At 39.6% G+C, this 72089-nt stretch overlaps 5 protein-coding genes across 5 annotated transcripts; all 5 read left to right on the top strand.

The window, feature by feature from the left end:
* The first annotated feature begins 18551 nt into the window (after nucleotides 1-18551).
* Nucleotides 18552-32229, top strand: LOC104453454 (transcriptional elongation regulator MINIYO). Its single transcript, XM_010068013.3, is given in 12 exon segments — nucleotides 18552-18671; nucleotides 23183-23567; nucleotides 24028-25171; nucleotides 26098-26213; nucleotides 26381-26568; nucleotides 27148-27253; nucleotides 27335-27592; nucleotides 27678-27866; nucleotides 27967-28003; nucleotides 28006-30278; nucleotides 31081-31290; nucleotides 31718-32229. Coding segments are annotated over 11 exon segments (4947 nt in total). The 5' UTR covers nucleotides 18552-18671; nucleotides 23183-23333; the 3' UTR covers nucleotides 31910-32229.
* A 12437-nt stretch (nucleotides 32230-44666) lies between these two features.
* LOC104453453 (acetylserotonin O-methyltransferase) lies at nucleotides 44667-50094 on the top strand. The gene is made up of 2 exons (XM_010068012.3): nucleotides 44667-45665; nucleotides 49561-50094. Exons 1-2 carry the CDS (start codon nucleotides 44868-44870, stop codon nucleotides 49858-49860), a joined length of 1098 nt encoding a protein of 365 aa, XP_010066314.2. The 5' UTR covers nucleotides 44667-44867; the 3' UTR covers nucleotides 49861-50094.
* Nucleotides 50095-59297: 9203 nt separating this feature from the next.
* Nucleotides 59298-65375, top strand: LOC104453452 (acetylserotonin O-methyltransferase). The gene is made up of 2 exons (XM_010068011.3): nucleotides 59298-60129; nucleotides 65026-65375. The coding sequence occupies exons 1-2, from the start codon at nucleotides 59332-59334 to the stop codon at nucleotides 65323-65325; spliced, it is 1098 nt and encodes a 365-aa protein (XP_010066313.2). The 5' UTR covers nucleotides 59298-59331; the 3' UTR covers nucleotides 65326-65375.
* Nucleotides 65376-65783: 408 nt separating this feature from the next.
* Nucleotides 65784-67346, top strand: LOC104455525 (the record flags this gene model as incomplete). The annotated part of the gene is made up of 2 exons (XM_018859590.2): nucleotides 65784-66340; nucleotides 66459-67346. Coding segments are annotated over 2 exons (1209 nt in total), but the record flags the coding sequence as incomplete, so codon positions are not given.
* A 1628-nt stretch (nucleotides 67347-68974) lies between these two features.
* On the top strand, nucleotides 68975-71537 carry LOC104453451 (heterodimeric geranylgeranyl pyrophosphate synthase small subunit, chloroplastic). The gene is made up of 2 exons (XM_010068010.3): nucleotides 68975-69545; nucleotides 70347-71537. The coding sequence occupies exons 1-2, from the start codon at nucleotides 69189-69191 to the stop codon at nucleotides 71013-71015; spliced, it is 1026 nt and encodes a 341-aa protein (XP_010066312.1). The 5' UTR covers nucleotides 68975-69188; the 3' UTR covers nucleotides 71016-71537.
* Nucleotides 71538-72089: the final 552 nt, after the last annotated feature.

Raw genomic sequence — 72089 nt, 5'->3', positions numbered from 1 at the left:
GAAGTGATAAATTTTAAGTGATGATTCTTTAAGTTGAAAACTTGAGGCTCATTGGATTTAATAGAAGTTAGCTAAGTTTTTATTTCGGCGATTTGAGGAGTTATAGGCATTCAATTGTAAGTGACAATCTCTTAAGTGATGATATTCTATGATAAGATTTAATATAGACAAATTTTTGCTTGGAAATCTCAGATTCTATAAAGAACTAGAATAAATTGTTGGGATAAGTATTCTAGAAGTCATACAATTTGTCACGAAAATGTATTTCAGTCATAAAACTTGCAAAAAGTGCATTTAAGTCCTAAAACTTGTCAAATTGTTTCAAATGAATCCTAAGATCGACGCCGTTAGCCTTTTCCATTAAAAACCGACGTGGCATTTTAAATAATTTTTTTTTTTCTAGGTTTATTTTTTAATTAATTTTTATCCATTTTTTAAAATAAGATTTAAAAACTAAAAAATTAAATTTATTCTTATCTTATTTTCAACAAAAACTAAAAAGAAAAGTTAAAAATTTTATTTTTAAATTTTTTTTTAAAATAAATTAAAAATTAATGTTAACTTTTTAAATATGTTTTTTTATAAATATTTTAACTAAAAAATTATTTTTAATTAAAATGTTTTTAATAAATATTTTAACTTTTTTTTTTTTTTTTTAATTTTTTGGTGAAAATAAGATAAAATGAATAAATTTGATTTTTTTAGTTTTTAAATCTATTTTTTAATAATTTAAAAATAATTAAAAAAAATTCATGTGGAAAATAAAAATTATTTAAAATGCCATGTCAGAATTTTTAATGGAAAAGGCTAATGGCGTCGATCTTAGGATTCGTTTGAAACAATTTGACAAGTTTTAGGACTTAAATGTACTTTTGCAAGTTTTAGGACTAAAACGTATTTTTCGTGATAGTTGCCACGAAAAAAGCCCTCGACCCGAGAAGCGAGCTTCCGACGAAACCTCGGCCCCTGCGCGGCGGGCGAGCCCCGCGACCAGGTTTGTCGTCCCGCCGTGTCACCTCCGGCGCGAAATCTCTTCCGCTTCCACCGATTCCATATATAATCATCATTTGCCGCCGCCGGGTTTGAATGCGCCCTCAAGGAGCTCTCGAGACCGAGCAGCAGTGACGGACGGCCCTCCTCCCCAGCGGAGCCGGCGAGCCTCGCGTCGCCACCGCAGCGAACGCTCCGGCTCCGTTTCTGACCGCCGTCGCCGTCGCTGTGGTTGATCGCGCTCTCAGCTGTCGTCCCAGGCGTGTGGGTTCCCTCTGCTGGCGCCCGAGTTTTTGTGCTGGTGCCTCCTTCTTCGGCTGATTCAGGTGTTTGGACGGGGCTTTTTGGCAACGAGAGGCGCCTTGGCCCACTCTCCAAGCCCTCCAAAGAGTTCCCCAGGTTCGCTTCTCTTTTAGGCCGGCTATGGAGGAGATCGATTAGGGTTTTTTCCTGTTTCTGTTGCTGCTCGCCTATTTTGTTGCTGCGATGGCCTCACCTTCGGCCAAGGCCCATGGTTTAGATGAAGGCCCTAGTACTCCCGCTCCACGTCCCCAACATTAGGGCCGTTCTTCGTTAGTGGGCTTCTTTTGAACGAGAAGGGGCACACGCCCTCGAACACAAGCTCCCCGACTGCAACTGACAGGTCGTATTCTGCTCTTCCTCCCTTTTGGGTTGCGAACCGGAAGTGTCAATCAATCTCGGTCAATTGATATTGTGAATGAGAACATTGGTGGTGAAAACCAAGCTCCTGTTTTGCTGGAGAAACATTCTGGTCACGCTCGCTCTTTCCGCTTTGATGGAAGTAGAGGCAGGAGCAGAGGAAGATCATCCTCCAAATGCCCCCAGCGAGCCTTCTCAAGGAGCTCCAATCTTCGCTCTTGGGCGAATGTGGCTGTAGCTAAAATAGCCTCAAAGGGATATGACCTTGATTATTTCCTCCAACCCGCGGTGGTAACCGCCTGGTTGTTGAAATGACAGAGGACGACATCCTAGCTGCAGATCCAAAATTGCAGGAGTGTTTAGTGGGATACTACATAGGCAAGAGGATACCATTTGTAGTTACTGAAGCAGCTTTTAAAAAGATTTGAGGTACCAACTTGGCGAGAGTTATGGCTAATGGAAATGGCTTGTTTTTCTTTCATATCCCAGACAGGGAATTTCGAATGAAGGTGCTGGAAGGAGGGCCCATTACCGTCTCCAAGATTCACTTAGTTCTTCAACAATGGAGACCGGACTTGGAATTGAGGAAAGATGCTCACCTCACTGTGCCTGTATGGGTTAGACTCATAAATCTCCCTGCTGCATTCTGGTCTGCACAATCAATAAGCAAAGTTATTAGTGGTGTCGGGAAACCATTGTATGTTGACTCAAGAACAGAACAGATGCACATACTTACCTATGCTAGAGTATGTGTAGAGATCACAGCCAACCAACCTCATTGTGAGTGTATTGAGCTGGTTTATGAGGGCCAATCTTTGTATGGCCGATGTGGAATATGAATGGAAACCAACGGCTTGTGCAGGGTGTGGAATATTTGGTCATAAATGCAATGCGGCTAAGGCTAAACCTGTTGCTGTTGATACCTCTCCAACTGCTGAAGCAATTGCTGGTGTTCAGAATGTCTCTGATCCTACTGGTTCTCGGCCTCAGGGCCAATCGAGCTCCCACCACATGAACCTTCGAACTACAGAGATGCATATCAACCCTCTGGTTACTACAAGGACTGTTCCTGGAAGCCCTCAGGGAGGGGGGAACTCGGCCAAAATACACAAGACTATACAAACAGATGCAGTTGATCCTCTGTTCGCAGTCAAGTCTACTGAAGGCGTTGCTGAGGAAGAAAGACTGGTTTTGAGGATGACAGACGATCCATCTAGCATCCCTCCCCCGAGCGATTCTGAGTGGAAACAAGTCAAAAGGAAGAAAAAGCCTTTCACAAAAAAGGCTGCCTCCTCCAGCTCAGCTCCATTTGGTGAAGGAGGCCAATCGCTGAGCTAAAAGACTTTGTTTTAAGGAGAGTGAGAGTTGCACCAGCATCTCAGAAGTCTGCTGGTGTGGGTGCAGCACCCTCTAAAGTTGGTCAGGGCCCCTCTATATCGGCTAAAGGGAAAGCAACTGCTCCTCATTTGTTAGTACCTCATTATTCATATGAGATTGTCAATCCCAACTTCCAGGAAGAGATAGAAAATGAAGACCTGCTTTCGGTAGACTCCTTCCCATCAAAAGGCCCTCGCTCTACTACCCCAGCTGTGACAATGCAGGACAAGCTGCTGCTGCTATGCCCGGACCCTCCTCCTATTACGGATCCTCCTCCGACGGTGGGTAGGAATAAGGGTTCCAGAAAGAGGTAACCCTCCTCCCCTTCTTCTGTAAATATGTATATAGCTGCCTGGAACGTTAGAGGCCTTATGAATTCCGTTACTCGGGCTGAAGTGCGAAAGCTTGTCACTTCTCATAATCTGTGCTTGATTGGGCTCATTGAGACCAAAGTCCTTGAGGATGCTTTGATTCCCTATCCTCCTTTTTGCTGAATGGTTGGAAATTGATCACGAATTATGAACACTCCCCTCGTGGAAGAATATGGGTTGGTTGGAACCCACACTATATAAATTATGATCCCATCGCGGTTAGTGCTCAAGCTGTGCATGGCCGTGTGAGGATTATCTCGTCTACAAAGACGTGCTGTGTTTCTATTATATATGGTGAACACTCGTTTATTCACCGTCGCCCACTCTGGGAAGATCTTATTCGGATAAATGCCCTCATGCAAGACACGCCCTGGTTGGTTGTAGGAGATTTCAACGCTATCAAGGATCCATCTGACCGTTTTGGTAGTTCTGATACTTGGATTCCATACTTTGATGAGTTTGCGAACTGCCTAGCTCAAACTGAGTTGGATGACCTCAAGTACATTGGCCTTAGGTTTACCTGATCCACCTCTGCGGGTGCAAGTAGGAAAATGCGGAAAATAGATTGTGTTTTGGTTAATACCACTTGGAATATGGAATTCTCTTTTTCCAAGGCCTCTTTCCTAAACTCGGGCATCTCTGACCACTCCCCAATGGTAGTCAGAGTCATTGACCCGATTAGTAGGAGGAGGCCTTTCAAGTATTTTGATTTAGGCACAAAGCACCCGACTTCTTTCTCATTGTGCAGCAGGTATGGGATATTCCAGTTCAAGGATTTGCTATGTTTAGGCTTGTTTCTAAACTCAAAACTCTGAAGAGCCGGCTTAAACTCTTAAATAGATATACATATTCAAACATTTCAGTAAGAACAAAGGAAGCAAGGGAAGCTCTTCGCTTTGCTCAACTTGATCTTCATCTCAACCCTAATGATTTTGACCTCGCCAATACAGAGCAGATTTGCCGCAAGCTCTTTGTTAACTTGCGGAGAGATGAAGAATCCTTCTATAGGCAAAAATCGAGAATCCGATGGCTCAAGGAAGGGAACCAAAATACAAAGTTTTTTCATCATTCTGTTAAGAGAAGACAACTTACAAACAGAATCCTTACAGTGAAGGACTCCTCAGGTGCTTTTATCGATGACCCTGAGGCGGTTCCTCAAGTATTTGTTACATTTTTTGCTGATCTGCTTTCTCCTCACTCTGGATTATCCAAACCTTCCCTGCAGGAGTTAAGAAAGTTCATTCGCAATCCCCTGTTGGTGGACCAGGCCGGTGACCTAACCAGACCAGTGCTAGTCCCTGAAGTTCGAGAAACAGTCTTCTCCTTAGCGAAGGGGAAAGCTCCGGGTCCTGATGGATTCACTGCTGAATTCTTCAAGAGATGCTGGGATACTGTTGGCTCACTCGTAACAGAGGCAGTGCAGGAATTCTTTACATCAGGCTGTCTGCTCAGAGAGGTGAATAATACCATCCTTACCTTAGTTCCAAAAGTCCCTAATGCTTGCGATGTCTCGGATTTTCGCCCTATTGCATGTTGCAACACCATTTATAAAATCATTGCAAAGATATTAGCCAATTGCCTAGCTACTGTCCTTGGGAACTTAGTTGACTACTCTCAAAACGTCTTTGTCAAAGGGAGGAGGATTAGAGATAACATTCTTTTGGCTCAAGAATTATTTGCTGGGTTTCATTTGGAACCTTACCTCCCTAAATGTGCGATAAAAGTGGATTTCCAAAAGGCTTATGATACTATCGACTGGGATTTTCTTCAATCAACACTCACGGCATTTGGCTTCCCTAATGTTTTTGTTCGATTGATTATGGCTTGTGTTCGGACTCCCAAATATTCCATTTCAATCAATGGAGAGCTTCATGGATTCTTTGCCGAAGGGAGAGGACTACGACAAGGAGATCCTATGTCCCTTATCATTCACGCTTGTGATGGAGGTATTCTCACGAATTCTAGTCTCCCAGACTTCTCTTAAGGAATTCAGTCCCTATTAGAGGTGCAAGGCAACTCAGCTGACTCATCTTTTTTTCGTGGATGACATTTTCCTTTTCTGCCGGGCTGATTGGGCGTCTATCACCTTAATGAAAAAAGGGCCTTGATATATTCTCTTCATGGAGTGGCTTAATCCCGAATAGAAACAAGAGCGAAATCTTTATGTCCGGAGGACCTCTGTCTCTTCGCAATTATATTCAAATGGCCTTTGGATTCCAAGAAGGTACCTTGCCTGTGCGATATCTCGGGGTTCCCATCATCTCTTCTAGACTTCGAAAAGTTCACTTTGTATTGCTCTAATTGATCGGATCACTTGCTAGGGCTCAATCTTGGACTCAAAGATTTCTATCATATCCGGAAGACCGCAACTCATCGGGTCAGTCCTCCATTCTATTCAATCATATTGGTCGAGTGTGTTTACCTTACCGGCGTCGGTTAAGTTAGTATTGAAACAATCTTGAGACAATTTTTATGGAAATGATCCGCACTTGGTAAAGGTGGGGCTAAGGTTGCGTGGGATGACATATGTCTCCCAAAAAATGAAGGTGGGCTCGGCATAAGGAATTTGAAAGACTGCAATAGAGCGGCCATGCTTAAGTACATATGGATCCTTTTCACCGACAAAGAATCGTTGTGGTGTCGATGGGTCCATTCTAATTTCTTAAAAAATGACAATTTCTGGATCGCCTAAACACCTTCTACGTGTTCTTGGGGCTGGAAAAAAAATATTGCAATTAAGAACAGAGTTTAGGTCTTGCTTCGCTTGGAAGATTGGTAATGGATTTTCGGTTTCTTTATGGCATGATCAATGGCTCGCTAATGGCCCCCTTGATCTTTTGTTTCCGACATCCATCATTGAATTGTCGGGTCTCCTTAAGCATGCTGTTGTTGCAGATTTATTCTCCCCCCTCGGTCATGCATTTAAGAGTTCACTTGAGAGCTGTGGTTTCTCTGTCCCGGATCAGACTAATGCACCGGATTGTTTCACCACGGAATCAGCACTCATCCCGATCCTTTTCGTTGCCTCGCATGGGATTTCATTAGAACAAAGAAGGAAAGAGTTTCTTGGGACTCCTTTATTTGGAACTCTGATATTGTCCCTAGAAATCAATTTAACTTGTAGTTGATTACCAAGAACAGATTACCCACCCATGAATTCCTAATCCATTCTGGTAGAATCGTCTCGGGTACTTGTGCATACTGTAATGCTACTTCGGACTCTATTGATCACTTGTTCTTCAACTGTCGTATCTCGGCCACGCTTGCTTATTTTTGGACGACGAGATGCAATTTACCTTGGAAATCGAGGCCGTGGATGGACAACCTTGCTTGGGCGATCAGGTTGCTCTCCGGTAAGGATTTCTACCATCGGATTGCGCGGTTCTCTTTCGGTGGCCTTTGTTATTTGATTTGGAAGAAAATGAATGATATTATTTTCCGAGGGGAAGCACTGGTTGTCCCTGCTTTGAAGAACCACCTTATGAAGATAGTCAAAGATAAAGCGACTACATTCACAAGTGTTCCGGATACTCCAGAAATAGGCGTCTCCAAAAAGAAGTGGGATCTTGATCCCTCCATCTTTATGGATCGTCTCAGGCATTAGTCTCCCCGCTTCTTCTCTTGTTCTGCTACAAGCTTCATCATCACTCCGCTTCTTCGTTTTTCGAATGTTTGGCGGAGGTCTGGTGGTTGTTCTTGTTTTGTGTTGTAACTGTGGATCTTCTCCTTTTGGTCTGCTTGCCTTTGGCTTTTGTCACGGCACCCTTCCACTCTTCGGTCTTCCTTAGAGTGTAAGCCTTTGGCGCCGTCTTTTGTATTTTGTCCAAAGCTATATTATTATTTACCTTTACAAAAAAAAAAACGTATTTTCGTGACAAGTTGTATGACTTTTGGAACACTTATCCCTAAATTGTTTTGGGAGATAGTTGAGATTGGAATTTGAAGAAGTGGATCTTGTTTTTGAGGTATTAAGAGTTAATTATTTCAGGAAGGTAGATGGGCAAACTTTGAAATAAGTGTTACCAATAATCTCTTTTCGATGTGTTAGTAAGAACACAAAAAAGTATTTGGAAGTTTTTATGCTATTAATAAGGGTTGGTTTGCACAAACCTTCAAGTGGTTGATGTGATATTCTTAAGTTGTGATTTGTCTAGGTGTAGATTTTGTGGGACGTTGTGAGGTTGTGTGTTAGTTTATAGCGTTTCAGTCTTTTATTAAGCATCGGGATGTATGTTTCATTTGGGGTGCAATTGATCGTTGATTCTTATTTGTTGAAGCTTGTTTCACCTTCTAAGGCATAACAAAGGTAAGCAAGCCGTTACCATTGATACTGGTAATTTGTCTTAAGATTTTCAATGTGTGGTTTTGACAAAGAAAAAAAAAGAATCTAAGTCTCAACTCGCAAGAAGGGAGTAAGATAAGGTGCTCAAGATGATGGAGTTCATGAAGGCTTTATTAGTGACACTGAGGATGGTCAACCAGAGCATGTTCTATGGGACATGCTTCATTTATGCGGAAGATGGGCTTTAATTGATTTTCTCATAAGAGTTAAGAGGGAACGACGACAACAAAAGGGAACTTCAAAAAAATTAAGCATCGGACAATTTCTGATTTCTCTCGTTGTAATCATAGACAGTCTACAGGTCCTTGTATGTGCATGGCGTGCTAGACCTCTCACAAGGTATAATAGATTTCATCCTACCGATGATGATAACAGCATAGACCTTAGGAAACTTTTGAGCAAAGAAGCATTTCCAATCTCCTTCGTAGTGATTTCTATGAAAGTTTAGATCAGTTGATACAGGAGTTGTTGTTGGTACTGCAAGATATTGAAATGTTGGTGACTCTTATAAAGTGCCTCAGGGACAAAAGAACTTTGATTTGATTTCTTTCAATGCAGCCATTACTTGGTTTATGTATAATGATCTTTTCAAGGAAGCCTGGTGTGATATCCCAGATTTTTAGTCCTATTTTCTACTGAATAAATCGGGCATTTCATTGACGTGTCTATAGAATTGTTCTCAGAGCTGATCACTCTTGAGATAACTAGAATATTAGGAAAAATCACTAAGAATTTTTAAGGCAAATAAACTCAAGAATTCAACTAGGAATCGGCTTCTCGACCGTATCCATCTTTAGAGGTCATTACGGCATAGATATAAATCAATTCGAGATCAGAGATATATTGGTTCGACTGAGATGTGTGGCTAATCGTGGGTGACACCACTAAATTGAAAAATTCTCATCAACTAACACTAGATTGATTTTCTTATTGTTTTGGTACCCTATGTCCGTATTTGGATCATCGGGATTTTCATGACAATCGAGAATCGCCAATGAGTCGAGTGGGTTCATAGTGGCTCGAAGAAAATCGACCACGGGTCATTTGCACTTAAAAATTTCTAAAAGTTACCCGATAACCTAGATTACGCTAAAAATGCGTCGAATGAAAATTAACCGTGAATTCGAGTCTGATTCTACAAATTGAAGATTATGTCATGTCACAATAAATTCTAGGAATGTCAACTTAGTCTCAAAAGATTTTTAGAGATTCCAGGATTTTTACAGAAAATCGTATGGATGTCGCGAAAAATTAATGGAAATTCATATGGGCCGAATTTGAGCGAGTTTGGATTTTCAAGCCGAGCCTTTGAGTGTCAAGGAATTACAGAAAATTGTTCGGAATTTTTCTTCATCGAAATTGGACCTCAATTTGGGAAATTGAGTGAGGAATTGATCCTAAAATTGGGAAATTTGGAGCTATGGTTGAGCGCTACGAATTTTGGCTTCAAAGTTGATTAATGGTGGAATTATTCTTCTAGAAAGACTTAGGGGACAAGAGGGATTAGATTGAAAGCTTGTGGGACCAAGTCATTCAATGTATTGGCTAAGGATTGAGACTTTTGTTCCCTTCATAGCTGGCTTCTCCCTCACGCACAGCTCCCCCTCCATCTTCCTCCTCATGCGAGCAATTTCCCCTTTATTTTGCTTTCATCTCTCCCACCGAACTTGCTGCCTTTTCTTTTTGATTTTCCTTTTTGTTTTGGCCATCATTTTTCTTTCTTTGCGAACAGCCCACACCCCATTGAGAATTCTCCTTTACTTGGCCACGCGTCCACGAGCTGCCCATCCTTGGTCAACTAAAGAAGTTTCTCACCACCAACGTTGACCTCTCCATTCATCGAAAGCTCGCCCATCCACCGAAGTTGCTCATGACATCATCATCCCATCTCCATTCTCCTCTTCACCGTTTGCCACCCCCATCCCAACACACCACCAACGAACTCATCCCATCCATATGCTCTCCACCGAACGCCAGTAGGCCGGCCCATCTCCACGCATCTTCGTAGTCAACCAAACTAGCGAGCTCCTCCGTGGTTGACCGAAGCCGCCTCATCCACAGCCACGCATCTTCAACAGCGCAGCAACAACGTCCACGTCACCTTCGTTTCCTCAGCTCAATGTTGGTTGAAGCCGAAGCAGCTTCAAATTCGCGTGTCTTCGCCATCAACTCCACAAAGCTACGAGCGTGAAATTGAGCGGCCTTCATCTGGCTGTGCGAAGCCCACCGAAGTCCAGCGTTGTGGGCCCATCTCAAACAAAATTCCAGCTCGCAGCCCATTCTTCAATTGAACTGAAGCCCGTAAGAAAAGCCTAGTTCAGTTTTTGTTTCACCCACTTGAAGCCCAAAAGCTTGCAGCAGTTTGGCCCATCTTCAGTAGTCTTCGAGCCCATCAATCCAGCAGCAAGTCTTTAAGCCCAGTCTAATTTCATCAGCTGCAGCCCAGCCCAGTCTAGTCCAAGTGAGTTATTTGGTCAAGCCTAGTCCAGCAGCCCATCAACTGAAATTTTGAGGCCCAATTTGTAGCAAACCAATTGAAGTTCAGTCCACAACTTGAAGCCCGTCTTCAGCAGGCCCAGCCTAATTTGGGTCCAGCCCAAAAGCAAGAATAAATCTCAGTTGAGCTAAGATTTGTTGGGCCCAAGTTTAAGGCCCAGTCCAGGCCCGCCGGTGTTGTCGAAAGTTCGATTTCGGCCGCCGTCGTGTCACCGTCACGGTGTCCCGATTCCCTCTTTTAATCAAGTGAGTTTTACTCACTAATGCTTTCTTAGTTTGCTAATTATGCTTAAGGGTTAATTAGATTTAATTAAGTGCAATTAGGTAGTTAAATTAGTTTAGAACAATTAAATTAGTGACTTGATGATGCATGTTAGGTGGTTAGACTTACTCATTAGCAAGTAGAGACGTACTTCTATTTATTGAATGTATCTCGAGATTTTTCCTGACCCGTTTCGGGCTCCAATCATGCATTACGAGCCTAAATTTGGATAAGAATCCCTTGCCTTGGGGGAAAGGTGAGGGAGTCAAACCTTAGGGGAATCATCGGCGTCTTAAGCGTGATGCCGGAGTGGTGGGTCCTCCGCTAGCGTCACTCTAAGGTTTACCTACCGGCGTAACGACGGGGTACCCTGGGTATAAAAAAAATAAAAAAATAATAATAATAACTAATTTTCGAAATTCATTATTTAATTATTTATTTTTCCAGAAATTCAACCAGGATGATCGGTGACCGGAATTTCGTGCTGATTGTCGTGGTGCAGTCCGTTTATTTATTTGAGCTCTACGTTGTGTGGAATTGAATTAATGGTGGAATTTTAGGAATTATTTTTAAATTGATTGAAATTGAATAATTGTTTGGTAGATGGCCAAATATGGGTATGGCGTCAGTAATACTTTGATGGGCTATATAGTAGAGAGTATTGTGAGAGGTTGTGAGTTGAACCTCGAAAGTTGCCAAAGTATGGTCGTGCGAGTGGGGCTGAGATTTGCCACCGAATTTGGAGTCGGTCGCGCCCATTGGGCCGTAAACTGCCACCTGATAGAGGTTGCGCCCGTTGGGTCGTAAATTGCCACCCGATAGGGGTCATGCCTGATAAGGGCATAATTTTCCACAAAGTTGCGCCCATTGGGCCGTAATTTACCACCTAAAGATAGGTCGTGTCCTTTGGACCGTAATTTGTTGCCAAGAAATGTGGTAGACTGTGCTAGTGAAGCCGTGAGTAAGATTTGAGACTGAATAAGGGAGACAACTGAGGAATGGTCGGATTGACATGAAATCGATTAGGTCAATTGATCGAGATATCAATCTGTGATGTGATTGCTTGGGTGCCTATTAAACTGTGCTAATATGCAGGTGGAATCTGAGGCCAAGGTAAGTCCTCTGACTAGTGCATGCATAGGCAGCCCGGATAGCGTATTGATTTATTAATCGAGTATTAGGGGGTAGAACTTGCTGAGACGTAGTCTCATCCCGGTTGTGTGACAACATTTCAGGAGCCTGATGAGGAGCCTGAGGAGAAAGAACCCGAAGAGGAGTGCCTGGAGGAGAACCCCGATGATAATCCGAGTACGACCGGGATGAGGACTATGATCCCATCCTTTTTGTGAACCCTGTTTGTAGGTGGTTGAGTGTGAGACTAGACCTTTGTGATTAGTATGGTAAAATACTTTGAGGTGTGGTTGTATAAAAATTTGGTTGTGAATTTCAATATGAAAAATATGGCTCTACTTTTCTATTCCATTGTTTTATTGTTTGGGGATTATAATTGCTTCTGCATGTGCATATTAAAATGAAAAGGGTCGACGATACGTCTTGGGATATCACTTTTAAAATTGACCAAAGGTAAGGGATGTATGCATGTCTAAAGATCGAGGCGTGACACCTGGTACTATTTAACCAACTTAGGATGGTCGGCATTGTACTTGGTATAGTGACAATGGTATCTGTAGTGCAAGCACGTGTTGTTTTAAGATCACTGGAACTGGAATCTGTTCACAGTTTGACATTGAAGGTTGGTCTTCATCACATGCATTTGTAAAATAGTTCATTCTGAACATGTATTCTAATTTAATGGATTTATCATGTGCCACAAATTTTTCTTTCATTTGATGGAAAACAAGGATATCATTAATTGGACCATGATGCTGAGTTAATTTATCAGCCTTGAACGTTCTTTTGATGTGCTGTGACAAAGTTTTTCGAATGGATAAGAGATGTTAATGCCAATCGTGATGAGTAGTTGCTATCGGTTGTTTATCAACTTGATCTCTACTTGCGTAATATTAGGAGATTCAACTAAAAGTAGACAAGTACAAGCTTAGGTTATTGTTTCCGAGTTTGCTAACGAGGTTTCTATTTTGAACTCTCTTGTTGCCATGTTTTGAAGTGTGGTCAATTAGATCTTTCAAGAATAATTTTCGATCTTGTACAGTGATGAATTCAAGATGTGCACATTTTGGATGTCCAAAAAGGCTTTTCGCCTTTGGGTAAGAGCATGAGAGGAAGAAAGCTTTTGTCTTGATTCCATTGTACAAATTAGTGTTTTAGTCACTTTCGTGGAACTCGCCACACTGGATCTTTGCAAGTAGCTTCACTGTCATGCACTTGGATCTAGCCTGTTACCGTATAAAGTAATACAAAATAGTCTCCTATTAGCATGCTCAAAATGTGGGCTCATAGAACCAACCATCCATGTGTTCAGGGAGGTGGGTAATCTTCGAGATATAGTCTCCTAGAATCTAGCGTTAAAAGGTTATGGGATTAATGGTGCCGGAGAAATTGCAATAAGTTTCTATGATGAGATGAGGATGCAGGGGTTGAATTCTGATAGTGTGATTTACTTGATTGTCTTGAATGCTTATAGTCCTGCGAGCTAATGGAAGATGGACTAAGGATTTTCAATCAAATGGCTAAATAAAGCAAAATTAGCCATCACAAGCAACATTTGGATGCTTAGTTGATTGCTTGCTCGTGTAGGATGCTTGTTTGTTGCACAGGGCCTTGCCAATAATGTTTTGGAGTAGGCGGGCTTAGACATTTATGGGAATGTGGAGCTTGCAACAATAAGGTTGCCAAAGTAGGAAATGAGGAGATCGGATCAAGTTATGCCTCGTCAAATGTTTATGCATCGGCTGGGAGATCTGAGGATGCTAAAGTTTTAAGATCTAGTATGGAAACTAAATGTTTAACAAAGAGCAAAGCTGTCATTGCAATCCATGTAATAACGATTGATTTTGGATGAGATTGCCTATACAAATAATTTTATCTTTTCAACCTGGATGGGCGAGTTTTCATGCACAAATTCATTAAGAATCTCATCTCTCTTGTTTCTCATCAATTGGTAGTTTGGTCAAGGGAGCGTTCAATGCTCATCCTATAATATTTTGCTATGAGTGGAGGGTCTTGGCAAAAACCTTGAAAGTAATCATAGAGAATTACTTGAGCAAGTAGATAACCACCTGTCTTTGGTCAAAGCTATGAAGGCATTGAGGGAAGAAGAAAGGAGAGAAGAAAATACAAAGAATGGATGACGGTTATGATATCTATTTGTTAGCTACAACAAGATCAATTAGAAAGGAGGAAAGGTCAATCCATATCTTGCTAGTCCAGAGTAGCTCACAAGGGAGTTGGGTCATTGCTTGCAAGAAATTATAAGGGAAACATAATTGTAACTTATGAACATTAAGGAATGCTTTCTCAAATGCACAATCAAAGTAATTATTTGTACGCTGGCCATATGGGGTATGGTTTAGATGAAAATTCTATCAGATGACAATCGAAGATGACGATAGTATCTGCTCATTGAATAAGAAGACAAATGACATATATGGAGTCTTTGAGAACTTATCCTTTTTTTGAGCCATGCAATCTTATGTGAAAAGGAAATCTAGTATGAAGATGTACATGTACTACACGTCAAGAGTCGTTGTGATCATTGAGAATATATGGGAGGATATAATGACAAAACCTTAGAGAGAGATGTCACTATGGGCTTGAAGGGTCGTGATGTGGTAATTGAGCAAAATTTTGTTGCAGCAAAAGGTGACTATTGTTATGATGAAATTTGGAATTATTGATCCACTGAAAGTTATTAGGACTGCTTTGGTTGATGTTGTCAATGGGTCATCCTTATTGACGACAATTAAAACAGTTGTGGCCGAACTCCCTATAGCCAAAAAGGAGGAAAAGGATATAATGTTATGGAGTGTATCAATTTCTTGTTATGAATAGAATGGGACATATGACAAGGCATTGGTTATGTTATAAAGAAACGACAAGTAGTGGTGTTAGAGTGGAGGAGGCTGTCATGATTAGCATTCTTTCAACACATGCACATATTTTCTATTGTCAAGATGGGAAAATTGATCTGTGGGTTGGCAATGGAACTTGGGAGCTCGAGGAAGAGGCAAGGCGCAAATACCCACATTTGTTTGACGATTGAGGCAACTTAAGATTTATTCAAATTTTGAGGACGAAATTTCTTTTAAGGAGGGTAGAATGTAATATTTGAGATTTTTATTAGGTCAAAGAAAAGGTTATGGGACCCACTTTAATTAAAGAAAGAAAAAAGAAAACAAAAAGGAGAAGAGATAAAAAGGAAAAGAAAGCCCACGTTCGGGCAGAAGGTCAAGCGGAAGAAAAGAGGAAAGAAGAAGAAAGAAAGAAGAAGAAGAAGAAAGAGAAGAAATAAGAGAGAGGGCTTTGTGTGTTCACGCCGCAAGCAACTCACCAAGCTTATTTTCAATGGCCGGTAAATGATCACACCCTTCGTTCTTCCGATCGGAGTAGTTTCGGACTTAGGGCTTGAAATAGCGTGACGACCTAGGCGGCGATGTGCGGGGAGGAGGGATGGCAGTGCGTCCACGCCTCGGTCCCCGGACGTGCGCAGAAAGGGGGTGCGTCTCCTGTCCCACATCACTAAGGAGGAGTCCTAACTAGTTTATAAGGTTTGGGTTTTCTCATCTATGTAACGCGTTTTAAAGCCGTAAGGGCAGAAGGTCCAAAACGAACAATATTACAGTGGGAGACCCGGGTCCTTACAAACGGTATCAAAGCGACTCCTGACTGCATGTGGGGCCACAATGAGGGTGATGTGCTCCCAAGGAGGGGAGAGTGTGACGACCTAAGCGGCGGTGTGCGAGGAGGAAGGATGGCGATGCATTCGCGCCTCGGTCCCCGGACGTGCGCAAGGAGGGGGCGCATCTCTTGTCTCACGTCACTTAGAGGGGAGTCTTGGGCTAGTTTATAAAACTTGGGTTCTTTAACTTATGTAACGCGTTTTAAAGCCATAAGGGCCGAAGGCCCAAAGTGGACAATATTACACAATGGGAGGCCCGGGTCCTTACATTGTCCGCCGCTGAACATCGCCCTGACACTTGCAACCAGCAAAATCTTAGCCAAATGCCTGCCCCTCTCGGCCACCACCACTCCTTCTCTGCCTATCCCCGACGACTATAGCCCCGACAACCGTGCCTGCAGCCAGCAACGTCGTCGCCCCGGCTCGTCTGCCACCATAGCAGCTCCGCTCGGCATCCAACGTCCTCACCCCTGTTGCCGCGCCCATTGCCGACGCTTGCCCCTGTTGTTGTGCGTTCGCCCATCGCCGATGCTTGTTGCCAACGCCTCCCTCTGCCTAACGCCGCTCACCATCGTTGTTGCCTCTTCGTCCACATACCAGCAACACCATCGCGCCGAAGCTTGTTGTGTGGAGTCTCTTAGGTAGTTTATTTTTATTTTCATTTATTTATTTAAGTTTTGTTATTATTGCTTAAGTTGGAAGATGGTATTTTGATGTTAATTATTTGAATATTTTAGGCATTATCTGTAGGGTTTTGCCCAAAAATTATTGTAATTACTAATTTGATCCATAAAACGTCGGATTTTTTAATTATATTGATTTTGAGGCATTTTGATTGTGTTTTGATTATTAAGTCATTATAATTATTAATTTGGTTCGTAAGATTTCTAATCAAATTTTTAATTATTTTGAAATTTCTCATATGTTGTGATGTTTAAGGTTAAGATAATCGTTAAATTTAATTCGTGAGACGACGGATTATTTTCTCGATTTATTTTAATCCTTTATTTGATGAATATCTTGAGTGTTAATATGTATCTGGTAATTGCTTGTTCTTGTTTTGGAAGACAAAAAAATCAAATCTTGCATCGGAGTATGTTGGTTTAGTAAATTAGGGTTGCATTTTTAGATTGCACATTTAGATAATTTTTGGAATAGATTAGGGTTGGATCTCAATAATTTTTTAAATAAGGGCTTAAAACATTTTAGAAAATTATTCATTTTAGACAAATTTAATTAGTTTTCTTTTGTTATGAATTTAAAAAAAATAAAAAAATATTAGGTGCATGTCAAATAGTTTGCATAATAAGTTCATTTAATTAGAAATTGCTTATTAGTAAAATTTGGTCATGTAGTTAAAATGCATGTTTTATGATAAAGTTCTAATTTCAAGAAAACCAAAAAACAAATAATTGCTTGCTTTGTGTGTTTAATTCTTTTGATGCAATATGTTTGATTCATTGAGCGTTTAATAATGATTGAGCACCCGTGTGATCACCCTATTGCATCATAGTAATTTAGGTTAAAATTAAACCAAACTGCCTCCAAAAACAATTTTGAAAATAAAAAGAAATAGTATTGAAAGGGTATTAGAGAAGTCTAATGTAACAAAGTCCCTGTACTCAAAGTCTCTAGTTCGTATGACTAAAATATTTTCTTCCGTTATTTTATTTAGGTGTCTAATCAACCTACCATAAACTGATTAGTGACAACTCTTAGATAAAATTCATTTGCATGCTAAAAATTTGAACTTAAGTCGCGAATTGATATGAGCTTTGGAGAGCCCGAACTAAGTCTAGGCTTGTAGTCTATTAGCCGAACCTTTAGGTGGTCCAACCTGCTTCGGCGAGGTCGCGACATATTTGTTTCTTTCAAATGATATACAATTGTTATTTTCAATTTTTCTTTTTTAGAGTTCTTAGAGAAATACCATAATTGCTATTTAGTATTTTCATTCAAGATTTTGTTGTATTCTGGAAAATTTTTGTCAGTAACTACTAACAATGTTATGAGGCAAATAACTCCTTAAGGAAAGTGTTTCATGCTTCAAAGTCTGATTCCATTTCTTCACATTCCTAACAATATTTCCCAACATCCGTTTCACTTCCTCACCCGCAAAAGTAGCTATTAAGGAATATGGTAAAACTTCACATATGATCTTTCTCTTCTCACTAACAATGGACATTACTTTTAAAAGACTAGCATTTTCAAAATTCGCATTCTCATCCACAAAAGAAATACTGATTTTTAGTTTTTGGCATTTCTACTTGCCTTTTATTGACCGTACCATCCTCAACTTCGCATGTTTGATCTTTCTATTGTCATTGACAGCATGCCTAATGATATCACTAAAGAAAATAGGTATCTCCTTGATGTGTTCATGTGATACTGCAAGATCAACATCCGTGTATTACGTCCTTTTCTCTCTTTGCCACTTTTCCATGTATTCCACTAAGTTCGTCGGTACCACTCATCCAAAAATTTGGATCGCTCGTCTTTGTGCTATAGATATTGTGTGGTGCTAGAATCTTACTAGACTATCAACAATCGAGTTCTATAACTATAGAACCATTTTCGTCAATTTTTTAAAAAGTTTGGCGACCACCCATATTCATTTTTATTATTTTAGGTCATATAGCATGATATAGATATTTTTCCCGTAAAAAATGGCCGCTTTATAAATTTTTTTGGCTTTTGGGTCCTTTTTATTGTTTTATTTAAAGGTCGAGAATGGCATTTTTGGAAAATCCGCCATTTTTCACTTCGCCTATTTTATGACCCACTTTTTCCCGTACATTGCACGAGAGGTGCCCGGAGGCAGTGGAGAATATCCCATATATTAAATGACCATGCTTTAAAAGCAAAACTACCATTCTTTCCATTTAATGGCTTTGAGCAAAGTTTTAGCGTGAATTGGAGTTTAAACCAAGCTGTTTAGTGCATAATTTGAATGAGTTCTATCATATTTCACGAACCCATATCTAATCCATCATGTGAGGTCAAGAATCATTAGCATAAGTCGAATTAATTTTAGGGTAATGTATTTTCTTGCATATTTTTTCGTGATAAGACAATCGTAGGGGTGGCAAAATGGGCCATTAACCCATTTTTGGACTCATATTTCTCATTAATGGGTTGTAGTATACGGGCCATGAAGATATAATAGCCCAGTTAAAATGGGTTCAAGATGTTTTAAGTTGAATTCACGCGGATCGAAAATGGGTCGACCCATTTTCAAAACCTGAAAAACACGAAGTCTCTTCAGCTACCCTTCGTCACCCACCTCCGCCGCTCGCCTCTAAGACGAATGAGGCAAGCATCTCGAAGTTCCGGGTTACAACAATCCCTTGCTCGGTATGCTCCCCCCTCTCTCTCTTTCCTCTTCTTTTCGTGTCTAGGTGACGGTGAAGCGATGTGGGTTCGTGGGTAGTGCTTGGAGTTCGTGGCGTGCGGGTTCGTTCGTCGAACGGTTGATTGAATGTGATTGGGTTGGCGAGAAAGAGCGCCCGTCGGCGATATTCTTAGGTGGGTTCTGTCGGGTTTCGTTGGGTGGGTAATGAGGGAAGTGTTGAGTATCTGGGTTAGGAGGTACGAGCGAGCTGCGTGCGATTGGTTGGATAGCGAAGGTCGGAGCTCGTTGATTGGGTGCCGAAACTGCGTGAATTTGGAAGAAGAGAAAGAAAAGAAGTGCGAATCTTTACATTGCTAGATTAGTTCTCCCCTTTGTTTCGATTCGCTTGCAGTTGAGGTTCTTAGTTATGTTCATCGGGTTGTTCGCGCATAGGTCAAATGTTTGATGAAATTCCCCAAAGAAATTTGACTTCAAGCTTTCACCTCCTTTGAGTGTTCCAAACTTTCACCTCCTTTGAGTGTTCCTTTGGAAAACTGATGTCATTTTGTTATCTTGTCGTTTTTTTTATCTGGATGGCTATGTTTTTGACGATTGAAAGTCGTTGCCTGAGAAGCAAAATTGGAGAATGAGGACCAACATATGAAGATTGATATCTTATTATAGCGACAAATAGCTATTAAAAATGCGAAAAGTCTTGAATGATTATCTGCAGTGTCTTAGTGGAATGATCCACTATGCACTAGCAGTAAAGCTCCAGCCATGCAAGTAATGGTGGTGTGAAAGTCAAGTATCATATGGTAGCAAAAGCGAATTGTTGTGCTCTGCAAGGGCAGATTAGGGGCCCAAGCGGTGATATCGATCTCTGATATGTCAATTCTTTTCCTAAAGCCAGGTGTTTGGCATCAATCTGGCCAGCATTTGAATAAGGCCTCTGAAGGCCAAATTCAGATTGACCTCTCTTCAAAATGTAGAATTATTTGATCGAGATGATGACAGGAACAAAGAAGAATGAAGTATCCTTTTTAACTCATCTACATGAGTAGAAAATGATTAAGTCTGCAAATCTTCCCGGTGGAATAAAGTTTGTTTGATTGGGTCATGCAAAATCCCTAGTTGTTTTATAGATTTTCAACAGATGATCTCAGAAAATTGCTTTAGATAAAAAAAAAAAAAAAAAAAAAGATGTGCATAGTCTAATTCTTCATAAATATTTCAATTTATAGATTTTTTTAACATTTTTTTAGTTTATTTACTATTTTTTTTAAAATTTGATTTGAGGTTTTTATACAATTAACATATAGCTTAAAGTGAGCGCGGGTTTTTCTAAAATATTAATGGATTTTAACAATACGGGTCGGGTTGGATATGGGTTGAGTCAGATATGAGTCACTAGATTTACATTACGGGAATATGGATTAAAACGGATTAAATAGGTCAAATATGGGTCGACCCATACCCGATCTAATTCACCCATTTGATGGGTCTAATCTAGGGGCATGTGCGTGATGTTGATCATCACCGGAGGTGGGGCCATAGAGCCTCTCTTCAAGACGGTGTGCGGGGGAGAAAGCGCCGCGTGTAGCATCAAGCTGCTGGACGGTGTGGAGTGGTTCTTGTTATTCACGTGTGTAGCCCATCTTCAAAGTGTTACGAGTAAAGGAAAGAGAAACACATCTTGTCATTTATCCCCTGCCTTGTTGGGTCTTGTATAGAAAGAATGCTCATAAATGCAGTATATTATGTGTCCAATGCCAAAAGATAATTCAATAAAGATAATTCAATAATAAATGGTGTAAGTTTAGAAATTTTGACCAATATATATATATTTTTTTATTGTCCTCACTACTAAGCTTAGAATAAATTTAGCATCTCTTTTAGTAAAGGAATAGATTCTGAACCTATTTAGCAAAAGAGCTCCAGCATATATGAAAAGTGACTCATTAGCCATTTTTTTTCATTTTCATTAAAGGCGAGGCCCGATGAGGTTTGGAACAATTGCCAGTTTCTGCATTAATACTTCAATTGATTAATCATGATAACCAACTCAAGCATTCATAAATAAAGTGCAAAAACCTGCTTCCAAAATTAGTTAGCAAAATTAACGGAATTACCACCACTCCTCTAGGTTCAACAAATTCTTTATGAGCAATAACATCGATTCCACTTTTCTCATGTTAAATGATAGTATAGTAATCATCACTCCAACTAGATGTCTCTATTATTAGCGGAACATAAATATCGCTAAAATTTCTCTTATCCAGTTCTCAACCCCTCAAATTGTGCTAGAAAATGTTTTGCTTCAAACAAAATATTACACAAAAGACTACAAGTGTGCAACAACGGATTAACATATGTCATACATCAAATGGTTGCCACGCAAGACAGCTAAAAAGAGGACCTATGTAGCAAAACCACATGCTTTATAAAGATCATTGAAGAAAGAAGTAATATGGATAAAATGAAAAATAAATATTATTAATTTCTTGGGCATGTTGGCAGCTTATGATTCACATTACGTAACTTTGCTTTTGCTACCAAAAAATTAGAAACGTGAACTTAAAACACTAAAGATTTCTGGAAGGATTTTAAAACACTAAAGATGAACTTAGGATAAAATCATTTCACTTATTGAGATAACAAAATGATGCACCTGTTTATTTTGAGCCATGCACCTTTTCCAAAAAAACAAGAACAAAAGTACTTGCAAGAAGGCAACGTTATGTTGTATAATGTGTCTTTTTGTTTGCAAGTGATCCTTGTCTATGCTAAGGGAAGTTAAAAATTGAAATGTTCTCCCAATGAAGTAGCCGGCCAGTCTGGCTAGTTTGTTGTTCCCCTAGAAGATAAGCAATTCCAAATCTATGATATTAGGAAAATTCGAATGCGACTTATCTTCCAGATCAAAAAAATCCTTGATCTTAGTGACATGGAACTCATGGATACGTGGCTGATGACGATGGCAGTGATGGTGATGGCAACGTTGAATAGAAATTTATATGGATGAAAAGCATTAGAACTAAGCCTTTTGAACCGAGACCTACAAAAGAATTGATGGTGGGTTTGCCAAAACACCTATAAAAGAATATATATAAAAAAAAAAAGGCTTGTGCAATAGGGACAATAGTGCACAGCACCAATGAGGAGTTTCCAGGGTGCAAGAGGAGTTTCCACGGTGCAAGACATCAAGCAAGTGTCACGGGCTGATCTCTGAAATTGAGACCAGTGACTTAAGTTCTCTTGGATCGTTTGGGATCGTTAGAGCGCCTAAGCTAAGTTTTTCTCGGATCGATCATTCACTCGCTCGCTCTTCTTGGATCGATCATTCACTCACTCGCGCACTCGCTCACTTAAGATCAGCTTTTCTCGGATCAATAATTCACTCGCTCGCTCAATCAGATCTTAAAAGAGAAAAAGTTTCTAGAGAGAAAAGCTTTGAACAAGAGAATGAACATTCGATTATGAAATGGTTGGATGGATATAATGAGGGAGAGCACCCCTCCTTATACTAATGGCCCTCAATTTATAACTATTGATCGTCTTTTGATCCAACGGCTAAGATCACACCATCTAACCTACCACCTATAGAAAGTTCTAGATCCTTGACACAATTACCGTCTCACTCGTTCCTAGGAACATTTCGGAAGCTCTTGAGTTAACATTGGATGATCTTGGGAGGTCTTCTTCAATCATGCATGGTCCTTTGGTCACAGGAATCTCATAACCGTGACACAAGGCTAGAGTGTTGGAATTGGACTAAGAGTCCTCAACTGCTGATTGTTTCTTTTAAGCCTGGATGCGAGCTCGAGTCCTCAGTAACTCTGTATTCTCCCCTTAATCGACACATACTGGTTGTTCGATGAAATGACCCTAAGACGAGTCCATGAGAATGGCGTCATGTTCTTCTGCCAAGTCTAAAGACCTTAACATATTTGCATATCATTGATGGATTGCTTGGTCATTAGTCGTGGTCTTATTTATTTATTTTTTAAATATAACTTTGGGTTTTCAACACCATTGTTGCCTCGTCTGTCATGTTTTCTCTTTTCCACCACCGATCATAGACTTTGAGACATCTATTGGTGGTCTTGTATATTGCATTTTGAACTTTTAATTTATTTAATATGATCTTTAAACTTCAATACAATATATAATATAGTTTCCGAACTTTCAATTTATTTAATGTGATCTCTCAACTTTCTATACATATTCAATGTAGTTTCTGAATTATATAAAAATATTTAATGTTATTCATGAATTCAATTAGAAAAAACATTAAATATTTTCGTATAATTCAAGAATTAAATTCAATCGCATTTAATAAATTAAAAATTTATAGATGAAATTATATATTGAGTTAAAATTTAGAAATTTATATTGGATAAATTAAAAATTGAAGAATTACATTGTATATTATGCCAAAATCGAAGGACCATTTATGTTATTTTCCTTAAAACTTAAGAGCCCGCGAGAGACGAAAAGATCGCTTCCTAATCAGCGTCTTGCCTCTTCACAGGTGAAAAGGGCTCCGCGCTTCCTCTTCTCTCAAGCCAGCGCCACCTCCGGCGAGAATCGGCCAGAGCTCGTTTGGAGCTCGAAGAAGAGGTCGAAGTCGCTCAAGAACAGCGCGGCGGAGGTCGAAGAAGGCGGCGGCGGCGGCGGCGGCCATGGACAAGCGAAGGAGCGGCGGGTCAGGAAGCCGGAAAGTCCCACCTCGCGGCAAGGTATCGGGGACCATCAAGCCCCAAGTCAACGAGGACGACGCCTCGATGCTCATCGGGAGCATCGTCGAGAAGGGCGTCTGCGACGTCCCCGGGACCAAGACCCTCGCCGCCCCGACCCCTCCTCCGAGGGCCACCGTCCTCCCCTTCCCGGTCGCGCGGCACCGTTCTCACGGCCCCGTAAGTTCCTGAAACTACTTGCGCTTCTTCTGGGTGGTGGGAATTTGAAAATTTTGTCTGCTTTCTTGGGTTTATTGGGTAACGGAAGCATTACACCGGAGCTTCGGGAAAGGTCACCGTTCCTGCTTCGGTATTCTTGGTTCGGTGAAGTGAGGGAAATAGGTGAGTGTCAAGGTCGGCAGTTTCGTGTTTGGTTTGTAAATCTAGCCATTGGTTTAAGGGCAGGTTTGGAACGTGTTTATGACGGGTTGGAATGTGTAGTAGTAAAGGTAGTGGTGAAGTTTTAGTTTTGAGTAGGGAGCTCGAAGAAGGTAAAATCCTGGTATGGCATTGAGTTATTGGTTGAGTTTGAGGGTCTTTTTTTATTTGTTTGGGAACTGATAGAACAAGGAACTTCCTTGGTATTTTATTATATTATACTTTATTTTATTTTTGTTGATAGTGAAATGTCAATCTGCAGCATTGGGGTCCAGTTAGCACGAGATGGGACGAAGATCACGGCAGTGATGATCATGAGGAGGATGCTCAGGAAGATAGGAAGCTTGCTGCTTCTGAGCAGATCGCAGCTCTTGCTAGACCAGTGCAAAGAAAGGAGAAGAGGGAATTGAACTTACAAGATTGGAGGGAGCTTGTCGCGGGAAATGATTCCTCTTTTGGTAGTAAAAATACAAAGCATGGATCTGCAGGGGCTGAAGTGCGAGGTAGAGAGGTGATCAAAAGCGAAGATAAGCCGAACCTTGTAGATGATACATCTTTAAGTGGTGCAGTTCCTATGGAAGTAGATGCAAAAGCACAATCAAAATTTGAGCCTGTGTATGAAACATATGGGGGTATCACAGATGGTAAGACTTCTGCATTGATTGGTTTGCAAAGCTATACAGGTAAAGGTGCTCAAGTTCAGGGATGTTCCCTTGATGGTGACAAGAGTGCTGAGGCTGCTAATTTACTTCGAGATTTGGGGTCTATGCATACTAGCAGTAGAACTGGTTCAGTGAAAGTTTCAATCAATGAATCTGTAAGAATGCTGGATGAGGCAAAAGAGTTAAGTTCCTTGTTTCTTGATCATTCTAGAGAGCAGGAAAATCAATTGTCAAGCTTGCCTACAGCCTCCTTGTTTGGATCAAGTGTCAGTGATGATGGGCATAGCCATTCTTCTCTTGAGAGTCAAATTGATGCAGAGAACCGTGCCCGATTACAGAGTATGTCTCCTGATGAAATTGCCGAAGCTCGGGCTGAGATTATGAAGAAGATGGACCCTTCATTGCTCAAGTTGCTAAAAAGAAGGGGTCAAGAGAAATTCAAGGAGCAAAACTTGTCAGGCTCTCAGATAGCTATGGATGGAACACTGGGTCCATTAAGTGGGGGTCAGTCTCTTCAGAATGCAGAATCACGGAATACGAGGGATGGAGTATCTAATTTGGTATCATCGGAGACTGTAAAAGATAACCAAATTCAGCAGGATCATGCTGGTATCCAGCATGTTGGACCAAGAGATGGCAGTTTGTGGAGTGCTTGGACTCATAGGGTTGAGACTGCACGAGAATTACGATTTTCATTGGAGGGAAATGTCATTCGAAGTGAAATTGACCCAGTTGTGGGGACTGGTAAGTCAAATGCTAATATAATCACTTCGAGTTAGTGTCTCTTGTTATGCATCTCTTTTGGCGCCTTTTGAGTCCAGATGATGGTTCCTTCTCCAAAAATAAGATACCTAGTTCTTCAATGAGTTCACATCTTGTTAGTCATTACAAATGGGGTTGACATGCACTAGTAACTTAATGATGGGAGCAACTTATCTAGCTAGATCATGCGCTAGTCACACCAATGAGTCTCTATATAGTAACTAAGGCAATATAGCTTAAGGTGTCACACTAGTGCGTTCCTATGTAGTAATTAGGTTCGTTTAACTTGACCTATTCTTTTAATGAAATATGCAAGAATGTAGCATGGGCATCTTCATCAACTGATTTGAATAGCAAAACCTAATGTTGCTGGGGACTGCAATGTCTTGAGCTGCTATGGATTTTGACCTGTATAAGAACTTTAATTTAAAATGATGACTATAGAATTTGGGATTGGCTTTCGTTCCTTGATAAACACAAGTAGAATGAGCTTTCTTTATAAGCTCCTTCTTTTTCAACATTAGGTCCTACCCTTATGTCAACCTATGGTTGAAAACCACATTTTCCTGTTCCCAGATTTCCACACCTGGGTGATGTCTGACTGGTGTGGCATTTCTGGTGTCACCGCACCAATTCTGGCTAGACAGCTTTATTAATGAGTGATAGGGTTAATATATGCAGTTTAATCTGATTAGCTCCCCAGATTTCATTTGGTGAATTTTTTGGAAGTGTATATTCAATAAATTACTTTCTTGTCTAGCTTTCTCATATAGTTGGATCAGAGTATGGCATGTTCTATGCTTGAGTTCTAAGTGTGCATCAAAGGAATTCTTTAATGTTAATTCAAGTTATGTCTCAATTTATATATCTCTTCTGTGATTATATCACTGATCGGGACTATACTTCAGGTCAGAACAGGCAGAATGCTGATAATGTTGCCGAGCGAGACTTCTTGAGGACTGAAGGTGACCCTGGTGCTGCAGGTTATACTATCAAAGAAGCAGTGGCACTTACAAGAAGTGTGGTAAGTTGCCTTTTAAATCAGTGCTTAACTTATATAGACTCAAAGCTAATCAGATAGTTTTTGCTTTCTCATTAGTGTTTGTTCTTAAGTTCATATCCTTTACTGCTAAGTTACAAGAACCTTCTTCACTACTGGCATATTTGGTAAATAATGAATTGATGCTTCAGGTTCCGGGACAACGGGCCCTTGCACTTCATCTTCTCGCTTCTGTACTTGACAAGGCAATGCACAATATTTGCCGGGATCAAGTTGATCTTGTTACTGAATATTCTAATGTTGATAAGGATTCAGTGGATTGGGAGGCTGTCTGGGCATTTGCACTCGGCCCAGAACCTGAACTTGTCTTAACATTGAGGTAATCTTTATTGCATAAGTTTTGTCATCATCCTTCCTTCATATTGTTAGTCAATAAGCAGTGGACATGGCCTTGATTTTTGCATTGTTACTGGAAGTTCCATATTTTCTTTTGTTGTGGTAAGCTTGTATATACCAATAATTCTAAGCCATACCGCTGACATGGGCTCCTTGATATCCTCAAAAAAGTTTACACTAATGAGGAAATTGTGCATACTGCTTCTTCTTTTTTGTTTGTAACTACCTTACTCACTGGAGCATTAGTTCTTCTGTTATAGGTACACTCCACAACATGTTGAATCAGTGATGGGACTGCTTTGCAATGCTTATAGGGATTGACTAGTGCTTGAATATCCCTTCCTATATGCTCAGATCCTTTCGGGAATCTAAGTAATGAGGTCACTTGGTTATGGCCTGAGCTGCTTCTAACTAATGTTACACTGCTTTTCTGAGTATCTTTGGATGATAAATTCTACATTAAGATTATTACTCCCAAAAGGCTTTATATTTCTAGGTTTTGATATCATATCCATCCATTTGAAAAAAGTTGAAGATTTAATTTAATACTGTGTATTTGCAGGATGTGTCTTGATGACAACCACAATTCTGTAGTTTTAGCATGTGCGAGAGTTGTTGAGTGCATACTCAGCTCTGATTTAAATGAGAACTTCTTTGACAAATTGGAGGTGAAATTTTCTTCAGAGATGCTTATCATTGTTGTAACTCTTCATTTGGTTGAGTTTAAGTTTGATATGTTGTTCTTTCAGAGAATGAGTATGCACGGAAAGTATCTCTACACTGCCCCAGTGTTTAGGAGCAAACCAGAAATTAATGGCGGTTTGCTTCATGGTGGGTTTTGGAAGTACAGTGCTAAATCCTCTAATGTTCTTCCTATGGAAGAAGCAGCTGATGATGAATCTGAAGGGAAGCGCACTATTCAGGACGATATTGTGATTGCTGGTCAAGATTTTATTGCAGGTTTAGTCAGGATGGGAATTCTGCCAAGAATTCGTTATATCTTGGAGGTAGCATGATCTAACTATTGTGTCAGTTTTCGACCTGTTTACTTCTTATAGAAATCATTTTGTGTCTTCAAATGAATGGTTTCAGACAGATCCGACCGAAGCTCTGGAAGAACGGATGATCTCTATTCTAATTGCAATAGCAAGACATTCACCAATTGCTTCATGTGCTATCATGGACTGTCCAAGGCTCATCCAAATAGTTGTCCACAGATTTTCCATGAAAAGCAGTATGGAAATTCAGCCATCCAAGATAAAATCTGTTACACTCTTAAGGGTGAGTTATCAGTTCATATGCATCTTGCACCAGTCTAATCTTTCATGGGACAATTGGTCCCTTAGCCAGCGAAACTCATTTCTGTTTACTTTTTGAAAAGGTATTGGCACGATCTAATAGGAAGTATTGCATCGAGCTTATAAGGGTGGAACACTGCATGCCATGATATGGCAGTTGTATCAACCTGCTTATTCACTTGACCAATGGACTAAACTGGGAAAAGAGCGCTGCAAACTTTCCTCATCTCTGACGATTGAACAATTGCGGCTGTGGAGGACTTGCATAGAGTATGGATATTGTGTCTCACTCTTCTCAGATATCTTTCATTCCTTGTGCTTGTGGTTGAATCCACCTTCCATGGAAAAACTGTTGGAGAATAATATCATGAGAGAACTTTTTTCAATATCCAATGAGGCATACCTTGTTCTGGCAGCTTTAGCTTGTAGACTTCCAAAGTTTCATTCACAGGAACATACAGGCAATCAAAATACAAAGTGTGCTGGTGATGGTACTGAATCATGGTCTTGGAGTTATGTTATCCCAATGGTTGATCATGGAATAAAGTGGATAGAATGGATGAATGATTCTTGCATCTCTTGGTTCTTTGAGTCGCAAAGTGGAAAGAAAAATGACCTGAGAACTCAATCTCTGACGTCCTTATTGTGGGTTTATTCTTCAGTCATGCACATGCTGTCAGTTGTTCTTGAAAGAGTGGGGCCAGACAATGCAATAAATAGCTCTGATGATGGCAAGTCACTGCCTTGGCTTCCTGAATTTGTACCAAAAATTGGTTTAGAGATTATTCGGCAAGGATTCTTTAGCTCTTTGAATGGCAGCATAGATAACAGAACAGATTCTGCAAGAGTTGGATCGTTCATTGAAAAGTTGTCTCATTTGAGACTTAAAAGCGAAAGTGGAACCTCTCTGGCTTCTGTGTGCTGTCTCCATGGATTTGTGCAGTTGATAGTTGAGATTGATCGGTTGATTCAGTTAGCCAAGGCTGGAATGTCTAGTCCTCCAACAAAAGGACTTTCCATCTCAGCAGAAGAGAAAATTCTTGAGGATGGTATGCTCAAGGGTTCTCTTCTTGATCTACAGAAAGTGCTTGACGTCCTTTTGAATGTAATTGCTTCTGAATGGCACTCAATCCAGTCGATAGAGACGTTTGGAAGAGGAGGTCCTGCTCCAGGAGTCGGCGTCGGATGGGGTGCTTCTCATGGAGGATATTGGTCAACACGTGTCCTTTTGGCACAAAAAGATGCAGGTCTTCTCGTGTACTTGCTTGGAACTGTTCCAGTGGTGTCGGTTGAGCATATAGCCTTCAGTGAGGGCCAAGCCATTGTTTTGCTTAGAGTTAATGGTGCCTTAGGAGCTTGTTTGACTGCTGGCCCAAGGGATAGGGTTGTTGTGGAGAAGGCTTTTGACTTTCTGTTTCAAGTCCCTGTTCTAAAGTGCTTGAATATATGTATTCGGCACTTTTTTTCTCTTAGCAGGAGATCTCTGACATGGGAGTATAGTGAAGAGGACCTACATCATATTAGCAAATTATTGTCTTCCCATTTCAGAAAGAGATGGTTGTGTGCAAAGAAAAAGGCAAGTTCCACAGAAGGCAGCGAGAGTACCATGCATAAAGCAAATCAAAATAGTAGTATTTCTCTTGAAACCATTCATGAGGATATGGACATGTCAGATGAGAAAGAGGAACATCCTCCTTGTGATAATCTGACTATGGAGTGGGCTTACCAGAGACTGCCGCTTCCCATGCATTGGTTCATCAGCCCAATCAGTTTATTAGGGGATGGCTTGCACAGTACCGATCAGAAAGTTTCTGGTGTCATTAATCTTGTGCAGGATCATGATGATCTATCTGAAATTGCTAAAGCTGGAATGTTCTTTCTATTAGGCGTGGAGGCAATGTCTCATTCAGGATGCACACATATCACTTCACCTGCTCAACATGTGTCACTAGTTTGGAAATTTCATTCCTTGTCCATGATCTTACTTGTTGGGTTGGCTGTGATTGAAGAGCAGAGAAGTAGAGATGTTTATGAAGCTTTACAAGAACTCTTTGGACAGCTTCTTGATCGAGAAATTATAAGTAGAAGCACTAGACATACTCTTAAAGATGAGCCTGAAATGGATAGCGCAAATAAATGGGGATTGTTAAAATTTGGATCAGAAATTCATGATAGTTACTCAACGTTTATTGAAGCTTTTGTCGAGCAGTTTGCTGCAATATCCTATGGTGATCTGCTGTATGGTCGTCAAGTCGCGCTGTACCTCCACCGTCATGTGGAAGTTTCTGTAAGGCTTGCTGCATGGAATGCACTGTCTAACGCTCGGGTTCTGGATCTTCTGCCTCCTTTAGATAAGTGCCTAGCCACAGCTGAAGGTTATCTCGAACCTCCTGAGGTATTGTTCCTGAAAATACTTGTTCTCTTCTTTTGTTGGTTGTTTGTTCAAACATCATGAACATACTTGTTCAAGCAGTGGAATTGTGGTATTGGTTTGTTTTTCTTAAAGTAAATATATAACCCATATACGCATTTTCTCCTCCATTTGTTAGATTAAATTTTTGGGTTGAACTTTCTGCCTAATTTATATCCTTTATGTCTCATCTAATATTTCATTTCGTGATTGGTTTTCTATTATCTCATTCCCTGTTCTTCCATCCAGGAGCAAGAAAATTATCTTCCATTCTACGTTTTTTGATATCTACTTCATGTGTAGGATAGTTGTCCTTTTGTTCTTCATTGCAGCTTGCATGTGAGGGGGGATTCTAAAGTACTATATCACTTAATTACGGAATTCTAATGGTCCATATTATATGTAGTCTCTATTCACTTAATACCTTCAGGGTTTTTGTTACACTTTTGAACCATTATGTTCTGAAGTGGCTGCTTGCCATCACAAGTATTTCTCTTGTTCAAGAATCTTACTTTATGCAGTTGTGACATACTTTCCATTTTTTCTTTGGCACACCAGAAAAATGTAAAATTTCTTTGACAAGTTGGATATTTTATGAACTCTAGATGTAGGGTAGATGTTATCTCTGGGTAAACGCTTTTTTCCTGCTTTGGTAGTTCTCAAATTTCAGAAGCTGCTGTTCCATTCACATTACACCATTTCCGAGGAATACTTCACTGAGGGTCTTGTGTAAATGCTTAGACTTGTATTAAGGTCGTTGATGAGTTTCATGTCTTTTCATTTGCAGGATGATGAACACATCTTAGAAGCATACGTGAAGTCATGGGTTTCTGGAGCACTTGAAAGAGCCGCTGCTAGAGGATCACTAGCATTAACGCTTGTCCTGCACCATATCTCCTCTTTCATTTTCCTTGATCATGCAAAAGACTGTGTTTTGCTACGAAATAAGTTAGTGAAGTCCTTGTTGCGGTATTGCTCCCGGAAGCAACAACATGAGGTATGCAATTCTGTGGAGCAGTTGAATTTTAAGCAGTCTTGTAAAATGTGGATGTAACTATTGAATGCTTTGTTCAATCTACTGGTTACTCTTCTTTTCTTGTGTAAAAGGGAGTAGTTTTATGGTGATCTCTTGCTGCTGGATGGCTATGTATGATAGTTATCATTCAGGGCCACCATTGTGGAAAGGTTGGGATTTTGTGAAAAGATCATACACTCACCATCTGATTTGTTCTAGATAAAATTATGAGGAAGGGGGTGTGGTGGGGTTCAGGAGATACGTTTTTTGCAACAAATGTGTATATGCAATGTAGATCATGGCTGCTATTTTTACCGGAATCCCTCTGTTTAGGAAGAGGCATGTACGTGATCGTTCTATTGAAACTTGTAGTTTGAATTTGACTTGTCATTGGGATTTGTTACTGCAGGGAATGATGATGGATCTCATCCAATACAAGAAGTCATCCCCATCCAAAATGACTGCACAAGAGGAGGGTGCATTGCAAGCAAGCACTGTCCACGGAAGGCTTGAAGTACTTAAAGAGGCTTGTGAAGGAAATGCGTCTCTCTTGGCTGAAGTGGGAAAGCTAAGTTCCAAGTTTCAACTACTCCAGAGGTGACTTGACCTGATTATACTCTCTGCATCACGTGCAAGCACAATCCATGGGGCTCGACATACTCAAAGAGGCTTGTGAGGGAAATGAGTCTCTCTCAGTAGAAGTGGAAAAGCTAAGTCCCAAGTTTTGTCAACTCCGGAGATGACTTGGCTTAATTATATTCTGTACAGTGTAGGTAAATGTTTTTGCAGTCCTTTTCAAGTTTTCAGAGTTGGAACAGAGAGGGACAAGAAAAGCTTTTTGTGGTCCCTGTAATTTTTGGTCAGATGGGAATGTGAAAAATGCTAATGCTAATTGAAAGTCTTTTTCCTTTTCCTTTTTAACACTTTGAGAAAAGTTCACTGCTTTCTTAGTTTTTGGATTTTAACATCGGCTTGACGTGTTGGCATCATGTCAGCCAAATGTAGAGGGAGATCACTTCTGGCTGAGTTTTCATCATCTTTATAATTTGACATCTTCTCGAGAAGCAACATAGAATGATGAAAGCTTGAAACATTCAACATGATTTAGCACATGCCTCCCAAGTCACAGCCAAACCAAACACTTTGTTGCCTGGATTCTGATAAATATTACAGAACACGACGTTTTAATTAAGGAGATGAACAAGGCTCAGAGTACCTCTGCATGGAGAAAGATACTCAAACCTCAGGTGCATTTTGAAGCCTTATGTAGATATCCGTAACGAAATGAAAAGTCCATCCCCCTTTGGTTTGATGATCATCAACCCTCTTGGTGTTTTGGCTGATTTATATCCTCCTAGAGATATATATCACTCAACATTGAGTTGCTGATAATACTGTAGACAAAAAAATGGAGACAGGCCTCCAGCTTGGTCAGGTGCATCAGTGGGACACAAGCTCTTCCATGTGTCTGCATTTTTCCTATTCGACTCTGAGAATAAGGTCACTAGCTGGTTCTTCCAATGGTGTGTCGAATCAGGCTGAAGCAAAGGCTCTACTGTAATTAGGCGTCAATTTGTTTGATTCAAACCATACATGCCTGAGCATGCGTTCATCAATTGGCTGGCCATCCTCACAGATTGCAGATGATTGCATGAAGCGTCAGTGTGATGTTAAATGATGCATGTTTGCTTTGTCAATCGCAAGCAGAATCAAGAGAACTTATTTTCTGCTGTTGCTCTCTCACAAAGCAGAGCTGAGAACTTTCTTATTTATTTGTTTTACCTTGAACGGTAATAGCAGAGCAATGCAGGCTGGAGTCTTGAATTTGCCCAGGATTTTGCAGGCTGCTGGGGACAAAAGTTTGAAGTCTACTTTCTTTGAGTTGGCCAATGGAACAAAGGTGACCCATGGGGGATATCTCCCTCAGGCTAGCAAGATCATTGCCTGTGTAATCCTTTTTGGGCTTGGGACTTCTTTGGAGAGATTGTTGTTGGAAGGTGGAAGGGTAGAGGAAGCTTCCTCGAGATGTCAGGGGACTTGAGATTTGGAATTTCAAGATCATCGGTTTTTCCTGTGTGTTGGGACACTGTTGAGGCATTGCTCCTCTAGTTTCTCTTGCGAATTTTGTAGAGGCTCTGGAATTGCTTGGAGTTTGACCAGGTGTGGTGAGTTTGGTAATGTTTTGCCTGAAGAACCTTGGCTCAAATTTTTTTCACAAAAGAGCACACCATGGACCGGAGAAGTTGGCTTGGCCAGGGATGGGTGACGGCACCAAGTCATGAGACCCAGGGCAATGGGCTCCCGAGGTCACTCGACCCGAGGCAACGGACCAACGGGGTTGGGCAAGGTTGCGCGATTGCAAGCAGGGCACCAATCATTCATGACTCGTCACTAGGGTTGATTCTTGTTGAGGCTAGGCCTCATTGTTCTGGTGTTCGCGGGCTAGGTCGTGTCAAGGTCGCAAGTCTTGCCAAAGCTTCTTCCGTTGCGCGGCCTGACGCCGCGCTACCCACCACCTAAGCTCTTGATTGAGTTTTGAGGATACATGGTTTGTGTAATCGAGAAAAGAAAGATGGGAAAATTGAAACAGCAAAAATTCCCAAATGCTTAGAACTGGTTAATGCACAAAGTGTTTTGGAGAACAAAAAATGACTACAGCTTTAACCTCATCCGAGATTAATATTGCAAAATATTCTAAAGTGAACCGGTTAGACACATTTAACCAAATTTTTCGATATTTAATAACCCCTTAAAGTGGTACTGCTATTCTGAAGTTTTATTCTTAATCAGCATTCTCTTCAATTTCGCAATCTATTGTCCTCCGTGTAATCGACGTGATAATGCTTGGCTAGCATCCCCAGCTTGTCTGTCATAATTTTCCTTAAATAGATGCAAGTTTGGCCACTTTCCCATCAATTTCATAAGTTACGACATAAAACTGGCTTACACGTGACCGGTCCAACGTAAGCTTTTTTCATTTTTTTTCCTTTTCTCCCTTTTTATCCAACGGTGCACGTTGTATGCAGGACAGGTCCACAAAAATCATCTGAACCATAGAATTGATGGAAGAACGGTAATAATTCGAACAATATCAAATCAACGCAGTGGAATAAAATAATCTCTCCTCTTGTGTAAACCTAATAGGAATCGATATAGTAGAGCAAAATAAATACCAAGCACGCGAACACAAGACCATTTTTTATGTGGAAAACCTCATCGATGTGAGAATATAAAAAACCACGGGACCGGAGTCTACTCAAAATTCTTCACTATCAACAAAATTGTTCTTCTCTAGCAAATACTAGAGGTACATAGCAGCAAAGATCTCAAGAACATAATTCTTAGTAATACACATGAACTTCACAAGAGATCAAGGATAAATCTGACCAAAAATGCAAGTTTTGATCAATCAACGAAAAACCTAATGTATGGAGCTTCAAACAAAAATCAAACCGTTCAGATTCGATAAAATTGCACCATGAATATGCTGACAAAATTTCAGCTCAATCGGACCACGAATCGACCTTCCACGCCAGCTTGATGTAAATCAGATATTGCCCCAAAAGCCCAAGATTTTTACTTTCTCTTTTTCTCTTATTATTGTTTCCTTTTTTTGCGCTAACTCTTTATATAGATAATGGAAACCCTATTTCCTCATATAACTTATTATATGGGTTCAAGCCCTTTTGGGCTTGCAACTCATGGGCCTCATCCATATAGGAGTAAACCTAGCTAACAAATCTCTCCCTCACGACAATGTGGATGGATTCACCATCCCTGCTATCAATTGGCAATGTTCAAGCTTTTTTTTTGGTAGAGTCTTCGTCATCATATCAAAGCCATTATGATCCATATGAATTTTCTCAAATTCCAATAACTTTTCATCTAGAACATCCCTTATCCAATGATATCTAACATCAATATGTTTTGATCTAGAATGAAAATATGAATTCTTACCAAGATGAATTGCGCTTTGATTATCACAAAATAGCACATACCTCTTTTGCTTGAACCCAAGTTCTTCTAAGAACTTCTTCATCCATAGCATCTCTTTACTAACTTCAGTCACTGCAATAAATTCAGCTTTGGTTGTAGAAAGTATAACACACTTCTGCAATCTTGACTTCCATGACACAGCTCCACCCACAAAAGAAATCAAATAACAAGAAGTAGATTTACAAGTATCAATATCTCCTAACAAGTCGGAATCCGTGTATCCAACTAACTCAAGTTTCCCAATCTTGAGTTTCAAATTTGAAGTTCCCCGAAGATACCTCATAATCCACTTCACTGCATTCTAGTGCTCTCTACCTGGATTTGACAAATAGCGACTAACAACGCCAACTGCGTGCGCCAAGTCTGGGCGTGTACATACTATCGCATACATTAAGCTTCCTACAGCTGAAGCATTTGGAACACTTTCCATATATTTCTTTTCTTTATCAGTTGTAGGATTTTGCATCATATTTAACTTAAAGTGGGCAGCAAAAGGAATATTGACCACTTTAGCCTTGTCCATGTAAAAATTTTGAAGGATCTTCTCGATATATTTTTCTTGCAACAAAAATAACTTCTTAGCATCTCTGTCTCGGGTAATTCTAATGCCGAGAATCTACTTTGCCAAGCCCAAGTCTTTCATGGCAAAAGACTTGCTCAACTGTTTCTTCAATAACCCAATTCTTGAAGCATTTCTGTCAACAATCAGCATATCATCAACATAAAGCAAGAGAATAATAAAGTCATCATCAAAAAAATTTTGGACAAACACATAATTATCCGAGGAAGTCTTCTTATAGCCATGTTCTGTTATAACTGACGCAAACTTTTTATACCACTGCCTCGGTGCTTGTTTTAGACCATAGAGACTTTTCTTCAATTTGCACACATAATCCTCTTTCCCTTTCACTTTAAAATCCTCAAGTTGTTCCATGTATATCTCTTCCTCCAAGTCACCATGTAGAAAGGCTGTTTTAACATCTATTTGCTCAATTTCCAAATCTAGGCTAATTGCTAAGCCTAGTACCACATGGATAGAAGACATTTTCACTACCGGAGAAAATATATCATCAAAATCAATACATTTTCTCTGACCGAATCCCTTAACAACCAATCTAGCTTTGTACCATGGTTGTAAAGTATGTTTATCTTGCTTCAACCTATATACCCACTTGTTCTTCAAAGCCCTTTTTACCTTTAGGTAACTTCACAAATTCAAAAGTATGATTATCATAAAGTGACCGCATCTCATCTCGCATAGCATCGAACCAATTGCTTTTGTACTCATCTTCTATTGCTTCTGCATAGTACTCTGGTTCACCTGCATCAATCAATAATACATACTCCCATTCAGAATACCTAGTGGAAGGTCGTCGATCTCTAACGGATCTCCGAACTAGAAAATCCAGTGGAACATCTAATTGAGCCTCTAGTTCAGGAATAATATTATCTATTTCAATATGTTCAAGAATATGTGCGTTATTTGGAATATTGACTTTCTGTTGCTCTTCATCAACCTGTGTAGGAATATTTGTAAGAGAAACTTGATTCAAATCAACCAAATTATCACTAACCTATGGCGCTGAAATCATCTATGCTTTCTCAATATCCTTTATTGTTTGATCTTCCATAAACACAACGTCTCTACTTCTTACAATTTTCTTTTCAAGCGGATCATAAAATTTGTAGCCAAGCATATCCTGTCCATAACCAATAAATATGCACTGGCGTGTTTTCACATTAAGTTTAAACCTCTCATATTTGGAAATATGCACAAATGCTTTGCACCCAAAAGACACGCAAATAATCATAAGAAACTTCTTTGCATGTCCAAACTTTATTAGGAACATCAAACTCTAAAGGAACACATGGAGTAAAATTTAATACATGCACAACTGTACTTAAAGCCTCACTCCAAAAGGATCCAGGTAGCTTTGATTGTGAAAGTGAGCATCTTACCCTTTCAACTAGTGTTCTATTCATTCTCTCAGCTAAGTCATTTAACTAAGGTGTCTTGGGAGGTGTCTTTTGATGTTGAATACTTTGTTGTCTGCAATATTCATCAAAAGGTCCAATATACTTTCTCCCATTATAAGTTTTGATGCATTTCAATTTCTTTCCAGTCTGTCTCTCAACTAAGCCCTGAAATTGCTTAAAAGCATCTAACACTTGATTTTTTGTTTTCAAGGTATAAATCCAAATTTTCCTTGAAAAATCATCTATGAAGGTAACAAAATAAAGAGAGCCACCAAGTGATTTTGTTTTCATAGGACCGCAAACATCATAATGCATTAAATCCAATATACCTAACTTTCTTGAAGGAGGGGAGTTTTAAATGCAACTCTATTATGTTTTCCCTGCTAAACAATGAGCACACTTCTTTAGCGTTAAACTTTTCAATCCTGAAAGGAGCTTCTTCTTGGCCAATATTGACAAACCCTTCTCACTAATGTGACTGAGCCTCTTATACCACAATTCAGCTGCATCTTCGCTGTCTACTGCATTAATTTTATCTGTGGACAACTTTGCCTGCATAATATACAACAAAGAATATTTTTCACCTCTAGCCACAACAAGAGAACCTTTGGTGAGCTTCCATTGACCATTATTGAAGGTGCTACAATACCCCTCATCATCCAACTTGCTTGTAGAAATCAAATACAAGAGGATATCAGGTATATGTTTAACATTATTCAATACTAACCTTGTGCCATTGCTGGTTTCTAGGCACACATCACCGATGCCTACAGCTTGAGCTAGTCCATTGTTTCCCATATTCACAGATCCGAAATCACATGACCTGTATGATGTAAAGAAATCCCTACAAGACGTAGCATGAATGGATGCACCACTATCAATTACCCAACTAGTCTCATGAGATACAAAATTCACCACATCACCATAAAAAATAATGAGAAAGTCTTCTTTAAGTGCAGTAACACAATTGTCATCACTGTCATTATCACTTATTTTCTCTTTACCTTTCTCATTTTGTTTCTCCCTTTTTAACTGGCGACAAAACCTTTGAATATGTCCCTTCTGATGACACTCAACATTAGCAAATTTATTATACTTACCTCTGTTTTTGTCTCGACTTTTATCTATATTTCTCGAACTCGAGACTTACTTCTCCCCCTTTTCTCAACAACCAATGCATCAGAATGTGAAGAGGACGATCCTTGTGTCTTCCTTCTCATCTCTTCATTCAAAATACTACTCTTGGCCAAATCCATGGTAATTGTACCATCTGGGGCAAAATTAGACAAAGATGTTCAGAACGTCTCCCAGGAGTCTAGCAAAATACCAAGCAACCATAGTACTTGTATCTCATCATCAAACTTGATTCCCATCGCAGCCAACTGATTTATAATTCCTTAAAAAGAATTTAAATGATCAATCAAACGAGTACCATCATGATATCTCAGAGCCATCATCTGTTTTATAAAAAATAACTTATTATTCCCAGTCTTTCGAGCATATAACTGTTCGAGCTTATCCCATAAACTGCATGTATGTGTTTCCTCAATAATATGGTTCAAAACATTATCATTTACCAACTGCTTGATATAACCACACACTTGACGATAAAATATAGACCATTCAACATCACTTTTATTCTCCGGTTTCTCCTCAACAAATACGGGCAAATAAAAATATTTCACATATAAAAGATCTTCCATCTTCCTTTTCCAAATATGATAATTCGAACCATTCAATGTAACCATTCTACTTGTATTCATTTCCATTATTTAACACAAGGCAGAAAAATCAAGCAATAACTTAATGCTTTAATACCACTTTGATGGAAGAACGGTAATAATTCGAACAATATCGAATTAACGCAGTGGAATAAAATAATCTCCCCTCTTGTGTAAACCTAATAGAAATCGATATGGTAGAGTAAAATAAATACCAAGCACGCGAACACAAGACGATTTTTTATGTGGAAAACCTCCTTGATGTGAGGAGATAAAAAAACCACGGGACCGGAGTCCACCCGAAATTCTTCACTATCAACACAATTGTTCTTCTCTAGTAAATACTAAAGGTACATAGCAGCAAAGATCTTAAAAACATAATTCTTGGCAATACACATAAACTTCACAAGAGATCACGGATAAATCTGACCAAAAACGCAAGTTTTGATCAATCCATGAAAAACCTGATATATAGAGCTTCAAATGAAAATCAAATCATTCAAATTTGATAAAATTGCGCCACGAACATGCTGACAAAATTTCAGCTCAATCGGACCACAAATTGACCTCCGACGCCAACTTAATGTAAATCAGATATTGCCCAAAACCCCAGATTTTTGCTTTCTCTTTTCTCTTATTCTTTGTTTCCTTTTTGCGGCTAACTCTTTATATAAATAGTGAGAAACCCTATTTCCTCATATAACTTATTATATGGGTTCACTTACAACTCATTTTGGACTTGCATATAACTTATTGGGCCTCAACTCTTCCATAGGAGTGAACCCAACTAACAAGAAATTCTCCTTTAAGATTACCAGCTCACCCAAATTTGCAAAATCAAAATTTGGTGTCAAATGAGCGCTTTTGACAGAAAAAAAATCATCGTGAAACATGCCAAATCGGATGTCTCGATGCAACGCAACCCTGTCTATCTGTATCACCACAATTTTTTCCGAGCAAGTGGGCTCAAAATTGCTATGTTTGGTACGAAAATTTGTCGCTTTTTTAATTGCTACGTCATTAAGATGAAGAGAAACCCCCATCAAAGCCCCATACAAGTTGCATTATACAACAACTGCTTTCTTGGGGAGTGTCCCAAAACATAATAAACAAGGGAGACAGGAAAAAGTTAAAATTATTCTAATATTGGCAATGGGCCCCCCAAGATTACTCAACTCTAGGCGACGGGTTGTCGGGCTCATGGGACCACGGGCGACACGCCCGCTGAGGTCACCCGACCCAATTGACATCTAGCTTTCTGCGGCCCTCCCTCCGACGTCTCACTAACAATTGTAGTCTCAATCAGGCCACAAGCAAGGCGCCACCATCACTTGACTTGTTGTCGAGGTCGATTCTTATGGTGGGCAAATCTTGTTATTCTAGTTCTCGTCAGGCCTAATAGCTTCTGGGTCACGACCTTGGCTAAGCTTTTCCAACCTCGTGCAACCTCCGGTGAAAATTTTCCAGCGTCTTGCAATGACTCACGCAAACCTCTCTGATTGTACATTTCTCTCGACCCAATTGAGATTCAGCTTGATTCAGCCCTCTTTGCCGGCATCTCATCCGCCATTGAAGCTGTAGAGGCTTCGGCAAGGTCGCAGTATAGGCGGGGCACCACTGATTCGTGACTCGTCACCAGGGTCAATTCGGGTTGAGGCTAGATCTCATTGTTTTAAAGTTTGCTGGGATAGGTCGCATGGGGTTTGCAACTCTCGGCGAAGCTTTAATCTCATTTGAGATCATTTTATGCCGATATATTGATAGTTTATCAATGTAATCCTCGACGTGCTAATTCAAACTTTTTGTTATAATTATTAAAGGCTTGGATCGCGAAATATTCTAAACTGGGCCGGTTGGACACATTTAACTTAATTTTTCAAGGACACATTTAACTTAATTTTTCAACATGTAGAAAAAACCCCTAAAAGTGGTCCTGCTATTCTAAAGTTTTATTCTCAATCATGCTTTCTATTCAATATCATTATCGATTGTCCTCCATGTAATCAACGTGGTAATGCTTGCCTGGTAGACCCGTTTTGATTTGGTAAAGCTTGTCTGTCATAATTTTCCCTAATCAAATATATGTTTGGTCACTTCCACGTCAATGACTTTCTTTAAACGTTCGCAAGTTACAATATAAAACCAGTTTACATGTGACCGGTCTCACATAAGCTTTTTTTTTTTCTTTCTTTCTTTCTTTTTTTCTCCTCTTTTTTTATCCAACGGTGCACGTTGGATGCGGGGCAGGTCCACAATAATCATCTGAACCATAGAATTTCTCCTTAAGATTATCAGCTCACGCAAATGTGCAAAAATCATAGATTGGTGTCAATTGAGCGCTCTTGACAGAGAGACATCGTCGTGAATCGTCGTGAAACATGTCGAATCCGATGTCTCCATGCAACGCAGGCTTGTCTGTCTCTATCACCACAATTTTGTCCGAGCAAGTACGTGGACTTAAAATTGCTATGTTTGGTAAGAAAATTTGTCGCTTTTTTAATTGCTACGGCATGAAGATGAGGAGAACGTCATCAAAGCCTTGATACAAGCTGCATTATACGACTATTGTTTTCTTGGGGAGTGTCCCAAAACATAATAAACAAGGGAGACAGGAAAAAGTTAAAATTATTCTAATATTGGCAATGGACCCCCCAAGATTTACTCAACTCTGGGCGATGGACTGTCAGGCTCACGAGACTACAGGCAACACGCTTGCTGAGGTCACTCAGCCCAATCGAGATCTAGCTTTCTACAGCCTTCTCTCCGACGTCGCGTTAAATATTAAAGTCGCAATCTTGCAGAGGCCTGAATGAGATCGACAGCTTCAAGCAAGGCGCCACCAGCACTTGACTTGTTGCCGAGGCCAATTCTTTGTGGTCGGCAAATCTTGTTGTTCTAATTCTCGTCGAGCCAGATAGCTTCCCGGTCACAACCTTGGCTAAACTTTTCCGACGTCGTGTAACCTCCGGCGAAGATTTTCCAACATCTCGCAATGACTCACACAAACATTTCTGATTGGACATATCTCTCTCTCTCTCTCTCTCTCTCTCTCTCAGCCCTTAGTGGTTAAAACCGGTAATTTGATAGTCCAATGACAAATTCATTAAATTACTCAATTGGGAAAATTATCTAAAAAATCCTAAACATATTATATTTTTGCTAATTCAGTCCTAAACTTTTCAATTTTGCCAATTTAGTATTAAACATTTTTACTTTTATCAATTAAGTTCATTCGGCCAATTTTAAACAAAATTTGTTAACGTAACACAACCAGCACTAAAGTGGAAAATGTCAAAAAAGTTGCCTAGTGTTTTCACAGCTAAAACCTCTAGGAAAAACTACAAGCTAGATGCATTCAATCAATGGTGTGGCAAAGAGAGATCATCACTATTCAATAACGTGTACAAGAACTATAATATTTTGAATTTAGCATGAGTCTCAAGGGTTTCTTAAGATGTGATTGATTGTTATAGTACGACAAGTTTAGGTAACATCAACTTCAGCTTTGAGGTAGATCGATAACACCCCCTTGGTCCTACTAGTCTTTTTCAAATCATACATCCTCTCAAAACTCATAGAAGTACTTCCACACATTATCAGCTAGATTACCATTATCGAGCGGACTTCAATTAGAAGAAGTCTCTTCACAGAAGGCCATCAGTAGAATCAAATACAATAATAATATTGATGATGATGCATTTTCTCGGAAAACAACTTATGAGGAGGACATTTTGACTTAGAAAGCAAAAACAATCAATTAAGTGCATCCCAAATCATCAATCCATTAATTTCACCCCAAGCTACTTACCTGATCTTCCCAATTGGATCTACTAGTTGGTTTTGGTTTCATACACTCCAAGGGTGTTTTTGTTTTGTGAAAAAAAAAATTAGTAAAGTATTTTTCTAAAAATTATCGATTGTATCATTTGAAATCATTAATTAATGAAAAAAATTTAATTATTAGCAATAATTTATGTATAATCATTTTCATAGAAGATGAAATTTTTTTGTTCATTCATTATTATCATCAGTACGAGCAATCATTTTTAAAGAATTTCTTTTGCACATGATACATTTTCTATTAAACAAATGGAGTCTGACATAATATTTTCGTACAATCTTGCTTTAGTAGTTAATATACTCACGTTGTTCAAAGAATATTGAACTTTAAGAAGATGCTGGCTCACCCAAGTGTGCAAAACCAGAGATGGTTGTCGGTGGACCTATTTTGACCGAGAAATGTCGTCGTGAAACATGCCTTACCTATCTCATCACCAAAACTTTGTCCAACCAGGTGCACTCAAGACGCTGCGTTTGGTACGAAAAATTGTTTTTTCTTATTTAAGAAATAATAACACAAATGATTTTTCAATTTAGACTAAATTTCTTAAATTTTTAATTTATTCAATATAATATTTGAGCTTTAACTCATTACATAATGCAGCAATACATATCATCAGAATATTTAATGGTATATTTCTATTATTTCAAGTTTATGGATAATATTAAATATTTTAATATATTTTAGAGATTAAATTGAACATGTATCAGAAATTCATAAATCATATTAAATAATTTAAAAGTTTGGAGATCATATTATTTATTGGATTGGAACCACAATTTAGGAATCCATATAAAATAAATTAAAATTTTAGGAGTCACAATGTGCATTAGATTAAAACTCAAGGACGGTCTGTCTTATTGTCCGGTTTTAGAAGTTGCTATGGCTTGAAGATGAAGAGAAACGCAATCAAGCCTGCGATAAAACGGTGGTTTTCCTATGAAGGCTCCAAAAAGGTTAGAAATGATTGAAAGGCGACAGACCTTGATGCTGCAGGGTGCCCATCAACTCTTCATGTATGTTCATCTAATCTATCCAACCCTGTACAGTTGTACTTGTCCCCAAAAATTTCATGACATTTTAAATGAATATCATTTTGCATTTTAATATATCATAAAATTATTTCGTCTGAACTCTGAAATATAAAATTCGAAAATATTAATAGGAGTGAGGGAAGAAAATTTTTTCCTTCAATTGAAGAATAAGGAGTGCAGATACCAACACGTTAAAATAAGGAATACATTCAAGTTAAGTATCGTATTATTGGATCACAATTGAAAGTCCCTATCGAAAACTTGCTTCCTATTGATTAGATATATACTTCACACAGCACGTCTAATCAATATCTCTTGATTCTAGACATTGTGCGAAGATCACCAAAAGTTTGGTGGTATTTTAAATGAAGATCACCTTAATATATCAAGAAATTTACCTGCAAAAACCATAGCATATGGAGATTTGGACTTGGTCCAACATCAGAAGTTTCCAAGGGCGTCTTCAAACCGGATAGGACGTCGAGCTAGATTCTCTAAGCAATGCGCAGTTGAACTCGTTTAAACCGCAAAGAAACGACTGAAAAGATCTGTCCAAATGACACATTTAATTATGTAATATAATTTAATCATCATTACAAGGATATTCGACAGAATTAAATTAATCATATGAAAGAAACAAAGAAATACGTGTCATGGAAAAATTTATTCCATCCCATCGCCCCATCTTTAAATAAGCCAGCCTACCCCATATTTTTCTTTATGTGAAGCATCACTTTTGAAACTCAAGCACTTCGTCGTGAAAATTATGAGACATTATGAAGTGATTGTCCAATCTCGTTCTAGATGTTATGTAAAATGCATTTAAAACTAAACTATTATATATTTGGTATACTTATCAAGTGCCTGAAGTATATGTGCGGTTCTCCTCGTGCTTGCTAATTCCAGTAGCAAGTTGAGTTTCCATCGGCAAGCTTCATCAAACAAACCCACAGAGAGAGAGAGAGAGAGAGAGAGAGAGAGAGAGAGAGAATGACACTCGAAAAACCAGCAGCAGAACCAAAATCAACAGCGCAAGCCCCCGGCGACGAGGACAATGAAGAAGCAAGAGCCGGGTTGGACATCTGGAAGTACGTCTTCGGCTTCACTGAGATGGCGGTGGTGAAGTGCGCCATTGATCTTGGCATTGCCGACGCCATGGAGAGCCACCCGGAGCCCTCCATCTCTCTGTCCCGGCTCTCCTCCGAGCTCGGCTGCTGCCCCTCCTCCCTCCGCCGCATCCTCCGCTTCCTCGTCCACCGCAGGATCTTCAGGCAACACCCTGACACCGACACCTACTCACAGACCCCGCTCTCTCGCCGCCTCCTGACCAGAGGAGAGAACTCAATGGCCGCTTTCATTCGGCTGGAGACCACCCCCGTGATGCTCGCCCCATGGCTCAACCTGAGCTCTCACGTGTCTGCAGCAGCTGCCACAGCTCCTCCGCCTTTTGTGGCGGTGCACGGCGACGACGTTTGGGTATACTCAGCAGCGAATCCCGGGCACAGCAGGCTCATTGACGAGGCCATGGCATGCGACGCAAGAGTGGCGGTGCCAGCACTCGCCGAGGATTGCCCGGAGGTGTTCGAAGGTGTCCTGACCATGGTGGACGTGGGAGGAGGGAACGGGACCACCCTGAGGTTGCTGAGGAAGGCATTTCCGTGGATCAGAGGGATAAATTTCGACCTCCCTCACGTCGTCTCCGGGGCCTCACCGCCATGCGAGGGGGTGGAGCATGTCGGAGGAGACATGTTTGAGGGCGTTCCAAAGGCCGACGCTGTTTTCCTCAAGGTTAGTGCCTTTTTTAACTTCTTGTTTCACCCTTTTTGGCAACGTGTGTATGTCAAAAGTTCATCTATAAACTAACCCGCTAACGACTGGGATTCGCCCTAGTGGCCACTCTTCCAACATGGAAGGGGGATGTGAGGGGTTCAAATCCCCACATTTTCAGGAGGGATGGGGTGGGGACGCGTAAGTTTCAGGGGTGAGTTTCGACTCCCACACCCTGCAAGAGGCAGAGCAAAAGTCTGAGAGTGAGTGTAGAGTATGAATAGAGTAGAAAAGAGATCGAAAAAAAAAAAAAAAACTAACCCGGCTAAGTACAGTTTTTTTTTTAAGTACATTTTTAGGTGAACCCAAAAGAGAGAGAGAAGTTTCAGTTTTAACCCAAATATATATATATATATATATATATATATATATATATTACGGTTTTAGCTATCTAAATTTTTATTTTATTTATTCAATTAGGTCCTCAAACTTTCTATATTTGTGCAATACGATCCTTTAAATTATATTTTGTCCATTTAAACCTTCTAATATTCTCGATTAGTTTCCACATCCTTTAGTCAATCACGAACCATCCAAATAATTAATTACATAGCAATCTGATATGGTAGCGCAAAAAAGAAAGTTATGCTAATGTTGCGCCAAACTAGAAGAAGACAAGCGGGGAAAATAAAGATAAAAAGAAATCCTAACTTGATTGTGTAATTTTTTTTTTTTTTTGTCAGTCCTACTCTATGCCTACTCTACACTCACTCTCAGACTTTTGCCATGCCTCTTGCAGGGCGTGGGAGTCGAAACCCACTCTTGAAACTTACTCATCCCCACCTCATCCCCCCGAGAAGGTGGAGATTTGAACCCCTCACCTCTCCCTTCCATGTTGGAAGGGTAACCATTGGGGCGAATCTCAGTGGTTACTTGACTGTGTAAGTTACATGGGCTAAAAAATAACACTAACTGCACAATATAAAAGTTTAAGGATTTGATTGTACGAAAAAAAAAAAAGAAAAAAAGAAAAACCAAGTAGCATCAATTTTTGTTGTCAAGAAATTCCATGGCTTTTTTCGTTAAGTATTATTATCTGGTGAGTCCAGGTTTGTCTAATTCTTTTATGGCAGCACTATATCCATCCTATTTTGACTAAGATACTCTTTTTTTTTTCAATCAATTGACCAAAAAACCCTTCTCTCTCTTCAATTTATTGTTTCTTTTTTCCTATCAACCTAATTAACAAAATTTTCTTTTTCTAGTAGCTATCATTTCTTGTCAGTTTCATTATATAAATGTCAAATTACACCTAACAACATATTATCTTATCATACATCCTGTTATCATTTTGCTTAGAGAATGTTGTTAATTTTAATTTATGTTCTCAAATTTCTAATCACAAAAGTTACATACAAAGTTAGAAATTTCTAATTACAATGGCTTATGAAGACACAATTAATTGCCTTTTTTTAATCAAATTGTTTGAGGGAAACTTTATTTCAAAGTTGAAAACTAAATTCAATCTTATTATCTAGCCAATTTTTAGCCTTGTTGGTGTTTCTCCTGATAAACTTTGTAGGTTTCTAACATTAAACATTGCTGATTTGTGCTTTCTTTTGAGCTTTTCACATTTTAATATAAAAGATGAGGGTTGAAAACTTACTTACACGTTCACTTTCAAACTTACGTCATATTTTTTTTAGAAGAAAATTTTTAAACACATTTTAAAGTTTTGATCCACTTGCTATGAAATTAAATTTACAATTCGATAGTAATTACTTTCTTCATAGTAGTAGTAGAATAGCAAGAAGTTTCCTCCTTTTTTTTTTTTTTTTTGCATTTATGCGCTCATCTTTTGTTAATATTTAGATATGACTTAAATATAAATACGATCGACATTTGATCATGCTCCTAGCAAATTTTCCTTTTTCCATATTCTGATCACTTTCTCTTTTCCAATTTTTATCCATTTTTATCAAGATTGGATAGATAATTTAATTTAATTTAATTTTTTCGACTTTGAAATATAATTTTACTCACACTATTTGATAATAAAAAAAAAGGTAATTAACTATATGTTCATAACCTATCATAAATAGAAATTTCTTGTGATTAAAAAATGAGACCATAAATTAAAATTGAAAATATTCTCTAGGTAAAGCGAATATCTTATTAGGTGTAATGAAATATTTGTACTGTGAAAACTGGTGAGAGATGATAGAAATAAAGGCAATTTTGCAAGTTAGCTTGATAATATATATATTAGAGCCACCGGGGGGAAGAGAGAGAGAGAGAGAGAGAGAGAGAGAGAGAGAAGACTCGGGTAGGTTAACTAGAAAAATGAGTGTCTTAGTCAAAATAGGGGTCAAAATAGCATTGTTTTTTCTAAACCAAATTTTAAATATTAGATTAAATGGTTGCAACTTGGGTTTGATAACTCCTACTACGGTCATTTTTAAGTTAGTGTTAATTGCTCTGTGCGAAATGGTGGGTCATCAAGTACACACCAAGCATATTGAAAGACTACTTCATTAATAGATTTATAGCATGATATAATACATTTGCATGTGGGTAATAGAAACAAGTGGGCTATACAATTATATATCTGATTACTAATGGCGGACTTTTGGGGGTATAAACGGGCCGGAATTTTACAGCAGACGTGGCCCCCAAAAAAATTTTGGGCCCAAAGGTTTCGGCCTTGTTCGACTTGGGTCAGGCTAGGCCTGAAATTATATATCAATTTTTCCACATTAAATAAAATAATTAGTTCTCCATCTTCATTTTCACCTCTAGCAACAGCCAACTATTAAAAACAGTACTTTTCTGGCAAAAAGGACAAGAATTGTTAAGAAAGTAGTTGCGAAGGCCACGCAACGTACATTGTACATACTTTTAAAGGGTGTCTTTTATTATGTTGGTGATGATCGGTTGGCTTTTTTAAACTTGAAATGCATTTTCATTAACATTTCTTTCACCCAATTCAACGGTTGATCTTAGAAACCCCCACATGCATCGATTATCTTTATGGTAACAAGTGAACATCCAATTGAGATTTTGTACATCTCTTATTAGTTATTGCCAAACTAAATGTATCATCAAACAAAAGTTGTGCACTGACAATGTTTAATCTTCTACTAAGAGAATTCATTGTGTGATTGATTTGCAAGATTGAATTTATACGAAATCATTGATATCACGTTCACACAAAATCAATGGGGGTTTATTATACTAATGGATCATCTTCAAACACACCGCTATCTACCTTTCTACCTTTTTCTTTCAAACTATATTTTTCTTCATCCCTAAATGGAAAAAAATTATCTCAACCCTACCCTTGAAAGATGAGTTACAAATTGTGGGGTATGTATAGGAAAAGAGAAAATGACACAAATAATCCCAAAACTTTGACTAATATGCAATGTAGTCCTTGAATTTTTAATTTACTTAACGTGGTTGTTAGATTTTAGCCCAATGCATAACGTCATCTTTAAACTTTTAATTGATTCAATATGGTCCTTCAACTTTTTATACATATTCAATTTAGTTCTTAAATTATATGAAAATGCTCAATGTTGCCTTTAGACTTGAATTAATTGAAGAATAATATTAGATATTTTCATATAGTTTAGAGATTACATTGTGGTATTTACTAATAGTTTAGGGACCATACTAAACAAATTTAAAAGTTCAAAAGTGATATTACATATTGAACCAAAGTTCAGAAATGTAATTATTCTTTTTGGAAAATTTCCTCCACCTAAGAATGGAGGTAAAAGTGACTTTGTTTTGTTCTTTTATCCCCCCCGTGATTCTAGCCCTATTAATTCCAAGATAATCTCTGCACACACATGCATGTGGTCGGCTTTTCAGGGGTTATTAATAGAGGCTAGCTTCTTTTGAACATGTATAGTGGGTTCTTCACGATTGGTCGGACAGCAAGTGCGTGCAAATCCTGAAGAACTGCAAAGAAGCCATCTCGGGGAGCAAATCAGGGAAGGTGATAATCATGGAAGCCGTGATCGGCAAAGAGGAAGACGACAAGTTGACTGACGTGAGGCTAACCCTTGACATGGTGATGATGGCTCACACTGGTGGAGGCAAAGAGAGGACTGAGAAGGAGTGGGCTCACGTGCTTTGCCAAGCTGGGTTCACCAAGTACACGATCAAGCCCATACGCGCCATCCAATCCGTCATCGAGGCATTTCCTTAAAAAGTAAATAGGGAAATAACTTGGCTGTTTATCTTTATAGTTTAGTGTACTAGGGTGTTATTTATATCCTCGATGTGCTTGTTAATTTAGGACTCTCTGAACGATCAACGTAGTTGTTCGTTCTTTCTTTGTCATCTTGGCATCTTGTCGATGTTGAAACGTCGAATGATCACATACAATCATTCACGAATCATGTTTTCTGTTGTGGAGAAGGCATTTGACTTTTTGTTCCAATTCCCTGTTCTATAGTGTTTGAATATTTCTACTCAGCACTTGTTTCCTCTTAGCAGGAGATCTCTAACGTGGGAGTATAACGAAGAGGACCTACATCATATTAGCAAATTATTGTCATCTCATTTCAGAAAGAGATGGCTGTGTGTAAAGAGAGGCAAGTTCCGTAGAAGGCAGTAAAAGTACCATGCATAAAGCAAATCAAAATGGTAGTATTTCTCTTAAAACGATTCATGAGGATATGGACATGTTAGATGAGAAAGCAGACCATCTTCCTTGTACTAATATGACTCAGAAGTGTGCTATTAGTTATATGCCCTAAAGCAATTATGTAATAATTACATGTTAAGGATTATTTAATGGCAAATAAATATTCATTCATTTTCTCATGAATAAGTTCATAAAATCAGTTAGGACTAAACATATTCTTGAGGGATTAAGAATATGTGTGACAGTCAATAGGTTTACAATTATGTCGAATCTTTAAATAGTTCCTATTCGATGGATCATTAAGAGGATATTGATGATCCTATTGAAACTTGTGTGTTCTAAACTTGTGTTGCCAAAGCTGACGGGTTCATTATGTTTTTAAAATATTTCACATAGTTTAAATAGTCATAATATATTACTAGATGTCACTCATAGTTTGTAAGAATGGGAGATTGATTCGAACCATCGGTTGTCTTGATTGTGCTAATGAGTTAGTACAGATCCTACTGCTAGCTCAATGATGAACCTAGAGATGTCACATACCATAACTAATTAGAATGACGTTTGAACGAGAGAGAGAATATTGCAAATATATTTGCAAGTTGAGCCAATCAGATTGAGTCGGGTTAAAATAAAAGAACTGAAAAATGGGCATTAGACTTTACAAAGTCTAAAGTGGGTTTCAAACTTTACGGCCGAATCAAGGATTTGAAGCATGTGCAGATTCAATGACCGAATTAATAATATGAAGTGAGTTTAGAATTAATAGATGCATTAATGATCCGAAGTGAGTTCAGAATCAATGGCATCATTAATGATTTGAAGTGAGTTCGGAATCAATCGTCAATTTAATTATTTGAAGCATTTTTAGAATTAATAGCTAAATTAAATATTTGAAATGGTTTCGAATGTAACAGTGAAATTAATGGTTTGAAATGGATATGGACAGTTTAATGATCTAAAACGATTTCGCATTTAGATGACCAATTAATACTTTGAAACAGTTCCAAATGTAATGGTCAAATTAAATATTTGTAACAATTACAAAGCCAATACTCAATAAAGACTTGTAATGATTACAAATAAGGGCGCTTTGGCAACGATTCTGTTCTTGGGAACCGATTTCGACAAGAAATGATTATTTTTATTCTTTCCCTGAACCGATTCGAGTAAAAGAACGTGTTTGGTAACTGTCTAAAATTTTTTATTCTGGAATAGAATTGCGTTTGATAACGTGTCCATTGATTCTGTTCCAAATTATTTTTTTTATTTTTAAATAATTTTTCTACTTTTTTTCTTTTTTTCTTTTTTTACCTTTTTCCTTTTTTTCCTTTTCTTTTTCCTTTTTATCATGTTTTTCTTTTCTTCTTGTGGCCGGTCGCCGGACCGGCGACCGGCCGAACGAGGGTCGGCGACCTCACCGGAGCGTCGCCGCCGGCAGCCTCGCCAGTTGCCGCGGCGACGCTCGCCTAGCCCCCCGAGGCTCGGCCTCGCTAGATCCGGCGAGGCCGAGCGTCGCCGATGGACGTGCGAGCCTCGCCGGGCCGGGCGAGGCTCGCCGGGCCGGGCGAGGCCGCTTGGCCACCGGTCGCTAGGCGAGCCCGGCCGGTGGCTAGGCGGGCCTCGCCTCGCCGGTGGACAGGCTAGGCGAGCTCGGCCGGTGGCCAGGCGGGCCTCGCCCAGCCCCGGCGAGGCTCGCCAGTGGCTGGGCGAGCCTCCGGCGAGCTCGCCGGACCTCGCCAGTGGCTGGGTGAGCCTCCGGCGAGCTCGCCGGACCGGCGGCCGGCGACCGGTGGTGGTGAGCGGCGGCGGACGGCGGCGGGCGACGGTCGCGTGATGGCGGAAGGAAAGAAGAAGAGTTTTATTGTGTTGATTCTTTTTTGATTCTCGGACGTAGAATCAACTTTTTTTTTTATTCTCAAATCTACTCCAAAACTGATTCGGGAACAAATTTGTTTCCGAGAACAAAATTTTTACCAAACGCAATTCTCGTCCCAAACTGATTCCGGGAACAAAAAATCAGAATTAATCACTGTTTGGAGTGTTGCCAAACAGGGCCTAAATGTCTAGAATAATGCTTTGTAACAATTACAGAGTTAATGCCCTAATTAGTTCGTCATAAGTTATGGTTGAATTAATTCTAAAAGGGTTTTAGAGTTAATGAGCCAATTTAAATGTGATCTACATTGGCTACAAAACGGTAATACAAAGTGCATATCACAGAATGATCGATGATCAATAATAGACAATTAAGAGTGTTGATAGTGATCAACTAAATCATTCACTCACGAGAGTAGTTGTGAAATCTCTCAATTTCTCTCTTCTATTCAACATGAAATTGGTGATGTGTTTGAATTAGAGACCCAACACTTGTGGGGCTGGATCTAAAGAATGTCAAAACCTACGTTACGAAGAGATTAGACGTTCTACATTTGAAGAACATTAGAACTAGTATTACCAGAAGGGTAAAATATCAAGAACATCAGAACCGATGTTACCAAAAGATCAAGCGTTTGTAGTCAGAGTCTAAAGAACATCAGAACCACTACTGTAAGGATGTTAGATATTAGTGCTTAGAATCTGAAGAACGTCATAATCAAATTTTGGAGCATAGTACAAGGTTAATATGATTGGCCATTTTATCTCTTCTGTGTGTTTTTATTAAAATACACGAAAATACTTTGGAAACACGTGTATGAGTATTTTTACTTCCATTGCGATCAAACTTTGATATTAATTTACTTATACAAGAATACTTGTTTATCAAAACAAACCAATATGGGCTTACCAGAGTGCCACTTCCCATGCATTCATTCATCAGCCCGAAGAGTGCATGAGGGGATGGCATGTATAATACAGATTAAAAAGTTTTTGGTGTCATTTCTCCTATTCAAGATCATGACAATTTATTTAAAAATTCTAAAGCCAGAATGTTCTTTATATTGGGCGTGGAGGCATTGTCTCATTCGTGATGCGTAAATAGCACTAGCTCAACATGTGTCACTAGTGTGGAAATTTCATTCATTGTCTATGATCGTACTTGTTAGGTTGGCTATGATTGAAGAGTAGTAGAAGTAGGGATGTTTATGAAGCTTTACAAGAACTCTTTGGACAGCTTCTTGATCGAGAAATTATAAGTAGAAGCGCTAAACATACTCTAAAAGATGAGCCTGAAATAAATAGTGCAAATAAATGGGCATTGTTAAAATTTGGATTAGAAATTCATGATGGTTACTCAATGTTCACAACTAACAACCACAATAAGACTGGAATCCACTAATATTCTTCAAAACAAATTATAATCAGCACATATTGCTCTCATCAAATGAAATCACACCATCAAGATACAAGTATCGCCGTCACTTTTGTACACTTGCTTTTTTCATGATCACCAACAATGGTATCCCATAGAGATATTATAAAAAATACACCTCTATTATCAATAAGAACAGAGCAAAGAAGAATACTCAGAGTAATAGACTAGTTTAGTTCGTTTCCCTCCAACTCAACTACTTCTTCTTTTTATAGCCATCCAACCTTTGATGACCATTTCCAACTCAAATCCCTCATGTAGCCGCTAGTTCCACTATTTCCAATAGCAAAAGGTCTCTTTGTCGCTCGTCAACATCAAAACGTCTCTCTGACAGATGCAATTTCCCAAAACAATTAGTTATGCTTCTATCTAAGTCTGTCTCCTGATCATAATTGACAAGATTGCTATGATTCTACTCCAGTACTCTTGCTACAAGGAAGGCTTGTCAATGACTATTTTTCTTATGATCAACGTTTCAACCAGATGACCAAGTGACCAATACCTTCTAGTACTTGATATCAGCATGATCCATTGCTCATTATCAATATGTGCTTGTTATCATCAATCTATTGATGTTGTTCATAGTCACACCATATGGAATGACCAATGATCAATCATCCAATGATCCTTCTACATATGTCAACTTCCAAAAAATTTAAGTTGATGAAAGATTGTTGACATTTTAGACATGTTCCCCTCTTATGGATAACTTCATTGTTCTTCACAGAACTCACATTAATCATCAATATCATCTTAGTATTCCATTTCATCTTATAGGAACTGATTTGCCCACAACCTACTAATCTTGCCAGCAACCCACTACTTCTCTAAGTGATTCGATCTTCTATCTTCTCATATTTCCGAGTATATTGACCATCATGATTCTACCTAACTATTCACATTTCCATCGTCCTTCCAAACTTTACTGAATATCCTCGTCCTAGACTTGTTCACCATCATATCCATCCAAATGTTCACCAAATCTTGACCATTCTTCTTGACTTGTTCACCCTCAAGTAAGGTCATTCTAGATGTTCACGATATTTCAAGGTCCTTCCAATCTATAGACACCTTGACAAAACCTTGTTCACCATTAATAGTGGCAAAGCACTTCTCATATTAGTTTATCTAGTTAGGACACCATTTGTATATTAACTTGCACATTTGCACTTGGCTCTACTCAACTAATACAAACTTCATGAGCATATAATAACCGATTTGGGGTTGCAATTTTTATTAAGGATTCATAAAACGGTTGCCTTTACTTTGTAAATTTCTTCACTAGCTATTTTGATCATTAATAAACATTATAAGATATTTTCTCGAACTGCGGTTTCAAGAGAATTAAATGCAAAGACATAATTCATTTTTTAGGAAAATGACTTATTGGGAAAAAAAATTGACCAACAAAAAAAAAAAAATTAATCTAGTACATCCCAAATTATCAACCAATCCATCAATTAATTTCGATTTTCCCCAACTAGTTTACTTGATCTTCTCAACTGGCTTAAGTAATGTTTTGATTACACTCTAAAATGCAAAATATATTTCTCACCATCTGCAAAAGCAGTTAATATAAAAATGATGTTCACATCATGCAAAGAGTCTGGACTTGTAAGAAGATACCAGCTAACTCAAATTTGCAAAACCAAGAGATCCTTGCCAGTAGGGTGGGTGAAACCAAAGAATTAGGCTAGTGAAAACTTGACCGATTTCAAAATTCTAACATATGTGGGGTAGGTTCCAAGTTCTAAAAATTTAGGAACTTGTTTTGACAGATAGATTTCAAGTTTTAGGTAGGTAAAACCCGAAATTTAGAATAAGTTTTTGTGTTTTCCTTTGTCTGTCTTTGCATGATCATATGGTATTCCATGACATCCAATAATGAGTAAATATCTGAAACCATTAGTTTGAGCTTTCATTTTATGATTAAAGCTTTTACTTTATTAATGTTTCATATTATTCGTATGTCTAAATATAAGTTATGGTCAATGAATTGTAACGGCAAGTGGTGATAGTTCTATTGCAATCATTCAATTAACAGGCAAGCTCATTTTTAAGTTTTATCTAAAAATTTCTGATTTTTGTGATATTTTTCAATTTTATATGAAATTTCTGAGTTTTAAATGTATATTATTTGTTATCTTTTATTATCATCGGGAATTGTTTGAATATTGGGTTACAATTTTTTAGGGATCTTTTTCCTTACTACTTAAGAGAAAAATACTCACATAGTTATTTTTAAGGTGTTTTTTGGTAAGATTTCCGAATTTTCTGAATATTTGATTAATTTTCTGAATTTTTAAATTCTTTATTATTTGTATCTTTTAAAATTACCTATCATCATTGTCTCTAAAAGGGGAAAAAAGCATCCAAAAATTGTTATTATTATATTCAAGAATGGGTTCGGACCGGATTTACCCAATTCGAATTGTTGAACTGAACCATATATCATATCTGATCCGATCGGATTAAAACGAACTTTTTTATAACATTTAAAAAAATATATTTTCTCCTCTTTTTTTATCTTTTTTTGCCTCTTTTTGTTTTGTCTTTTTCCTGCGCGACTTCCTCTTCTTCTCCCTCAAACGCAACCTGCTGAACACTGTCCTATCACCGGTCGACCAATCGTCTACTCCAGCAACCTAAACGAAAACAAAGCGGACCATGGCTTCTGAGAGAGAGGGGGGGAGTTATTTGACGAAGGGCGGCGAACGGAAGGAGCAAGCCAACGTGCTCTCAACGGCGGCAAATAGAAAGCGATGGTTGAGAGAGAGAGAGAGAGATGCAAAGGAAAATGGAGGAGGTCCCTCCAAGTCTAGCTGGAGATGCCATCTTTGGACTTGCAGAGAGAACCTCTACAAGTCGAAAAATGGATAATTCAAATCCTAAATGGATGCAGTGGAGCTTTGTAGCTCCACCATTACGACAAAGTCCCAATGGCATGCAAATTATCAATTTGGGTCGGAGCTGGGTTGGGACCGGTCGACCTAGAGAAGAAGAAGAAACAAAAGGGCGGCGAGGGTGAGCAAGAAAAGGGAGTGGCAACCTGATGGCCGGTGAGGCAATTCAAGGGTGAATACCGCTGTTGCAGGCTGACGCTTTCGAGAAGTTGCAGAAGGTCGGTGGTTTCTAATTTGGTTACAATTAGTTGGCATCTTTTCCTTAAAACTCCGATGACCATCATACAAAAAATGAAAATCAATAGGAGGCGACAATTGTATTGAGTTATGACTTATTAGTATTTATGTCAATTAGGCTTTTTAATCGAAATTGAAGTTCTTTTATGTTGATGTTGGAATATGCACATCATGTGCACGATGTTGGCACAGCACATGCACGGCACACTTATGGCATGTGCACAACAGTTGTGGCATGCACACCACACTTATTATACATGCACGGCACAATTAAGCAAATGGTGAAGTTAGACCACTTTTAACCTTACAAATGCAAATATGGTTGTGATTATCACTGCGAGTCTGTGTTAAGCAAAGTATCAAATCTTATGATCAAAGCGACTTGTGCCCCAATGACAAAGACATTAGCTACGCTCCTACTTCTTTTCTCCTTATTTGCGAGTAGCCACTTTGAAACGTTATCGTTGACTTCGATCTCAATGTCTTCTAATTCCTGCAAAGTAAGTCAATTGACACCTTACGTCAATCAATTGCATAAAGCTACAGGAGAAACTTTTAAAGAGCCCAAGTATAATTGACAAGAAGCAATCCCGTTGTCCAACCAAAAAGAGAATCATAGCATCAAAACTGGGGGGAAAAAGGGCATGCGCAAAAAAAAAAAAAAAAAAAACATTTTGGAAACTTTAGTTCAAAGTATAACGAATAGTAACAGACAAGCATACCCTGCCCAGTTCATGAGTCATTGTTTCTTCTTCTATTTCAGCAGATAGTTCCACTATTTCAAATAAGGGTCCCTCCTCTTCTTCTTCTCCCTCTCTTTCGTCGTGCTCGTCTCCTTCTTCTCCTTCATTAAATAGAATTAGTAAGAACTCTTGGTAGCTCTCACCTTCTTCTTCTTCTTCTTCTTCTTCTTCTTCTTCTTCTTCTTCTTCTTCTTCTTCTTCTCCTTCTTCATATAAATGAAGGCCTCATCCTCCTTCTTCTCCCCCTCTTTCGCTGTGCTTGTCTCCTTCTTCTCCTTCATTGAATAGAATCAGGAAGAACTCTTGGTAGCTCTCACCTTCTTCTTCTCCTTCTTTGAATAAAAATAGTATGAACTCTCTATAGCTCTCATCATCACCAAAGGGCATATGAGAATCTATTCTAACAAGTAGATTTCAAATTTCAAGTAAAATCTGTTTAGAATCTCAGGCCACTCATTGCTATTTGCCAGTCGACCTATTCTAATCAAGAAACATCGTCGTGAAACATGCCTTTTCTATCTCCATCTCCCTGAAACTTGCTTTGTCCAACGAAGTTCGCTCAAGATGCGACATTCGGTACGAAAGATTATTCTATTTTCTACGTTGCTTCAGCATGAAGATGAAGAGAAGCCCAATCAATGGCCCGGTTGTTTTCTTGTGGAGTCTCCGAAAAGTTAAACATGAGGGGGACAAGAAAAGGTTAAAATGATTTGGAAGACGACAGATCTTGACGTTGCGGTGTGCCCATCAACTCTTCATGTATGCTCATCTGATCCATCCAATCTTGTACAGTTGTACTTGTCCCCCCGAGGGTTTCGTGGCATTGTAAATGAAGGTCGCCGGAATATATCTTTGAAATTTACCTGCAAAACACAATTTTCATACCGGCATATGGAGATATGGGCTTGGTCCAACATCAGAAGTTTCCTAGGGCATTTTCCAACCAGACTGAATACGAACTAGATTCTCTAAGTGGTGTGCGGTTGAACCGCACTAAACCGCAAAAAAAGGGCTAAAAATATCGACCTACATTACCCGATTAAGTCAATTGGTTTGATCCAAGTTTCGTGAGTCTTGTCATCTTATACACTACTACTAAGGAGTTCGAGGATGAAATGACATGGGAAATAGATCATTTTCGTGTTGGACAGCGCGGTTGCATCAATCAGTTTTTTTAATCTGGTACTTGATACTATACTTTAGACGATGAAAAAAAGCTAGCAAGGACAAGAAGTTAGCAGCGCTATGGTCCATGCACTTTCAACTCTATTATGCCGAGGCAATGAGCTCTACATGAAAAATTATTGCGTGAACTCGATACAAAAATTTGTATGTCGTGTGCATAACCTTGAGGTTTAAGTTTAGATAATTTGCCTTTGACCGGACGGTCTAAACCTGACTTTCCTCATTATTTACAAGTAAAGGATCTTAATTTACATTATCGATGCAAGTAATATAATTTGATTATCATCACAAAGATGTTCGATTGAATAGATTAGTCATGTGAAAGAAACAACTAACATGAAAAATTTTATTCCATCTCACCATGTCATCTTTATATGAAACGTCACTTTTCGAAACAAATGAAGCATGTGAAAATTGCAAGGTCACTTTTCAAAACAAATGAAGCATGTGAAAATTACAAGACAATAAGAAATGATTGTCTAATCTCGTTCTAGTGTTACCTTAAAATCAATTTAAGACTAAACTACTATAAATTAGGTGTAGGATGAAATACCTATGCAGTTCTTCTCGTGATTGCTAATTCTAGTAACAAGTTGAGTTTCCATCTGCAAGCTTCATCAATCAAAACCCAGAGAGAGAGAGAGAGAGTATGACACTTGAAAAACCAGCAGCAGAACCAACACCAACGGCGCAAGTCGCCGGCGACAAGGACGACGAAGAAGCAAAAGCCGGGGTGGACATCTGGAAGTACATCCTCGGCTTCACTAAGATGGCGGTGGTGAAGTGCGCCATCGATCTCGGCATTGCCGACGCCATCGAGAGCCACCCAGATCCCTCCATCTCTCTGCCCCAGCTCTCCTCCAAGCTTGGCTGTTGCCCCTCCTCCCTCCGCCGCATCCTCCGCTTCCTCATCCACCGCAAGATCTTCAGGCACCACGCCGACACCGACACCTACTCACAGACCCCGCTCTCTCGCCTCCTCCTGACCAGAGGAGAGAAATCAATGGCCGCTTTAATTCTGCTCGAGACCACCCCCGTGATGCTCGCCCCATTCCTCAACCTGAGCTCTCAAGTGTCTGCAGCAGCTGCCACAGCTCCTCCGCCTTTCGTGGCGGCGCACGGTGACGACATTTGGGTATACTCAGCAGCGAATCCCGGGCACAGCAGGCTCATCGACGAGGCCATGGCATGCGACGCAAGAGTGGCGGTGCCAGCAGTCGCCGAGGATTGCCCAGAGGTGTTCGAAGGTGTCCTGACCATGGTGGACGTCGGAGGAGGGAACGGGACCACCCTGAGGCTGCTGAGGAAGGCATTTCCGTGGATCAGAGGGATCAATTTCGACCTCCCTCATGTCGTCTCCGGGGCTTTACCGCCATGCGAGGGGGTGGAGCATGCCGGAGGAGATATGTTTGAGGGTGTTCCTAAGGCTGATGCTGCTTTCCTCAAGGTCGGTTGCTTTTCTTACTTCTTTTTTCTCCCTTTCTGGCAACGTATGTACGTCAAAAATTCATCCATAAACTAACCGGGCTAGGTACAGTTTTCGGACGTTTTGTAGGATAAGAAGGAAGCGCTATAATGACTAATTTATCATAATTGATTAGTTGACATGTTGACCCGATCTAGAATTCTCGATGCGATAGTCCTTTTCAATCCACGACATTAACTCCAGTGCATTTCAGATGTTATAACCCCTTATTAAATCAAACAAATAGAGCTCCATTGAATGAATCAACTTCTTCCTAGCTGGTCAATGTTTCGGGAAAAAGACTATATATGCGCGTACGAAAGTTGTTTTTCTTTTTCTTTTCTCTTGCCCTGCTCTCATTATTTATTAAAAATGAATTTTCTAGCATTAGTTCTGGATGCCCCACCCTTTCCCTTTGTGTCTCTCCCTAAGATGGGAGATAAAAGGAAGGAATAGTTTAGGGCGTGCATGATTGCGTTTATAAATTTTGTTCACGAACAGATTTTCTGTTTTTTTGTTCACGAGAATAAAAAACAACGAAACGCGTTTGTTTGTGTTTTTGTTCAAAATCTGTTTTTGTTAGGGAACAAAATTAGAATAGAAATAAGAAACAAAAAAAATTATTTTTGTTCGAAACACTTTTGAAGAACAAATTTTCTCTCTCATCTCTTTTTTTCTCTTTTTTTCTTCTTCTTTTTTTCTTCTTTTTTTCTTTGGCCGGTCCACGACCTCGGCCATGGCGGCCGACCGGCCGCCAAGGGCCGGCAACCTCGAAGGATCGCGGTCCCGGCGAGGCCGAGCGTCGTTGGTCCTCGGCGAGGCTCGGCGAGCTCACCTCGCCGTGGCAGGCGAGGCCGCCGACCGTCGTCGGCCGGTCGCCGACCATGGGCGAGATCGGCGACCAGCCAAAAGAAAAATAAAGGAAAAATAAAATTAAAAGAAACAAAAAAAAAAAAGAATAAAAATTTACCAAATGTGTTTCTATTCATTTTCTATTCTTGGAACAAGTTTATCAAACGCATCTTTATAGTCAAAAATTGTTCTCGAGAATAGAAATAGAAAATCTATTTCTAATCCCTAGAACACTTTTTGAACAGAAATACAAACAAACGCGCTCTTAGCTTCCAACCCCCAAAATAAAATATAATATAATAATAATAATAATAATAATAATAATAATAATAATAATAATAATAATAATAATAAAGTTTTATTTCAACCATTAAAAAAAAATTTTAGCTATGTAAGTTCTTTAATTTGTAAGATTTGCTCATCTGACTTTTATTTTATTCGATTAAGTCATCAAACTTTTTGTAATTGTGCAATATGGTCCTCTAACATTCTCCATTAGTGCATTCAACATCCTTCGGTCGACCACTAACTGCCCAAGTAGCAATCTAATGCGGTAGAAAAATGAAAGTTATTCTAATGTGGCGCCAATTAGAAGAAAACAACTGCTGGGAACTTGACTATGTTAGTTACATATTTTATTTGTTTATTGTTTTCACAATACAATTGTCATATTACACCCAACAAGATATTATCTTATCCTACATCCTTGGAGGAGGTCGTTGATTTTATATGTTCTCATATTTCTAATTACAAAAGTTACATAGAAAGTTAGAGATTTCTAGTTATGGCAGCTTATTAATACACAATTAATTACATATTTTTTATCAATTATTTGAGGGAAACTTTATTTCAAAGCTGAAAATTAAAATTCAATATAATTATCTAGCCAATTTTGACCTCGTAGTTGTTTTTCCAGATTAAGTTTGTAGGTTTCGAAAATTAAACATCGTTGATTTGTGTTTTCTTTTGAACTTTTCATATTTTAATATAAATTACAAGATGGGGGTTGCAAATGTATTTACACCTTCTTCACTTTCAAACTCACATCAGATTTTTTTTAGAGGACAATTTTAACATATTTTAATGTTTTGATCCACTTGTTGTGAGATTAATCTACAATCAGTATTAATTACTTTCTTCATAGAAAGAGTAGAACACAAAGAAGTTTCCCTTTTCTTTCCTTTATGTGCTTATCTTTTGTTAATATTTAGATATGACCTAAATAGAAGTATATTTGACATTTGATCATGTTTCTAATCTTATCCATATTTTAATCACTTTTTCTTTTCCATCTTTTATCAAGATCAGCTAGAATATTAAATTCAATTTTAATTTTTGACTTTGAAATATAGTTTCATTCATACTATTTGATAATAATAATAATAAGGCAATTAATTGTGTGTTCATAAACTGTCATAAATAGAATTTTTTTGTGATTGAGAATATAAGAGCACAAACTAAAACTTGACAACATTCTTGAGGCAAAGTGATAATAAAATGCAAGGTAAAATGATATCTTGTTGGGTAGAATGGACATTTGTAATGTGAAACTAATGAGAGATGATAGAAATAAAGATAGTTTTGTGATTCTAATGAAAAAAAAAAAACACAACAAATGAGAGAGAGAGAGAGAGAGAGAGAGAGAGAGAGAGAGAGAGAGAGAGAGAGAGAGAGAGAGAGAGAGAAAGAAGGTGTTTCGTAAGTTGCCTAGAAAAAGGAGTTTCTTAGCCAAAATAGGAGTGAAAATAGCACTGCGCTTTTTCTAAACCAATTTTTATATATTAGACATTAATTAGTGTTTGATAAATCCTACTTGGTCATTTTTAAGTTAGTGTTAATTGCTTTGTGGGAAATGGTGTGCGCATCAAGTACACACCAAACATACTGAAAAACTACTTTACTAATGGATTTATGGCATAATTATTATACATTTGCATGTGGGTAATATATATCTGGTTACGGACTTTTAGGGGTGTAAACGGGCCGGGCTTTTACAGCAAACTTGGGCTTGTTCGACTTGGGTCAGGCTAGGCCTGAAATTATTTATCAATTCTTCAACATTAAATAATATAATTCGTTCCCTCGTAAATCTCATTATTTCAATAGTATAAGAAAAATAATTAGTTCGCTTGTGGTATTTCCATTTTCCCATCCAAAATAGAAAACTTTATCTATAAATCCAGAATGATTGAAAAAACTATATCATAAATAATGTTTCAAATTTGGGCCAGCCCATTTCGAGCTTCACAAGATGAAAACATGTATAACAGAATGAACCCGATATCCGACCCAAGACTATTTGGGCAAAGGAATTTCAGGCCGGTCCGAATTTTCGGCTCTCCATTTTCACCCCATAGCGAGTAGCGACAGCCCCAATCTATCAAAAACAGTGCTTTCCAGACAAAAAGAACAAGAGTCGTTGAGAAAATAATTGCGAAGACCATGGGATAAACGTAGTACATATTCTTAAAAGGTTAATGCCACAGAATACCAGAAATCAGTATATTTATATATCCCAAATTAATTTTTAGATCATAAATTAATAAATTCATAACAAATTTACTCTCGATTAATTTCTATCAATTTGTTAAGTTGGATACATGTTTGAGGTTTCACTCTCCATTTGTTATAAGTATACTAGTTTGTGATTTTTGATGATATTAATTCAATTTAATGAAAACCACCAAAGGATAACTTTGTTATAAATGTTTCAATTTGGGATTTTTTTATGATCAAAAAATTAGTTTTTGCTAAATTTGTCACAAGTGTGTCAATATAAGATTTTTGGTTGTCAAAAAATTAATTTTGAGTAAATTTATTGTAGCTGTACAAGTTTAAGGTTTTCGTAGTATTAACCTATTTTTAAGAGGTGTCTTTTATTATGTTAGTGATGATTGGTTGGCTTTTTAAACATGGAAATATATTTTCATTTACATTTCTTTCGCCCAATTCAACAGTTGATCTTAGAACCCCCACATGTATCAATTACCCATATGATAACAAGTGAACATCCAATTGGAATTTTGTACATCTCTTATTAATTCTTACCAAACCGATTGTGTCCTCAAACGAAAATCATGTACTGACGGTGTAATCTTCTATTGTAAGAAAAAGTGTGTGATTGATTTGCAAAGTTAAATCATGAAATCGCCTATTTCATATACCACTAATCGAGGTTTATACAAATGGATCATCTTCAAACACATAACAATCTATAGAGGCACTCTTTCATATGCATGTCTTTATTACCTCCGTTTTTTTTTCTCAACTATATTTATTCAACCTTGCATCTAATTGATGAGTTACAGATGGTGAATACCACCTACATGAAAAGTGGCTAACATATATATTTAAAAGCTACCAATCATAGGCATGCTTAGAGAAAGGCAAAATTATAACTTTGACTCAATATATAATATGTTCCTTAAACTTTTGATTTATTCAAATTAATCATTAAACTTTAGTCAAATATACAATATTGTCCTTGAACTTTTAATTTATTCGGTGTGGTTCTGAAATTTTGGAACATACTTAATATGGAAATATTTAATGCTGACCTTAAACTTGAATTCATTTAATGTGATTCATGATATTTAGAGAAATGTTCAATATAATCTTTAGATTATATGATAATATATAATATTATCCTTACATAAATTCAAGTTCGTGGTCAACATTAAATATTTTCATATAGTTTATGGACTAAATTAAATATGTACCATAAGTTCATAATCACATTAAATGAATTAAAAGTTTAGGAAATTGCACATTTTGTTAAAGTTCATGGAATACATTAAACAAATTAAATATTTAGGGATGACATTACACGTTCAGGGACTATTTGTGTAATTATCTTTAGAGAAAATTCACTCCACCTAAGAATGAAGGAAAATGTGACCCCCTTTTTTCTTTTATCCCTCTATGATATTAGTCTTCTTAATTCCAAGATAATCCCTTAACACACACGCATGTGGTCAACTTTTCAAGTGTGATTAACAAAGACTAGCATGTTTTGAACATGTATAGTCGGTTCTTCACGACTGGTCAGATAGTGAGTGCATCCAAATCCTGAAGAACTGCAAAGAAGCCATCTCGGAGAGCAAATCAGGGAAGGTGATAATCGTGGAAGCCGTGATCGATGAAGAGAACGACGGCAAGTGGACTGACGTGAGGCTGACCCTCGACATGGTGATGATGGCTCACACCGGGGGAGGCAAAGAGAGGACCGAGAAGGAGTGGGCTCACGTGCTTCGCCAAGCCGGGTTCGCCAAGTACACAATCAAGCCCGTGCGCGCCGTCCAATCTGTCATCGAAGCATTTCCTTGAAAAATATAACTAAGGGAAATAAATTGGTTGTCTATCTTTATAGTTCAGTGGACTTGGGCGTTGTTTGTATCCTTAAGACATGCTTGTTGACTTTGTATTCTCCAAACGATCTTCGTAGCTCCTTCGTCTTTCTCTGTCGTCTTGAAACCTTGTCGATGTCATCTTGAAATAAATTGGTTGTCTATCTTTATAATTTAGTGTACTTGGGTGTTGTTTGTATCCTTAAGACATGCTCGTTGACTTTGTATTCTCCAAACGATCTTCGTAGCACCTTCCTCTTTCTCTGTCGTCTTGAAACCTTGTCGATGTTGGATCTCCAAATGATGACATCTGGTAGTCATTCGCGAATCAAGTTTTCAGTTCCTCCGGGGAGCCGTGGGAGAAAATATTAGATGATCTAGGAGCGCCAAGTGAGCGTACTCCCCGATCAATCAGAAAGTTTCATATGGCTTATTTAAAAAATTTCTCCTAATTATAGGCGTACGCACATTAATTGCTGCCCACCTGCTCAGAGAGCTCTCTCCTCATTCTCCTTCCGAAGGAGGAAGACCGATGCTTTCTCTCTCCTTCCTCTCGTGAATTCACTCTCTTTGGTGCTAAATCGCTCTCTTCTCCGGCGCTCGCTTTCTCTCTTGGTGGGTGTCACTTCTTCGCTCTCTGCTCCGGCGCTCGTGCTCGTTAAGTCTCACTCCACAAAAATCCAACGAGACTTCATCGTCCTCTCAGTCTCCATCAAGAAGAAAACCCAACAGCAAGCGGCGATCGTTTTTTGTGCAAGGGAAGAAAAGGAAAGAGCCCGACTCGGCAGAGTTCATATCCGCGCTCGCGCCGAGAAACACTGCTTAGCTCATGATGATGGTGTCGTGTCCCAGCCAGGCCGCCACCGCTGCCGAGGACGCCTCCATGGCGCTCGCGCTCGTCGAGGCCGCGTACCAGACGGGCAGGGGGTCGTCCACGTCTCGCCGGGGTCGGACAAGTCAAAAGCCTCCAGGGACGCGCTGGGGGCTAACGGTCGGTACGTCCACATACAGTTCACTCTCTTATTTTCCCCTCGAGAAAAAGTTAGTCATCTGCCTATATATTCGCATACGTAGTCCCTTCCCTTCTTATTTCATTTCTCACGTTGAGCACAGCCTGCTGTGTTTTCTTCGACCTTTATCACAACGCTTGCTGCAACGTTCAACTTCAATGGTGCCAAATCGAGAAACCCCCGTCGGATTGTACCCTAAAGCCGGCAACAACATCCGGGACAATCCTTCGAGACTTTCCATGGAGACCCTTCAAAGAACCTTCTCCGACACAGCCTCCGAGCTTAGCAAAGAAGCCGCCCGCAAAGCCGATGGCAAGGTGAGGCCGCTGCCGCTGATCTATGAGCTGGAGGATGCAAAGTGCAAGTGTTGCAGGATGTCTGAGGAGTACACGCCGGAATCCGCAAGGCGCATCCGGGAGAAGTTCTCGGGAAAGATGGTGTGCGGCCTTTGCACGGAGGCGGTGCGCGTGGAGATGGAGAGGAACGGCGGGAGGAACTGGGAGGAGTCGCCTGACACGCACATGAGCGCGTGCATGCTGTTCAACCGGATTGGGCGGGCGTACCCGGTGCTCTACCAAGCGGAGGCCATGAGAGTCATCTTGAAGAAGAGCTCGAGCGGCGGCTGTTTGAGGGCTAAGTCTATCAACCCTAGAGACAAAGGCGGACTGAAGAAAGCGACCATCGCGAGGAGCTTGAGCTGCATTCCAGCTATCACAAGAGACCAACTACGACAGAACAACGGTCAATTGAAGTAGGCCGAATACTCGTGCAGATGAGGTTCATTGTCGATGAGTCTGAAAGCATAGCAAATTAATGATAGTAGGCCTCGAACGGATCTATATATCGCATCTGTCCATATATACAAGCTTCATCTTCGATTGAAGAAATTAGATGCTTTCGATTAGGAGAGATGAGGATTATGATCGATGGTTAGTCATGTATGTTTGAACAATATATCTTAGGATCTTATACATCTGCGAATGTAAATAAATACTTGAAGGGTTGCTTTAGTTGCAGAGAGGTGCAAGCGTATTCAAGCATAAGTATCAGAACTATCAGTTCTGTCTCCGTTTTTTGGCTAGGAAAATAAGGAGATTCATGGGTACTTGAGTCACAACAGAAGTTTAGTCTCTCGTTATCTTGCTGCGATCCATAAATTTCACTATAAGAACCTATAACTAGACATCAATCCATGTGCACATCATGCGGAGATGATAGGAAATAATCAAGGTCGTGGTGGGGAGAGAGAACACGACTGCTAAGATTGTTATCGGTCAATGAAAGCACCGTTGAAGTTTACCGCAAAATACCAAGCAACAGCTAACCATCTGTTTTCTACACTGCATCAAATCTCTCTTCACATATGTAACTCGTGTCGTCACAAAGAGGGCGACCTTTAACGCCATCTGTATTGTTCATCAGATGAATGACGTCATTACAAATATTCGACGAGGGCACGCACAAATTGCAGGATGTAATGGCATATTATGATCCTGACGAAGAGAAAATATAATTAAGCAAGGGCATAATAATTCATAGACGAGCACCCGAACAAGGTATAAGAAAGGAGGACAAAAATTTCTCGACCAAGTGTTGCTTCTAATACCGTAATACTACGATGAGAGTGGATCGCCATGTCCAATTCCTCAGGATGGTCGGAGGTGCTGGAGTGGTTCCCCATTTTCTTTCTGAGAACGGTCGTCCGACGCAGAGCATCCTTCCACGCCTCCTTTTCTTCTTCCCGGGATGACCCTTCTCTTCTCTTTCATTTGGGCAAAGACCAGTGAGGAAATTTACAAAGAAAAATGGATGGCAATGACTAAAACATGAATCCTCAAAATCTAAGGAAAGAATCTGGAGAACCAGATTGCCAGCCATACATTATGTAAGAAAGGAATGAACTATTTTCTATTTTTAAGTCTAAGGCACAAAAAAAAAGGAGGAAAAGAATGAGTGAGCCCCCAGCGCGTCCCTGGAGGCTCTCGACTCGTCTGGCCCCAACGAGACGTGGACGACCGCCTGCTCGTCTAGTACACGGCTGCGACGAGCGCGAGCACCATGGAGGCGTCCTCGGCGGCGGCGGCGGCGGCCTGGCGGGGACACGACACCATCATCATGAGCTGTGCAGTGTTTCCCGCCATGAGTCGGGCTCTTTCCCTCTCTTCCCTTGCGCAAAAGACGATCAGGGCTTGCTGTTGGGTTTTCTTCTTGATGGAGACTAAGAGGACGATGAAGTCTCGTTGGATTTTTGTAGAGTGAGACCTAACGAGCACGAGCGCCGGAGCAGAGAGCGAAGAAGCGACACCCACCGAGAGAGCAAGCGAACGCCGGAGAAGAGAGCAAGCGAGCACCGAAGAGAGAGGAAAATGAAATATCTCTATCTCTCCGCAGCAGGTGAGCAGCAATTAGCCGTGGGCAGGCCTATAATTAGAGGAAATTTTATATTTTCTCTACAGGAACAGCAAGGGGATCACTCGCTGACGCGGAGCCACATAAAACTTTCTCATTAGTCGGGGCGCACGCTGACCTAGTGCTTCGGGACCACCTAATATTTTCTGGAGAGTGGCCCGCCGGCCATCACTCGTCGAAAGAGAGAAGAATGAATGGATAAAACTCGCCCCACCACCGTTCCCACGTTCCACAGTGCGGAACGCGACACCTCTCTCAGTGCACAATCTCATCTTTTCTTCTTCTAACCCACTGTCCACTGCGCTGACCTGAACAAGACCCAGATCAGGAACAAGAACAGGAAGCGTTGCAGGAGCCGCAGGGAGGCGGAGAGACAGCAGAGAGAGCGGAGAGGGAGAGAGGGAGAGAGGGGGAGGTGAAAGCCATGGCCTTTTCGTCGATGCTGCCGCCGTCGCCGGCCCTCTGCCTCGCGAGGAAGCCCGTCAACCTGAGACCCGCGATCTCATTCCGCTGCCTCGCGTCCGCGGCGGTCCCGACCCGGTCCCCGAGGCCGAAGCCGTTCGATCTGAAGACGTACTGGGCCACCCTGATCGCGGAGATCAACCAGAAGCTCGACGAGGCGATCCCGGTCCAGTACCCGGAGCGGATCTACGAGGCCATGAGGTACTCCGTCTTGGCCGACGGCGCCAAGCGCGCGCCGCCTGTGATGTGCGTCACCGCCTGCGAGCTCTTCGGCGGCAACCGCCTCGCTGCGTTCCCCACCGCCTGCGCTCTTGAGATGGTGAGTGTGCTGGATTTAGCTGCCTGGTGATTTTCTATGTTTTGGTGGGGATTTCTTGATGAGTTCTGGATTCGGAATGGTGGTCGTGGGATTAATTATGGGTTGAGGAGGCGCTTTTGGTTCTGTGCGTTCGAGGGTCACTTTGGTGGGAGGAAAGTTTTCTGCTTTAATGTAAGTACTGGGTTTCAGAGGATCTTCAGCTTTTGGTTCTGTGTGTAGGAGGTCACTTTGGTGAGTGGGAAGTCTTCAGCTTTGGTGTAAGTACTGGGTTTTAGTTAGAGTTGAGCTTCTTGGAAAAGGTAGTTGAAGTGTTTTGGTGGAGACGGAGTGTATACTGAGAGTTTGAATGGCTGTGTTAGCCGAAACTGCATATTCAAGAAGCAGAAGATCATGGCAGCATCAAATAGATTATGATTTTTCGGTCTTGCGATTTGAGGACGACTAGTTAGTTAGTCATGTTTCCGATGAAGTCTTAATCCTCCAAAACCCAAGGTGAAACCTTACAAGGCAAAGAAGTCTGAATTGGGGAATCCATATAATTTAGTTCAGTAGTCATTGAAGCATTAGTTTTCTGGGCAGAATTAATAAAGATGCGTTTGTCCATCAAAGGTTTACAGTCTAAGGGCTAGATGTTATCAACAAATTAGGACTCCACCAAGCATTAAAATTTGAGTGAGACATTAGCTGATTTTTGAGAGAACCTCCTTTTTTGTCTCAGATTATGTCAAATTCTTCTGCTCTGAGAAATTATCTGATCTCTGATGTCATGGTCATTCAACAATCCATATTTGATGATTACAGGTTCACGCAGCTTCACTCATTCATGACGATCTCCCCTGCATGGATGATGATCCATCACGCAGGGGCCAGCCATCGAACCACACCGTATACGGTGTTGACATGGCAATCCTAGCTGGAGATGCACTGTTTCCTCTTGGCTTCCGTCACATAGTCTCACAGACACCATCTGACCTCGTACCAGAGCCTCGCCTCCTCCGAGTGATAGCAGAGATTGCCCGATCTGTGGGATCCACCGGAATGGCTGCTGGGCAGTTCTTAGATCTTGAAGGTGGTCCAAACTCGGTTGACTTTGTTCAAGAGAAGAAATTTGGAGAAATGGCGGAGTGTTCTGCAGTTTGTGGAGGGTTACTAGGAGGTGCCGAAGATGAGGAGATAAGAAGATTGAGGAGATATGGAAGAGCTGTTGGAGTACTGTATCAGGTAGTAGAGGACATACTTGAAGAGCAAACGAAGAGTGGAATGAGTGATGAGGAAAAAAAGAAGAAAAAAGGGAAGAGTTATGTGCGGTTATATGGGATTGAGAAGGCTGTGGAGGTTGCTAAGGAGCTCAAGGACAAGGCTAAGAAGGAACTCGAAGCTTTTGAGAAATACGGTGACAGAGTTGCACCTCTCTATAGTTTTGTTGATTATGCTGCTGAAAGGGAATTTACTTTTGGCAGCTCCAGTTGATGTCAGATTTACCGCCAATGTTGGATTTGAGTGTTTCTCACTGAACTACATAATACTGCCTGGTGTTTGATGCTTTGACAAAGTGATGTGCCACTGAGTGCTACCTTCTGATGAACTTGACCACATGAGCATAGGGTTGCTATGACAAGCTCTAAGAAGCGGGTTATCTTCTGTCATGGGGCCATGGCTGGAGATATTCGGTTGTTTGGTGAGTTGTTACTCGAAAGGTTTCAGTTTCATTTGCGGTTTATGTAATCTGAGAAGATAGGGGTATGCTGTATCATGAAGCTGTAAGATTCTCTTCCAGAATTCAGCACTTACGTGGTTAGATGATTGGTCAATGTTGATGTGTAAGTAACTTCTAGGGAGTGTACTTGGAACAACTCTGATTGGCCCAGTTTATGAATGGTTAAAAGTGGATTTGGCAAAGCTGTTTCTACTTCTGAAAAATTGCTTGTGTTGCCTTGGCGAGACTTCAAAGGGAAAAGCCAAATTGAAGCAATGATGGCTGATTTTCAAGAAGTAGCCAAAATTTTACGTTAACGTGTTTGTAGCTTTCTAAGTACAACAGAATTTGTAGTAACTTTATTTTCACTATTGAAGATATTTACTCCTCAATCATCTGTTATTCACTTGATCAGCATCCAAAATTTCTTTTCAAACCCGTGTTGTACCTACAGAGTAAAGCCAGTTCCAAAATTTCAAGTGTGGAAGTTATAGCAAACTCCAAATGCAATCATTGCTGGTTATAATGCTGGCTGTTAAATCGAATTCGCATTTCAACCGAAAAAAAAGAATCATATTCGGATATCCAGTTTGTCACTGGGTACTCTATCTCCTTGAATACTTGACCATGTTAATGAAGATTCTCTAAATGCTTGTATCCTAAGGCCTCAAAAGCAGCCCAACCTCTGAGAATCTACCATCTTCATTCTCCGTGCCCAGTAGCTTGCAGGTTCTTTTGTAGCATAAATTGTGCTTGTCGGATGAATTACGTTTGGGGTCATGTGATCTATGTTGGGTGCATGTTCATGGAGTGCATTCAGCTCGACTGAAAGCAGTAAATTTTTTCGC

This window comes from Eucalyptus grandis, chromosome 7 (genome assembly GCF_016545825.1).
Source record: "Eucalyptus grandis isolate ANBG69807.140 chromosome 7, ASM1654582v1, whole genome shotgun sequence".
Taxonomy (NCBI): domain Eukaryota; kingdom Viridiplantae; phylum Streptophyta; class Magnoliopsida; order Myrtales; family Myrtaceae; genus Eucalyptus; species Eucalyptus grandis.
The sequence above is the reverse complement of the archived record's forward strand: the minus strand, read 5'-3'. Positions and strand labels throughout refer to the sequence as shown.

Coding starts and splice junctions, on each gene's coding strand:
- LOC104453452 (XM_010068011.3), top strand. CDS start 59,332: ATGACACTTGAAAAACCAGCAGCAGAACCAACACCAACGGCGCAAGTC. Junction 60,130..65,025: donor CTGATGCTGCTTTCCTCAAG/GTCGGTTGCTTT, acceptor GAACATGTATAG/TCGGTTCTTCACGACTGGTC.
- LOC104453453 (XM_010068012.3), top strand. CDS start 44,868: ATGACACTCGAAAAACCAGCAGCAGAACCAAAATCAACAGCGCAAGCC. Junction 45,666..49,560: donor CCGACGCTGTTTTCCTCAAG/GTTAGTGCCTTT, acceptor GAACATGTATAG/TGGGTTCTTCACGATTGGTC.
- LOC104453451 (XM_010068010.3), top strand. CDS start 69,189: ATGGCCTTTTCGTCGATGCTGCCGCCGTCGCCGGCCCTCTGCCTCGCG. Junction 69,546..70,346: donor CCGCCTGCGCTCTTGAGATG/GTGAGTGTGCTG, acceptor TGATGATTACAG/GTTCACGCAGCTTCACTCAT.